General features: G+C 46.9%; 1 protein-coding gene and 1 long non-coding RNA gene across 5 annotated transcripts; both read right to left on the bottom strand.

The window, feature by feature from the left end:
* Window positions 1-12,526: 12,526 nt before the first annotated feature.
* LOC137226106 (uncharacterized) lies at window positions 12,527-35,943 on the bottom strand. 4 transcript variants are annotated; one of them, XR_010944183.1, is made up of 6 exons: window positions 35,368-35,943; window positions 35,037-35,142; window positions 32,460-32,556; window positions 31,954-32,350; window positions 30,282-30,369; window positions 12,527-18,359 (listed from the first exon to the last, which is right to left on the bottom strand). It is a non-coding gene; the product is annotated as an uncharacterized lncRNA (long non-coding RNA). The 4 variants fall into 4 exon arrangements; XR_010944184.1 differs by lacking the exon at window positions 12,527-18,359 and having other exon boundaries at window positions 29,077-30,369; window positions 31,954-32,048; window positions 32,140-32,350; window positions 35,368-35,941; XR_010944185.1 differs by lacking the exon at window positions 12,527-18,359 and having other exon boundaries at window positions 29,076-30,369; window positions 35,037-35,145.
* A 4,819-nt stretch (window positions 35,944-40,762) lies between these two features.
* On the bottom strand, window positions 40,763-50,246 carry NMUR1 (neuromedin U receptor 1). The gene is made up of 3 exons (XM_067740239.1): window positions 50,122-50,246; window positions 47,301-48,186; window positions 40,763-44,645 (listed from the first exon to the last, which is right to left on the bottom strand). The coding sequence occupies exons 1-3, from the start codon at window positions 50,122-50,124 to the stop codon at window positions 44,236-44,238; spliced, it is 1,299 nt and encodes a 432-aa protein (XP_067596340.1). The 5' UTR covers window positions 50,125-50,246; the 3' UTR covers window positions 40,763-44,235.
* Between the last annotated feature and the right edge of the window lie 21,271 nt (window positions 50,247-71,517).

Here is a 71,517-nt window from a genome sequence, read left to right as displayed (position 1 = left end):
AGCCACCTCAATGAGAAGCCCGCACACCACAACGAAGAGTAGCCCCCGCTCGCCGCAGCTAGAGAAAGCCCGTTCACGGCAACGAAGACCCAACGCAGCCAAAAATGAAAGAAAAAAAAGACCATAGGCGGAAATCTTCCTGATCTTAGGGTAGGCAATGGTTTCCTAGATATAACTCCACAGGCATAAGCAACAAAAGAAAAAAGAGATACACTGGACTTCAGCAAAATAAAAAAAAAAACTTTTGTGTTGCAAAGTACACTATCAAGAAAGTGAAAAGATAATAATATATAATGGGAGAAAATATTTGTTAATCATATAAGGGGTTAATATCCAGAATACACAAAGAACTCGTATAGCTCAACAACAAAAACAAAACACCCAATTAAAGAATGGGCAAAGGATTTGAATAAACATTCTCCAAAGAAGATATAACAAATACTGAATAAAGAAAAGATGCTCAACATCATTAGCCAACAAGGTAAATGCAAATCAAAACCACAGCGAGATGCATCTTCACAACCCCTAGGATGGCAATAATCAAAAAGTCAGCTAATAACAAGTGTTGGTGAGGATGTGGAGAAGTTGGAAGCCTTGTGCACTACTGGTGGGAGTGTAAAATGGTGCAGCTGCTTTGGAAAATTGTCTGGCAGTTCCTCAAAGGGTTAAACATAGAGTTACCATGTAATCCAACAAATCCACTCTTAGGTATACAGCCAAGGGAAATGAGAGCGTGCGTCCATACAAAAACTCACACATGACAAAAAAAACTTGCACATGAGTGTTCACACTCGCATTATTCACAGTAGACAAAAAAGTGAAACAATCTAAACGTCTAACAAATGATGAATGGATAAACAAAATGTGGTCTCTCCAGGCAATGGAATATTATTCAGCAATAAAAGGAAAGTACTTCTCTGTGCTACAACATGGATGAACTTTGAAAATGCGTTCAGTGAAAGAAGATCCAAAATACCACATATTTTATAATTCCATTTATGTGAAGTATCCAACATTAGCAAATCTTTAGAGACAGAAAGGAGATTAGTAGTTTCCAGGGACTAGGGGAAGAGGGAAATGGGGGATGACTGCTGATGGGCATAGGGTCTCTTTCTGAGGTCATGAAAATGTTCTAGAATTAGACAGTTGTGATAGTCGCACAACTTTGTGAAGATGCCAAAATAAAAACCACCAAAACCCCAGAATTGTACATTTAATATAGATCAATGGAACAGGATAGAAAGCCCAGAGATAAACCCACGCACATATGGTCACCTTATCTTTGACAAAGGAGGCAGGAATGTACAGTGGAGAAAGGACAGCCTCTTCAATAAGTGGTGCTGGGAAAACTGGACAGCTACATGTAAGAGTATGAGATTAGATCACTCCCTAACACCATACACAAAAATAAGCTCAAAATGGATTAAAGACCTAAATGTAAGGCCAGAAGCTATCAAACTCTTAGATGAAAACATAGGCAGGACACTCTATGACATAAATCACAGCAAGGTCCTTTTTGACCCACCTCCTAGAGAAATGGAAATAAAAACAAAAATAAACAAATGGAACCTAATGAAACTTCAAAGCTATTGCACAGCAAAGGAAACCATAAACAAGACCAAAAGACAACCCTCAGAATGGGAGAAAATATTTGCAAATGAAGCAACTGACAAAGGATTAATCTCCAAAATTTATAAGCAGCTCATGCAGCTTAATAACAAAAAAACAAACAGCCCAATCCAAAGATGGGCAGAAGACCTAAATAGACATTTCTCCAAAGAAGATATACAGACTGCCAACAAACACATGAAAGAATGCTGAATATCACTAATCATTAGAGAAATGCAAATCAGAACTACAATGAGATATCATCTCACACCAGTCAGAATGGCCATCATCAAAAAATCTAGAAACAATAAATGCTGGAGAGGGTGTGGAGAAAAGGGAACCCTCTTACACTGTTGGTGGGAATGTAAATTGATACAGCCACTGTGGAGAACAGTATGGAGGTTCCTTAAAAAACTACAAATAGAACTACCATATGACCCAGCAATCCCACTACTGGGCATATACCCTGAGGAACCATAATTCAAAAAGAGTCCTGTACCAAAATATTCATTGCAGCTCTATTTACAATAGCCCAGAGATAGAAACAACCTAAGTGTCCATCATCAGATGACTGGATAAAGAAGATGTGGCACATATATACAATGGAATATTACTCAGCCATAAAAAGAAACGAAATTGAGCTATTTGTAATGAGGTGGATGGACCTAGAGTCTGTCGTGCAGAGTGAAGTAAGTCAGAAAGAGAGAGACAAATACCGTATGCTAACACATATATATGGAATTTAAGAAAAAAAATGTCATGAAAAACCTAGGGGTGAAACAGGAATAAAGACACAGACTTACTAGAGAATGGACTTGAGGCTATGGGGAGGGGGAAGGGTAAACGGTGACAAAGCGAGAGAGAGGCATGGACATATATACACTACCAAACGTAAGGTAGATAGCTAGTGGGAAGCAGCCGCATAGCACAGGGAGATCAGCTCGCTGCTTTGTGACCGCCTGGAGGGGTGGGATGGGGAGGGTGGGAGGGAGGGAGACGCAAGCGGGAAGAGATATGGGAACGTGTGTATATATGTGACTGATTCATTTTGTTGTGAAGCTGAAACTAACATAACATTGTAAGGCAATTATACTCCAATAAAGATGTTAAAATTTAAAAAAAAAAAAGAGTATACATTATGGTATGTGAATTGTATCACAATTTTTAAATCCATATAAAAATATATTAACCTTCAGGGACAAATACAGCTCTCATTGGACCAGCACCAGCTTCTTTGCAGACCTACGATGGAAGCTGAATCAGAAGGCAGCTTGGCAAACAGGGAAGGCCAGTTGACTACCTTCACAATGTATCTAGCACCCTAACCCTCCTCACCTCCTCCGTGCTCCTACGACAGGAAGTTCCACTCCCAACTCCCTGACCCTGCTTTCCAGTCTCACTGGCTTTCTTTGAAATCCCCAGGTCATCCTGCCACACTCTCACTTCCAGGCCCAGGTCTCTTCTCTTCGTCTGAGGACATGAGTGTGACCCTTTGATTCATGTTGCTGCATCTCCAGAGCTCCCCATGAGGGGCGGAGGGTGGGGTGGGGGGTAGAGGTGGGCCTGGCCTGGTGCCTGGCAGAGCAGGAGCTCAGCGAATGTTTCTGGAGCGAACCGGAATTAGGAAGAGCCAACGTTGAGGAGATGCCATCTAGGCTGAGACCATAATGGCCCATGGGATCTGTCAGCTAGATGGGGGAGGGGAGAGTGGCCTGGGCAGACGCAACAGCCTGCGCAAAGGCCCTGGAGAGAGAGGCCTGGTGCCTTTGAACACTCAAGGGAGACTGAAGGGCTTGAGGACTCGTGATCATAGCAGATGGGGCTAGAGACAGATGGAGGTTTGAGGAAATTTTGCATTAGACACCTTTCATCGCAAGCAGCTGCTCAAAACTATTTAAATACACAAGGGGATTCACTGGCTCTCAGCACTGCAAAGTGCTGGGTACCCTGACTCTCAGCTCTTCAGGGCTGGCTTGATCCAGTAGCTCAAAGATGTCATCCAGTACTTGCTTTTTTGTCTTTCTTTCCCCATTTCCCCATGTCAGTTTCACGCTCAGACCAGCTTTCATCCTGGTGGCAAAACCTCTTGCTGCAGTTCAAGCAATGACCCTCATGTCTACACACCTTAGTGTCCAGAGGGAGCTAGAAAACGTCTTTTCCAGCAGCCCCAGCCAAAAAGAAGTCCCCTCCACTGTCCTTGGGTTATGGGCCCACTCTGTGGCCAGGTAATGAGGTGATGCTGCCTCTTCCAGCCCCAGGCCCAGGTGGGTCAGCACTTGGGCTAGTGGGTACCCACAGAATCATCAGGGGAGTGCCTAGACAAGAGAAGGGTCATGGGAGGCAACCACAGTAGCCAGGGAACGCAAATTGTTAATTTCCTTTCCTCATCTCCATGGGAGTATCATCTCTACTTTGTGAGGTTGTACGGAACGGAGAGGTTCATGCGCTACAGTTATGGCCAGTGTGACCTCGGACGGAATGCCCCTCAGGGGCTGTTTTCTCTTCAGTGAAAGGAAGGGTTGGGTCACCTGGAGATCAACAAGCCGCTTTTCCTGCTCCACCCAACGTCCTTCTCTCCGAAGGGAGGCGCAGTGGCCTGACATAGCCAGCAGGTGGCAGCCCTGAAGCATGTCCTGGTTCTGGTGAAGCCCGGGAGTCCTAGTTGCAGAGAAGGAGGCTGGGCCTCCCCAGCCAGATCCTGTGGTCTACTGTGCTTTCTTGGGAACCCAGCTCTCAGGTGGCAGCAGGGCCAGCTTCATAGGCATGCCATCCACACTTAGAAGGGCCCTGGGATTGGTTTAATGCTCTGCTGTTGCCATCTTGAAACCTTAGTAACTGTTGAACAGGAGCCCTGCATTTTCACTTTGCAGTTGGCCCTAAATTATGGTGCTGGTGGCAGGACTCACGTTGCCTCGGGGATCCCCATCACTGCTATTTCCCAGAAATGTGCTGGGCCCTTCCCTTTGCTGTGCTTTCGTTCAGCCTTCCTGGGGCTCCTGATCAGCTCACTGTCTGCTGGGAACCCTGGAAAGGATGGGGCCCTACACAGTGAGGGGGGGAGGATGGGGACCCTATATGGGGAAGATGGGGACCCTAAATGGGGGGAAAATATCTGCTCTGGTCAAGGTCATCGGTGGCCTGGTTGTCACATCCAAGGGAAACGTTCCCCCACCAACCAACTGTTGGTGAGTAAACCTTCTAGGTCTCACCTTACTTGACCCCTTTGGTATTTGACACTCAATTCCTCTATTCCAGAGCATCTCAGGACTCAGCTCAGGGGCCCTCATTCTCCTCTGGACTCTCCCCTCACTGCCCCACAACAATCAGTGTCCCCTAGGCTTCCATTTTTTTTAAAAAGTCACTTATTGAGGGCTTCCCTGGTGGCGCAGTGGTTGAGAGTCTGCCTGCCGATGCAGGGGACACGGGTTCGTGCCCCGGTCCGGGAAGATCCCACATGCCGTGGAGCGGCTATGCCCGTGAGGCGTGGCCGCTGAGCCTGCGCGTCCAGAGCGTGTGCTCCGCAATGGGAGAGGCCACAGCAGTGAGAGGCCCGCGTATCGCAAAAAAAAAAAAAAAAAAAAAAAAAAAGTCACTTATTGAGGTGTAATTTACATACAGTAAAACTCACTACTTTTAGGTATGCAGTTCAGTGAGTTTCAGTAAACGCATGCAGTCATGATATAATCCAGAGTGTTTCCACCCCTCCCAAAATTTCCCACACGCCCTTTGTAGTCAGTTCCCTCCCTCCCCCCACACCCACTCCCTACTAACCACTGATCCACTTCCTGTCTCTGGTTTTGCCCTTTCCAGAGTGTCACGTAAGTGGAATCATATAGCAGGTGGGCTTCGGAGCCTGGCATCTTTCACTTAATATCACGCCACACCCTTTTTTTTCATTTTTGGCCACGAGGCATGCGGCATCTTAGTTCCCCGAGACCAGGGATCGAACCCGCACCCCCTGCGCGGAGTCGTAACCACTGGACCACGAGGGAAGTCCCCACACCCATTTTTGAATCTCATTTTTTGGCACTCCCTGCGCAGCCATCATTTAAAACACCATTCAGGAATTCCCTGGCAGTCCAGTGGTTAGGACTCCGTGCTTTCACTGCTGAGGGCCGGTTCAGTCCCTGGTGGGGAAACTGGGATCTCACAAGCTACATGGTGCAGCAAAAGAGAGGGAGGGAGGGAGGGAGGAAGGAAGAGCACCACCCTCTGCTGACGGCACACACCCCCTACTCCGGCCCTCTAATCGCTGCCTGAAACTCAACCAGTCACTCAGGCTCCCTCAGACCAGCTCCTCTGCCTTCATTCTCTCCCTCAGTCACCAAACTAGAAATCTGGGAGGCATCTTTGCCTCTTTGTCTGCTGTCCCCCACCTCCAGATGTTGCCCTCCCCAATTAGTCCCCTTCCCTCCAGCTCCTCTGACCCCGCCTTGGTCCAGGCCGACGCCACGGCAGGCTCTCCTGGCTGGTCTCCCTGTCTCCTCACCCTGGCCTTGGCCCTGGCCTCATCCCCATCCATCCTGTACCAGTTCACTAGTGCAGCAAGCAATGGCCTTGGCCAGGATCTGACCTCTGCCTGCCTCTCCGGCCTGACTTCCCTCCACATCCCCTTCTAAGACGGGGGAAACTGTTGAAACAAACCATCGGTTGAGTAAGCACGGCCACAACATAACAGCCCCAAATGTTTACTAATGATTTCCAAGAAATTGTGACGTGAAAAAAGCAAAGTGCAAAAGCTTTTCTAGCAGGCTACCTACCACGTAAACAAGAGGAACTAGAAAATACACACCGTGCAAAAAGAAAAATAGTGATAAATACAGAGATTGCTTACTTGCCGGGAGAGGCAGGGTGTGAAGGACAGGAGCGGGTAGAAGACATAGGGGAAGTGACACTTCTCTGAGTATCTCTGTGTAGTTCCGACTTTTAGAATCATTACTGTGTTTCATAAATTTTTAAAAATTTTTAATCAACAAGGAACTGGGAAAGGGGGAGTGGAGACAACCCAAAGTGGAAATATAAACAGAAACAAATGAGCCCAACTGTACTACAAATGGAGAGCGTCACGACACGGAGGATGCCGGGGGACGCTCCTCTAAGTGACTTCAGAAAAGGGTATTTGACCATCTATTCTAAGACTAAAGGGAAAAAGTGCACAGTATTGTACTCTAAGTAGTAGGTTTGTTTTTCAGAGCTGTGAGTTAGAAATTCAGAAACTGCTTATGTGTATTCTACCACTCAGCAAATAAATATATGGTGACTAATGAGAGCCAGCTTTCTCACTGTCAGAAAAAGGAGTTAGAAATAAGGAAGGGGGGGCTTCTCTGGTGGCGCAGTGGTTAAGAATCCTCCTGCTGGGGTGGGATAGGGAGGATGGGAGGGAGACACAAGAGGGAGGAGATATGCGGATATATGTATATGTACAGCAGATTCACTTTGTTATAAAGCAGAAACTAACACACCATTGTAAAGCAATTATACTCCAATAAAGATGTTAAAAAAAAGAAAAAGGGGCTTCCCCGGTGGCGCAGTGGTTGAGAGTCCGCCTGCCGATGCGGGGGACATGGGTTCGTGCCCCGGTCCGGGAAGATCCCACATGCCACGGAGCGGCTGGGCCCGTGAGCCATGGCCTCTGAGCCTGCGCGTCCGGAGCCTGTGCTCCACAACGGGAGAGGCCACAACAGTGAGAGGTCCGCGTACCGCAAAAAAAAAAAAGAATCTGCCTGCCAATGCAGGGGACACAGGTTCGAGCCCTGGTCCGGGAAGATCCCACATGCCATGGAGCAACTAAGCCTGTGTGCCACAACTACTGAGCCCATGTGCCACAACTACTGAAGCTTGCCCGCCTAGAGACCATGCTCCACAACGAGAGAAGCCACTGCAATGAGAAGCCCGTGCCACGCAACAAAGAGTAGTCCCCGCTCACCGCAACTAGAGAAAGCCCGCATGCAGCAACAAAGACCCAACACAGCCAAAATAAATAAATTTATTTAAAAAAAAAAAAGAAAGAAGGAAGGGGGTAGGCCAAAATAAACACTGTGGTGTTGAACTGGAACTAGGGGCATCAGTGTGAGCTCATGGTTTTCAAAATACGTATCAATAGATATAGAAATAGCTTTGGATGTGCATGTGTGTGCACATACGCTTCCTAACTGTCCACTGAGAGGGCCTGAAAGTTGTAACGCCCAACACCAGTGAACTCACCCAGTTCCTGGATCTTGGTATCTAAACCCATTCTCCAATAAAGGGCACCAAGACTCCTTGGAGAAATGGCTATTTCCAGGGCTGCAGCAAGGAAAGTACGAGGTGAGCCTCCAACATTTTATGGTGTCAAAAGGGAATGAAGAGCTCAAATAGTAATGGGGACATATTGGGACATGTCAATAGATACAGGAGGCAACCTGAATGTCCCCATGCCAAACCAGGGGCAATTTGACAGACAAAATAAGTAATGACAGTAATGGATGATAGTTCATAGAATAAGAACCTATAGAATAAAATAAGAATCTGTGAGTCCGTATCAATATAAATACTTGAATGAATGAAGAAATAAAGGAGGAGGAATTCCCTGTCGGTCCAGTGGTTAGGACTCTGTGCTTTCACTGCAAGGGCCCAGTTTCAATCCCTGGTTGGGGAGCTAAGATTCCCACAAGCCACACAGTGCAGTCAAATAAATAAATAAGTAAATAAGTAAGTAAATAAATGAAGGAAGGAAGGAAGGGAAGGAGGGAGGGAGGGAGGGAGGGAGAAAGGTGAAGGGAAAAGCCCTTCTCATGGTAGAATTCTAACCCATAAATGTAAAATAAGGAAAACTGAAAACCACCACTTGGCAAATACCCCAGTAATAGCTGTGTCAGGCAAGAATTACCAGTAGATGCTAAAATGAGTGGGGATAAGTAGGATAAGAAATAGGAATATTTAGAGAGTTGCAAAGTCTCTCTACATAAGATACTTATAAACAAGTAATTTTATTTTTTTAATTTTAAAAAAATATTTATTTACTTTTGGCTGCATTGGGTCCTAGTTGCAGTGCACGGGCTCTTCGTTGCAGGGGGCAGGCTTCTCTCTAGCTGTGGCCCACGGGGTCCAGGGCACATGGGCTTTGTAGTTTGCAGCACGCGGGCTCTCTCGTTGAGGTGCACAAGCTCAGTAGTCACGGCACGTGGGCTTAGTTGCTCCGCGGCACACGGGATGTTAGTTCCCTGACCAGGGATCGAACCCACATCCCCTGCATTGGAAGTCAGATTCTTAACCACTGGACCACCAGGGAAGTCCCAAAACGAGTAATTTTACAATGAAGAAACCTGACAGAAATCATCTTAACCAAATGACCAAAGTGAACATCGCCCGGAAAGGGGCAGATGGACAACGTGTGCCTCCTGATATGATGCACTGAGAAGGATATGACATTTGGGGAGTAAGAACATCACCTAAGTGAAAACAAAACAAGGGGTGACGGGGCAGAGGCAGTCATTCTAAGATGGGTCAGGAGAGGCTTCTCTGAAGTGGCAACATTTAAGCTCTGACCTCAGTGGTCAGAAGATCTGGAGAGGAGTGCTCCCGGTAGCAGGGACAGCTATGTAAAAGGACTCACGGCACAGAAAGAGGGCAAGTATCCGGCGTGCAGTGAGGAGCGAAGTGGAGAAGAGATCAGGAAGACAGGGAAACGCCTATTACATGGGGCTCTGTGGTCACATGGTAGGTGAGAAGTTTGGGGGATTTTTTCCCTAAATTTTTTGACTGTGGTAAAATACACATAACAAAATTTACCATCTTAATTTGCTTTCAGTGTACAGTTCAATGGTATGAAATACATTCATAATGTTGTGCCACTATCACCAGCATCCACCTCCAGAACTCGTTTCATCTCATAAAGCTGATACTCCATATCCATGAAACAACAGCTCCCCAGTGCCCCTCCCCACAGGCCTGGCAATCACTGTTCAACTTTCTGTTTCTATGATTTTCAACTACTCTAAGCACCTCAAGTAAGTAGAATCATACTGTATGTTTTTTTGAGACTGGTTTTTTCACTTAGCACAATGTTCTCAAGGTTCATCAATGTTGTAGCACGTGTCAGAATTTTCTTCCTGTTTAAGGAGAGCTAATACTCCATTGTATATATACACCACATTTTGCTTACCCATTAATCCATTGAGAGACACCTGGGTTTTAGTTATTGTGAACATGGGCGTACAAGTATCTCTTAGAGACCATGCTTTCAGATATTTTGGATATGTACCCAGAAGTGGAATTACTGGATCACGTGATTATTTTTTACTCTTTGATTAATCACCAAACTGTTCTCCACAGCAGCTGTACTATTTTACATTCCCACCAACAGTGCACAAAGGTTCCAGTTTCTCCACATCCTCACCAACACCTGTTATTTTGTTTGTTTGTTGTTGTTATAGTAGCCATCCTAATGAGTGTGGGGTGGTACCTCGTTGCAGTTTCGATTTGCATTTCCCTAATGACGGGTGATGTTGAGCATCTTTTCATATGTTTATTGGCCATTTGGTACATCTTCTTTGGAGAAATGTCTATTCATGTCCTTTGCCCATTTTTAATTGTTTGGTGGTTGTTGTTGCTGTTAAGAAGAGTTTGGGTTTTATTATAAATGATTTAAAGAATCGTTGGAGAATGTTAAGCAGGGGGGTAATGTGACCTAATTTGGGTTTATTTTTTGATCACTCTGTTGGGTGGAGAATGTTTTGAAGGCAGAAAGATTAGAGATGGAGAGGCAGGGAGACCAATTAGGGGGCTTTTGCAGAGAAGTTCAAGCAAGAGATGACGATGGTCCCAACAAGAGTGGTACTGTCCACTACCGATGAGATTGTAGAGAAGTGAAAGACTCAAAAGCTTAGTTAAGCAGTACAGTCAACAGGATTTAGCAACTGGACAGAAATGGGAAATGAGTAAGTAGAAGGAAGTACAAGACAACTCCCAGGTTTCTGACTTGAGCCAGAAACTGGATGGATGGCGGCACCATTCACTAAAATAAAGCCAGCCAGGGGAGAACTGGTTTAGAAGCTGGGGAGAGAAATGATGAATTCAATTAACAACACCATACAGTGGCAGGGCCTGGAGGATCTCCTAATGGAGAGGTCCAGCACTTACAGGCTGGCATTTAGAAGGAAGTGCTTGGCTGGAGATTCTGCTCTGGAAGCCTCTGCACACAATGGAAGCTGTGGGGGTAGACAGAATCACCCAGGGGACACACAGAATAGAGGTTCTTAACCTGGATGTCAAGGTGGGCTTCTGGGATCCGGGGACCTCCTGAAAGTGTAACAAAAATACACATGTAGGTGCACACGTGCATAATTCTTGGAAGAGGGTTGACATCTTTTAACTGATGCTCCAAGAGACCCCTGACTGCCCTCCCCTTTCCCCTCCCCCAAAAGGTGAAAAGCCACTGATACGCTGTGAGGGGGAAAAGTCATCGAAGGAACATCAACATTTAAGGGACAGAGGAAGGCGACAGCCTGAGAAGAAGCATTCAGAGAGGAGGAGAATAACGAAAAGAATGAGATTTCAAAGGGGGAGGAAGGAGTGGTCAGTGGTGTCAAACGTTGCAGGGATTAAGATATGAACTAAAAAGCATCTAGGAGCCTTTGCCGCAGAGGTCCTTGGCGTCCTTGGGAAGAGTCTCAGCAGAACGGCAGGTGGGGAGGGGGGCACCTCCATCACAGGTGCGCAGAGGAGTCAGAGAAGGACTGCAGGCAGCAAATTGGGAGACACTTTCAAGATACATTTAGCTGTAAAAGGAAGGAGAGCAGGACTTCAAAGGCAGATGTGGGTTGAGGGAAAGGCTTTGTTTTGGATTCTGTGGAAACAGAGGCAGCATCAGCAGAAGACTAGTGGCAGCAGACTGGTGAGCTGCTCATTCAACCTATTCCTTCTTCCTGGATATGCAGCTGCGGTCCAGCTTTCCCTACCTCCCTTGGGACTAGCAGTACGGTCATTTGACCAAGCTCTAGCCAAAGGTAGTAGTGAACACACACCAAGGCCCGCCATAAAAAGTCCCCACATTGGACCCTCCTTGTTCTTTCCTATCCACTTGCTGAATGAAGAGATTTCCAATGGCCCAGGACAGAGGCACAAAGTGGAGGAAGCCTAGGTCCCTAAATGATCACATGGAAGGCCATGTGACCAAGAATACTCACTCCCTACTGTGTCATGAGTGAGAAATAAATGATTACTCTGTTGACCTACTAAGAATTTGGAGTCCATCTGTTACAGGAGTGGAGCTGGAGTTAACCTAATACACTGGCAGACAAATCCTTGTACATCCACACAACACTACAACTGTAAAAACGAACAGAGCACCTCTTTGTTATTGATATGATCTCCAAGATACTTTAAATGAAAAAGCAAAAGCAAGGTACTAGTAGGTTACACTTGTATAACCTATTATACACCTGTATAACCTATTAGTTTTTTGTGTAAAAAAAAATAGGTGGGAAAAACAACGTAAACATGATTCCTTGACCATGCACAACAGTGGAAGGACACAAGAAACCAATAATACTGGTTACTTCCATACAAGGGAGCTAGGTGGCTAGGGGATGGGGGAGGAGGCCTTTCAATTTACACCTGTTAAATTTTGAACTAGTAAACGTGTGTCCTAATTTTAACATTTTAATTAGAAAATTTAAAAGAGTGTGTCAGGGACATGGGCATATTTAAATATTGGTGGAAACAGGGAGATCAGCTCGGTGCTTTGTGACCACCTAGAGGGGTGGGATAGGGAGGGTGGGAGGGAGGGAGAAGCAAGGGGGAAGAGATATGGGGATATATGTATATGTATAGCTGATTCACTTTGTTATAAAGCAGAAACTAACACATCATTGTAAAGCAATTATACTCCAATAAAGATGTTAAAAAAAAAGATAACACAAGAAACTAGTAAGATGGAGGAGAGGTGAAGGGTGAACATGAGTGTGGGCTGGAAAGGAAGCAATAATTTTCACCATATACTTTTTTGTATTATTTTGAACTATGTGAATATTCAAAAAGTATTCAATGTTTAAAAAATTCAGAAAACTAAAAACAAATATTGGTGGAAGGAGCCAGTACAAACAAAAATCCCAGAAGTACAGAAAGGCAGAGGATGGAGGAAAGCCCTACAGAGGCAAGGGATGGAGACCAGAGTACAGGGGGAGGGACTGGCCGTGGGCAAGGAGAAGGCACCTTAGGAAGGGAGGGGGCTACAGATCCTGGCAAGTGTGTAAAGGTGCACAGGAGAGGAGGGGGTCCTTCTCAAATGGCTTTTATTTAGGAGGTGAAGTTACCGAATGAGAAGGAGAGAAGAGTGGTAAATTTGGTTTGACTTGTAGGAAGAAGACGGGGTCATATGGACAACGGGACAAGGGAAATGGAAGACTTTCGGGGAGCACTGATGGCCCAGCCAAGACTGGAGCCATGGGTGAGACCCCGTCCTAACGCCCCCATCTCCCTCTTTGCTCTGCTGTGGCTGTTCAGCTAAGCTTCTCCTCAGTAGTGGTCCCAGGACCTCCGCTGGAAGACTGCCTTGAGGGTCAGCAGGTGGTATCTGCCTCTGCTTCCCTAGACAACAGGGTAGTTCTCTGGCCTTCGCAGAGCCTGGCAGAATGGAAGAGGAATCCCACCCCTGGAAATCAACCTTGTGGCTCACGTGCTGCCCAGAGAACTCACTCTGGCTGGCAAAGGCCCATCAGTGCACACCTGACACAATCAAACAAACTCAACCGTAAGCTTGGAAGAGCTGATGGATGTTTAGAATTTACTAAGTGAGGGGGTGAGGGGGAAGGCAGCAGAATACATGATGTACTCAACCACATAAAATAATCACAGAAAGTTGACAGAGAAAACATACCTAAATATTTATAGGGGTTACCTCTGGTTGTTGAGATTATAGGTTTTTCCCTTTATTTCTTTTCTTTTTATTTATTTATTATTTTTGGCTGTGTTGGGTCTTCGTTGCTGCACACGGGCTTTCTCTAGTTACAGTGAGCGGGGGCTACTCTTTGTTGCAGTGCGGTGGCTTCTCTTGTTGCGGAGCACGGGCACTAGGCACGTGGGCTTCAGCAGTTGTGGCACGCGGGCTCAGTAATTGTGGCTCACAGGCTACAGAGTGCAGGCTCAGTAGTCGTGATGCACAGGCTTAGCTGCTCTGCGCCATGTGGGATCTTCCCGGACTAGGGCTCGAACCCGTGTCCCCTGCATTGGCAGGCAGATTCTTAACCACTGCCCCACCAGGGAAGCCCTCCCTTTATTTCTTTAGAGTTTCCAAATGTTCTACAGTAAGTACATATCATTTCTATAATGTGACTGATTTTTCAAGATATAGTTTCTGCAACAGTGAGGAGTCCTGTCCCAATTTCACAGTAGAGAAACACCTTTTGGATCACAGACCTCTTTAAGACTCTGAAGGCAGCTATGGGCCTTCTCCCTGGAAGAATGCTCATAAGCTCTTAGACATGTTGACACCCCATTCTGCATCCCCTTGGGGTGGCCAGGATGCCAAAGGAATGCCCATCCCTGTCTGTAAGAGGTAGAACGGCTCCCAGGTCCAGACACAACTGACTGTGAGCTGACCAGCAATATTGAAATTTCAAAAGAAAGGTGTTTAAATGCAAAATGCAAGCACCAAAAAGGAAGCCTAGCGGCCAGAATTGGCTATGCCGCCCCAGCTCCGTCTAAGGAAGTGGTGAGCCCCAGGATCACTGTGGCACGTCTGTCATCCTAGGGGACAGGGTTGCATGAGGCATCTAAACATTCCGTTCATCCAGCTGACTCCCTGGTTCACGTCGCCGGCTCACCAGTGCCTTTTGGGAAAATGTGGCTACTTTTAGGGCACAGTTTATAAACCTGAATAATCTAAGCGCCAGAAAAGCCAAGTATAGGACAAATAAGCTGCCGGGATATAAGGAAACGTTATTTTATATGTTATAAGGTACAAACATACGATGCCAGAGATTATGCTTTAAATCTGACATTGAAAAAACACAATTTGGAAATAGAAATAATTATTCAAAGTTCCATAATTTATTACTCCTCAGATTTGAAATTCAAAATCTGACACTCCTTTCTTATGCCCCAAAATGTCAATCAACGTCAGGCTGTGAATCCTGTGCTGCACATTCATCTTTGAATCCTTTAACTGGGAGCAACATTTACTTTTCTTTAGTTTCATAGCAGAAAAGAGCTGCTCACAAACATAAATACTTCCAAACATGGACAGAACCTTTGTGCAATGGTTTTTATATTTCGGGTAACCGTTCCCAAGGTGTCTGTAGAATTCTGGGATCCCAACGTCACCATATTTGGCTTTCAGTATACTGTTGCACTGCAATTCAATAACTTCCATTTGTAGCTCTTCATTCACATTATTGATACCAATTGAGAAAGGGGAACTGAACAATATTAGTTCATTCTCATAAAGTTTTCATCAGAGAACCTTTTTTGGAATTCAGCCTTCAACTCTTTAATTTGGTGAATGTAGTTCAGGCCGTCATTTTCATGTTCAAAAACTAATTTCAGTGTAGGAAAGTGGGCCAGATTGTTCCTTGCCATATGAGTCTCCCAAAGACACAATTTTGCTAGGAATGAGCCAACTGAATCATACATTTGTGTCACCACTTGAGAACGCCTTTGCAGAGAAATATCCAACATGCTTAGATATGTCATAATGTCAACCAAAAAGGCGAAGTCTCTGACCCAATCTTTGCTTGTAAGCTGAGGCACAGATTTTCCTCTAGAAGACAGGAAAAAGTTAATTTCCTCCAACAATTCAAAAACCTGCCTTAGGACCACACCACAACTCAGCCACTTAAGTTCCATGGAGCAGAACATGCTTCCATATGGTGCATCTAACTCATTAAACAAAGCACCGAACTTTCTGTGGTCCAAGCCATGGGAGCGTATCCAGATTATGTCCATGACATAGTAGTTTTTTAACTACCATTTTTTTTTTTTTTTTTTTGCTGTAAACGGGCCTCTCACTGTTGTGGCCTCTCCTGTTGCGGAGCACAGGATCCGGATGCGCAGGCTCAGCGGCCATGGCTCACAGGCCCAGCCGCTCGGCGGCATGTGGGATCTTCCCAGACCGGGGCACGAACCCGTGTCCCCTGCATCGGCAGGCGGACTCTCAACCACTGTGCCACCAGGGAAGCCCTTAACTATCATTTTTAACCTTTTAGCACAAAGTGACTCCTGGAGAATGAGGCCATGCACAGACTTTAGTTCCGTGTCTTGGCAAACCTCTGACATTTTTTTTTTTTTTAAATAAATTTATTTATTTTTGGCTGCATTGGGTCTTCGTCGCTGCACGTGGGCTGTCTCTAGTTGCAGTGAGCGGGGGCTACTCTTCATTGCGGTGTGCAGGCTTCTCATTGCCCTGGCTTCTCTTGTTGTGCAGCACGGGCTCCAGGCGTGCACGCTTCAGTAGTTGTGGCACGCAGGCTCTAGAGAGCAGGCTCAGTAGTTGTGGCGCACAGGCTTAGTTGCTCCACGGCACATGGGATCTTCCTGGACCAGGGCTCGAACCTGTGTCCCCTGCATTGGCAGGCAGATTCTTAACCACTGCGCCACCAGGGAAGCCCAGCCCTGATACTTTAGATTTCAGTTTTGCAACTAGTTCTTTAACACCAACCATCGCAGAGTCACCATCTGTGCTAATACTCACCAATTTTGACCAGTCCACGTTAAATGTTTTAAGACTTTTCTCAACATTCATTTCCTGATGTTGTGCCTGTTATGGGGGCCAGGTCCAGAAGTTCTTCGGTCACATCAGAAGTTTCATTGCCACCACGAATAAATACACCTATGTGGGGGTCGATATTTCCATCCACTCCTTCCTGAGCTGCAATGGAAAAAGCCACAAATGATTCGGCTTTTTCTTGCAACTTGTCCTGCAAGTTCTCAGTCGTGTTGTAAACATGCTGGGCAACAACACTACCAGTCAGTCTTATGTTGGCAAACGCTTGTCTCTGTTCAGGGCACATGATTTCTGCCGCACTCAACAGACAGTCCTTGATAAACTCACCATCTGCAAAAGGTTTGGCTGCCCGGGCAATTTTCTCGCTTAATATGTAACTACATTTCATAGCAGCATCACTTATTTTATTCACATTCAAAAGCAAATCATGTTGAAATTTCAGTCTTTTTTTCAGTTCATTGAATTTTCTATCACACAGCTTTTCTGTAGATTCATCATGGTTCCTATGATGGTTGCTTTCATAATGGTGTCTTAGGTCACATTCTCTTGACACAGACAGACGTTGTTTGCATATTAAATATGAAGGAACGTTCTTTTACCTCCAAAGAAATAAGCTCTCTCCCATTTTTCTTGAAGTCTATGGTTTTCTTGTCTAACTTTCATTTTCCCACTTTTGAAAGAGACAAATGCATAAGACATATAAAAATATCTTTACCAAGAAGAAAAAAGTATGGCTTTGTGATAAAAAAAAAAAAAGTATTCACTATTTTTTCAAAGTGTCAGCGTGATGTTCACTCCTTCAGGGTTGGTAAGAACTTCCAGAACAGTGGGGCTATAGCCAGCAGAACAAATGCCACAGCTGAGAGGAAGCAGCTGCCTCTCTCCAGACGCCTGTGGACGTGTAGGGACGCAGCCCCAGGGCCACCAGATTTTCTGATGTAGCAAAAGCAGCTGGAAATCCAGTTTTTTATGTGAAATCTCTTGATTTTAAAAAATATTCATGGTAAATTCTATTGTTTTATTTATTTTTTCTGTATAAGCCACCACGTCGAGCAATCAGATTAGGGAGATTAGGTTTGGGGTCTTTAAACCTGAGGAAGTTCCCTGGTGGTCTAGTGGTTAGGATTTGGCCCTTTCACTGCCATGGCCTGCAAGCCACGCAACAGAGCCAAAATTTTTTAAAAAACACAACTTGAAGAGAATTAAATATCTAACTCTAAAACCACAGATTTAAGAGCTTGTTGAAACAGAATCCTAGAAGATACCCCAAAAGGGGGAACTAAACTGATGTCTCTCAAAGTGCCATGCCTTCTGCAGGCTTCGAGGTTACAGTTAACTAGGACAATACTTATTAGCTTGACAGAATTATGAGGATGACTTACACATTTCTGATAGAGAAACTGTATTTAAAAGTGCCAAGTGGGACTTCCCTGGTGGTGCAGTGGTTAAGAATCCACCTACCAATGCAGGGGACACGGGTTCGAACCCTGGTCCAGGAAGATCCCACGTGCCGCAGAGCAAGTAAGCCCGCGCGCCACAACTACCAAGCCTGCGCTCTACAGCCCGCGAGCCACAACTACGGAGCCCACATGCTGCAACTACAGAAGCCTGCACACTCTAGGGCTCATGTGCTGCAACTAACTGAAGCCCGTGCCCCTAGAGCCTATGCTCTGCAGCAAGAGAAGCCACCACAATGAGAAGCCCACACACTGCAACAAAGAGTAGCCCCCGCCCACCACAAGTATAGAAAGCCCATGTGCAGCAACGAAGACCCAACGCAGCCAAAAAAAACAAAAAACAAAACAGTGCCAAGTGCCCCTAACCTCATACTAGCCCCTCCCTGGGAAACCTGGCGAGTCTCCATCTACAGAGCTGTCACACCCTTACTTTGCCAGTTGCACTTTTTTCCCTCCCGTCTCTCTCATCTTGGCCTTGGCTTTTTGCTCCGACAAGTTCCAGAACTACAGAAAGCCCACCGATCTCTGTTCCTTGCTTCTCTTCCAAGGCTCTCTCTGCATCGGCCTGTGACTTGAAGTCAATAGAGGCGATCCTGCAATTGTGGGGATAGGGTAGGGGAGAGAAGAAAGAAGTCAACATTTAGTACTCTTCTGTATTGTCTTTCGAATTAGTAATGCACATACAAGATTTGAAATGCAAAAGGTAGACAGGATACAGTGATGTCTTCCTTCTGCCCAATTTCTATCCTTAGAGGCAACATGCTGTATAAATAAAAGCAAATGTACACACATACACACACTGTTTTTTTTTAAAAAAAAACTCTACTGAGATATAATTTCCAAATCATAAAATTCACCCATTTAAAGTGTACAAGGGTATATTTACAGAATTCTACAACCATCACCATAATCTAATTTTAGGACAATTAAGCACCCAGCCCCGGTCACTCCTCATCCCCCCCAACTCACTCCCATCCCCCAGCTGTAGGCAATCACTATGCTACTTCCTGTCTCTGTAGATCTACCTATTCTGGACATTTCACATAACTGGGATTATACAAATATGCCATCTTTTGTGTCTGGCTTCTTTCACTTAGCCTAATATTTTTGAGATTCATCTGTGTTGTAGCATGTATCAGTACTTCATTCCTTTTCATGGCTGAGTAACATTACATTGCATGAAAATACTACATTTTGTTTATCCATTCATCAGCTGTTAAGACATTCTGGGTTGTTTCCGGTTTGGGCTATTATGAGTAAAGCTCATACAAACATTTGTAGAAATGTGTGGATACACGTTTTCACTTCTTGTGGATTCATACCTAATAGGAGAGTTGCTGGACTGTATGGCAACTCTATGTTTAACATTTTGAGAAACTGCTAAACCGTTTTCCAAAGCAACTGTGCTATTTTACATTCCCACCAGCAATGGGAGAGGGTTCTGATTTCTCCACATCCTTGTCAACACTTCTTATTGTCTTTTTTATTACAGCCACTCTAACAAGTGTGCAGTGGTATCACATCATGGTTTTGTTTCATTTTGGTTTTTCTTAACATCTTTATTGGAGTATAATTGCTTTACAATGTTGTGTTTCTGCTGTATAACAAAGTGAATCAGCTATATGCATACATACATCCCTATATATGCTCCCTCTCACGTCTCCCTCGCACCCTCCCTATCCCACCCCTCTAGGTGGTCACAAAGCACCGAGCTGATCTCCCTGTGCTATGCAGCTGCTTCGCACTAGCTATCTATTTTACGTTTGGTAGTGTGTATATGTCAAAGCTACTCTCTCACTTCATCCCAGTTTACCCTTCCCCCTCCCCATGTCCTCAAGTCCATCCTCTACATCTGCATATTTATTCCTGTCCTGCCCCTAGGTTCATCAGAACCATATTTTTTAGATTCCATATATATGTGTTAGCATATGGTATTTGTTTATCTCTTTCTGACTTACTTCACTCTGCATGACAGACTCTAGGTCCATCCACCTCACTACAAATAACTCAATTTCGTTTCCTTTTATGGCTGAAGAGTATTCCATTGTATATATGTGCCACATCTTCTTTTTTTTTTTTTTTTTTGCGGTACGCAGGCCTCTGATGCGCAGGCTCAGTGGCCATGGCTCGCGGGCCCAGCCGCTCCGCGGCATGTGGGATCCTCCCGGACCGGGGCACGAACCCATGTCCCCTGCATCGGCAGGCAGACTCTCAACCACTGCGCCACCAGAGAAGCCCGCCACATCTTCTTTATCCATTCATCTGTTGATGGACATTTAGGTTGCTTCCATGTCCTGGCTATTGTAAATAGTGCTGCAATGAACATTATGGTACATGACTCTTTTTGAATTATGGTTTTCTCATGGTATATGCCAGTAGTGGGATTGCTGGGTCATATGACAGTTCTATTTTCAGTTTTTTAAGGAACCTCCATACTGTTCTCCATAGTGGCTGTATCAATTTACATTCCCACCAACAGTGCAAGAGGGTTCCCTTTTCTCCACACCCTCTCCAGCATTTATTAGTTGTAGATTTTTTGATGATGGCCATTCTGACCGGTATGAGGTGATACTTCATTGTAGGTTTTTTTTTATATAAATTTATTTATTTAATGTATTTCATTTTTGGCTACGTTGGGTCTTCGTTGTTGCACGCGGGCATTTCTCTGGTTATGGCGAGCGGGGGGCTACTCTTCACTGCGGTGCACAGGCTTCTCATTGCGGTGGCTTCTCTTGTTGCGGAGCACTGGCTCTAGGCACATGGGCTTCAGTAGTTGTCGCTCGCAGGCTCTGGAGCGCAGGCTCAGTAGTTGTGACGCACGGGCTTAGCTGCTCCGCGGCATGTGGGATCTTCCCAGACCAGGGCTCGAAGCTGTGTCTCCTGCATTGGCAGGCAGATTCTTAACCACTGCGCGACCAGGGAAGCCCCCTCATTGTAGTTTTGATTTACATTTCTCTAATGATTAGTGATGTTGAGCATCCTTTCATGTGTTTGCTGGCAATCTGTATTATCTTCTTTGGAGAAATATCTATTTAGGTCTTCTCCCCATTATTGCATTGGATTGTTTGTTTTTTTGATATTGAGCTGCATGAGCTGCTTGTATATTTTAGAGATTAATCCTTTGTCAGTTGCTTCATTTGCAAATATCTTCTCCCATTCTGAGGGTTGTCTTTTCGTCTTGTTTATGGTTTCCTTTGCTGTGCAAAAGCTTTTAAGTTTCATTAGGTCCCATTTGTTTTTGTTTTCATTTCCATTTCTCTAGGAGGTGGGTCAGAAAGGATCTTGCTGTGATTTATGTCATAGAGTGTTCTGCCTAAGTTTTCCTCTAAGAGTTTTATAGTGTCTGGCCTTACATTTAGGTCTTTAATGCATTTTGACTTTTTTTTTGTGAATGGTGTTAGGAAGTGTTCTAATTTCATTCTTTTACACGTAGCTGTCCAGTTTTTCCAGCACCACTTATTGAAGAGGCTGTCCTTTCTCCACTGTACATTCCTGCCTCCTTTATCAAAGATAAGGTGACCATATGTGCGTGGGTTTATCTCTGGGCTTTCTATCCTGTTCCATTGATCTGTATTTCTGTTTTTGTGCCAGTACCATACTGTCGTGATTACTGTAGCTTTGTAGTATGGGAGTACATACTTCCATACTACAAAGTCAGGGAGCCTGATTCCTCCAGCTCTGGTTTTCTTTCTCAAGGTTGCTTTGGCTATTCAGGGTCTTTTGTGTTTCCATACAAATTGTGCAGTTTTTTGTCCTAGTTCTGTGAAAAATGCCATTGGTAGTTTGATATGGATTGCACTGAATCTGTAGATTGCTTTGGGTAGGGTAGAACAGTCATTTTCACAATGTTGATTCTTCCAATCCAAGAACATGGTATATCTCTCCGTTTGTATCATCTTTAATTTCTTTCATCAGTGTCTTACAGTTTTCTGCATACAGGTCTTTTGTCTCCTTAGGTAGGTTTATTCCTAGGTATTTTATCTTTTTGTTGCAATGGTAAATGGAAGCGTTTCCTTAATTTCACTTTCAGACTTTTAATCATTAATGTATAGGAATGCAAGATATTTCTGTGCATTAATTTTGTATCCTGCTACTCTACCAAATTCATTGATTAGCTCTAGTAGTTTGCTGTTAGCATCTTTAGGATTCTCTATGTATAGTATCATGTCATCTGCAAACAGTGACAGTTTTACCTCTTCTTTTCCGATTTGGATTCCTTTTATTTCTTTTTCTTCTCTAACTGCTGTGGCTAAAACTTCCAAAACTATGTGGAATAACAGTGGTGAGAATGGGCACCCTTGTCTTGTTCCTGATCTTAGAGGAAATGGTTTGTTTTTCACCACTGAGAACGATGTTGGTTGTGGGTTTGTCATATATGGCCTTTATTATGCTGAGGTAGGTTCCCTCTATGCCTACTTTCTGGGGAGTTTTTATCATAAATGGGTATTGAATTTTGTCAAAAGCTTTTTCTACATCTATTGAGGTTATCATATGTTTTTTATCCTTCAGTTTCTTAATATGGTGTATCACATTGATTGATTTGCGTATATTGAAGAATCCTTGCATTCCTGGAATAAACCCCACTTGATCATGGTATATGATCCTTTTAATGTGCTGTTGGATTCTGTTTGCTAGTATTTTGTTGAGGATTTTTACATCTATGTTCATCAGTGATATTGGCCTGTAGTTTTCTTTTTCTGTGACATCTTTGTCTGGTTTTGGTATCAGGATGATGGTGGCCTCGTAGAATGAGTTTGGGAGTGTTCCTCCCTCTGCTATGCTTTGGAAGAGTTTGAGAAGGATAGGTGTTAGCTCTTCTCTAAATGTTTGAGAATTCTCCTGTGAAGCCATCTGGTCCTGGGCTTTTGTTTGTTGGAAGATTTTTAATCACTGTTTCAATTTCACTGTTTGTGACTGGTCTGTTTATATTTTCTATTTCTTCTTGGTTCAGTCTCTGAAGGCTGTGCTTTTCTAAGAATTTGTCCATTTCTTCCAAGCTGTCCATTTTATTGGCATATAGTTGCTTGTAGTAATCTCTCATGATCCTTTGTATTTCTGCAGTGTCAGCTGTTTCTTCTCCTTTTTCATTTCTAATTCTGTTGATTTGAGTTTTCTCCCTTGTTTTCTTGATGAGTCTGGCTAATGGTTTATCAATTTTGTTTATCTTCTCAAAGAACCAGCTTTTAGTTTCATTGATCTTTGCCATTGTTTCCTTCATTTTTTTAAATTTATTTCTGATCTGATCTTTATGATTTCTTTCCTTCTGCTAACTTTGGGGCTTTTTTTGTTCTTTCTCTAGTTGCTTTAGGTGTAAGGTTAGGTTGTTTATTTGAGATTTTCTTGCTTCTTGAGGTAGGATTGTATTGCTATAAACTTCCCTCTTACAACTGCTTTTGCTGCATCCCATAGGTTTTGGGTCGTCGTGTTTTGTCATTTGTCTCTAGGTATTTTTTGATTTCTTCTTTGATTTCTTTAGTGATCTCTTGGTTATTTAGTAGCATATTGTTTAGCCTCCATGTGTTTGTATTTTTTACAGTTTTTTTCCTGTAATTGATATCTAGTCTCATAGCATTGTGATCAGAAAAGATACTTGATATGATTTCAATTTTCTCAAATTTGCCAAGGCTTGATTTGTGACCCTAGATATGGTCTATCCTGGAGAATGTTCCATGAGCCCTTGAGAAGGAAGTGTATTCTGTTGTTTTTGGATGGAATGCCCTATAAATATCAATTAAGTCCATCTTGTTTAATGTGTCATTTAAAGCTTGTGTTTCCTTATTTATTTTCATTTTGGATGATCTGTCCATTGGTGAACGTGGGGTGTTAAAAGTCCCCTGCTATTATTGTGTTACTGTCGATTTCCCATTTTATGGCTGTTAGCATTTTCCTTATGTATTGAGGTGCTCCTGTGTTGGGTGCATAAACATTTACAATTGTTGTATCTTCTGGATTGATCCCTTGATCATTATGTAGTGTCCTTCTTTGTCTCTGGTAATCGTCTTTATTTTAAAGTCAATGAGAATTGCTACACCAGCTTTCTTTTGATTTCCATTTGCATGGAATATCTTTTTCAGTCTGTGTACGTCCCTAGGTCTAAAGTGGGTCTCTTGTAGACAGTATATATACAGGTCTTGTTTTTGTTTCCATTCAGCCAGTCTATATCTTTTGGTTGGAGCATTTAATCCATTTACATTTAAGGTAACTATCGATGTGTATGTTCCTATTACCATTTTCTTAATTGTTTTGGGTTTGTTTTTGTAGGTCTTTTCCTTCTCTTGTGTTCCCTGCCTAGAGAAGTTCCTTTAGCATTTGTTGTAAAGCTGGTTTGGTGGTGCTGAATTCTCTTAACTATGCTTGTCTGTAAAGGTTTTAATTTCTCCGTTCAATCTGAATGAGATCCTTGCTGGGTAGAGTAATCTTGCTTTTAGGTTTTTCCCTTTCATCACTTTAAATATGTCCTGCCACTCCCTCCTGGCTTGCAGAGTTTCTGCTCAAAGATCAGCTGTTAACCTTATGGGGATTCCCTTATATGTTATATGTTGCTTTTCCCTTGTTGCTTTTAATATTTTTTCTTTGTATTTAATTTTTGATAGTTTGATTAATATGTGTCTTGGCGTGCTTCTTTGGTTAATCCTGTATGGGACTCCCCGCGCTTCTTGGACTTGACTATTTCCTTTCCCATGTTAGGGAAGTTTTCGACTATAACCTCTTCAAATATTTTCTCATACCCTTTCTTTCTTTCTTTCTTCTTCTTCTGGGACCCCTATAATTCGAATGTTGGTGCATTTGATGTTTTCCCAGAGGTCTCTGAGACTGTCCTCAATTCTTTTCATTCTTTTTTCTTTATTCTGCTCCCTGGCAGTTATTCCCACCATTTTATCTTCCAGGTCACTTATCCATTCTTCTGCCTCAGTTATTCTCCTATTGATTCCTTCCAGGGTACTTTTAATTTCAGTTATTGTGTTGTTCATCACTGTTTGTTTGCTCTTGAGTTCTTCTAGATCCTTGTTAACTGTTTCTTATATTTTCTCCTTTCTGTTTCCGAAATTTTGGATCATCTTTACTATCATTACTCTGAATTATAGGTTGCCTATTTCATCTTCATTTATTTGGTTTTGTGGGTTTTTATCTTGCTCCTTCATCTGTAACATATTTTTCTGTCGTTTCTTTTTTCTTTTTTTTTTTTTTTGATGGGTGGGGCTGTATTCCTGTCTTACTGGTTGTTTGGCCTGAGGCGTCCAGCACTGGAGTTTGCAGGCAGTTGGATAGAGCTGGGTCTTGGTGCTGAGATTAGGACCCATGGGAGGCCTCACTCCAATTAATACTCCCTGGGGTCTGAGGTTCTCTGTTAGTCCAGCAGTTTGGACTCAGAGCTCCCACTACAGGAGCTCAGGCCTGACCTCCAGCCTGGGAACCAATATCCCACAAGCCGGTTGCTAGCAGTTCCTCCCATCCTCTTAGGTGTCCATGATCCCCCAACGGTGCCTGGTAGGTTCCCTAGTTGTGCGGAGATGCGAATTCCACGTCCTCCTAGTCCACCATCTTGACTCAGCCCTCCTTCACATCATGGTTTTGATTTGCACTTCCTCAGTGACTAATGTTGAGCATCTTTCTACGTGTTTATTGGCCATTTGTACACCTTGTTTGGAGAAACGGTCATTCAGGTCCTTTCCCCATTTTTTAATTGGGTTCTCTTTTAATTATTGAGCTGTAAGAGTTCTTTATATATCTTTTATATATACAGGTCTCTTTCATATATATGATTTGCAATATTTTCTCCCAGGATGTAGGGTTTCTTTTGACTTTTTAGATAGTGTCCTCTGAAGTACAAATGTTTTTAATTTTGATAAAGCCCAACTTCTCAATCTTCTCTTTTATTGCTTGTGCAAGACTCTAATCCAAGATCACAAAGATTTACTCCTGTGTTTTGTTCGTAGTTTTCTATTTTAGCTCTTACATTTAGGTCTTTGATCTATTTTGAGTTAATTTGGGGGTATGGTATGCAAGCCCAGCAGAGTGCCCCCAAACCTCCTCACAGTAAACACTGCTAACAATTTGGGATTTATCTTTTCAGACTTGTTTTCTAAATCTGTGGGATTCTTTTCCAGAGATTATGTTCATCAGAATACAGTGGCATAGATTATTTTAGAGTTCACCTACACCAACAAATTTAGCTCAAATGTATCTGTAATCCTGATACCCAATTTTTACCACATTGAGAATCCCTTCAAAATACATTCTATTCCATCCTTTCTAATTTCACCATATTCACCCTCTTAGGCTACCAAAGCCCAGATATATAGTGACAGTGTTTCATTAATTGGCTACAACATAATTCTAACAGACCAAGTTAATGTTCTCTTTTGGTACCTGTCCAGACAAGCCACCAAGGGTGTTATTTTCCTGTAGTCGGCCCTGGAGAGACAGGATGATGATAACCTAGGAGTGGATTCTTCTAATCTTCAATCTTGTACTTGATAGAATAAAGTCTTCATTCCTCTATGACAGCCTTACAGTCTTCTAGAAGCCTTTGGCTATCCATTTATGATGCTTTCTCTGCCTGCTGGTAGAAAGGCTGGATAACTACTTTTTCCTTCTCTAAAATCTGGTATGAGTGATTTGGGAGAATACAATGAAATTCTGTTATCATATATTCTTTTTCAGTACAAGGTACAAAGACATACCTTTCACTCATCCCATCCTTGCTCACCAATCTGATTTGAAAAGTATCCTCAAACACTTCTATTAATTCATGCTGAGTGACTCTGTCAGGCAAGTTCTTGATCAAAAGTGTTTTGGCATTTCCATCTTCATAAACACAAAAAGAGTATTTTTAGTCTGAGTTTAGATCTCATAAGCATCAAGAGTTCTCTAAGAGAGAAATAATACTTCTCAAAGAGTTGGAGAGTAGTACATATTCCTTCATTTAACAATATTTGGGGACTTCCCTGGTGGTCCAGTGGTAAAGAATCCACCTTCCAATGCAGGGGATGCAGGTTCAATCCCTGGTTGGGGAACTAAGATCCCACATACTGCAGGGCAACTAAGCCCACGTGCTGCAAACTACAGAGCCCACATGCTCTGGAGCCTGCACGCTGCAAGCAGAAAGAGAAAACCTGCATGCCACAACTAGAGAGAAGCCCACGCGTGTCGTAACAAAAAGCTCTCTCATGCCTCAACAAAGATCCCATGTGCCATAACTAAGACCTGACACAGCCAAAAAAATAATAATAATAAATAAGGAAGATAAATAAATAAAACATTAAAAAAACCAAACATTTGCACACAGCGTCTGGGTGACAACGGCCTGTGCTACGTGCTGGCTGTGAAAATACGGACTTGGTCTCCACTCTTGAGAATGTAGTCTTGTTGGGGAAAAGGCTAGTAAACAAACAGTCACATAATTACAAACTGTGATAAGTGTCAGGTAGGAAAAGTAAAAAGGGAAATGAGAACATCAAGTAGAGAAGACTTAACTTAGTCTGGGGGCAAGGGAAAATTTTTCTGATCTGCAGAGGTAACCTTTAAGCGGAGACTCTTGAATGGGTTGTCAATAGCCAGGGGATAAGTCACGAACATTAGGACAGAGAAGGTGAGCCGTGCGGCTAGAGCAGAAGGAGTGAGCACAGCAGAGAGAGTCTGTGCTGTGGAAGTAGGGGACTTGCTAGAAACTGAGGAGTGCTTGCACAGAGTAAGAAAGAATACGATATTCCTGTTTGATGCAGCGTCTTCTAGGTACACAGGTATCTCTGAACAAGTTACCTTGCTTGCATACGTTTGTTTCCTTTCCCTTTTCGGTTTCTTCCATTTAATTTCATATCCAAGGACGTTTGTCTCACTAAGTTCCAGGGCTTTTTCCTGGTCGTTAGCAGATTTAAAATTCACATAACTAAATCTCCTACAGAGATGCAGCCGAAAAGGAAAAAAAACACAAGTAGAGTCAAAAGGCATATGCCTTCCAGCTGGCTACTCACACTGGCTGTGAAAGTGGAAATTAGCATTGAGTCAAACGCAGCTGTCAAATTTTACAAATTAAAACCAAGGCTCCCCCAACTGGCAATATCAGTGCCATCAAGTAACCGGAGAGCAGCAGTTCTCACCTGGGATGAGTCTGACAATATCTGGAGACATCTTTGGCCGTCACAACTGGGGGGCTTCTAGCATCTAGTGGGTAGAATCCAGGGATGCTGTTGAACAGTCCCCCCCAACAAGGAATTAGCTGGCCCCAAATTTTAATAGTGCAAGAGTCGAGAAGCCCTCCTCCAGGGCAAGGACTGAGAGTCAGGGCAAACTCACCCGCTGAAATCATTATTAGTTTTCTAACTACTGGCCAGATTTAACCAGAAGCTATAAAAAATGAAACGACACGCTTTTGAATTTCTGTTTTAAGAAACAGCCATTGCACTTGTGAATTGAAACAAAAATATCTTTTTTTTTTTTTTTTGGCCATGCCATGCGTCTTGTGGGATCTTTTTTTAAATAAATTTATTTATTTTTGGCGGTGTTGGGTCTTTGTTGCTGCGCGCGGGCTTTCTCTAGTTGCAGCGAGCGGGGGCTACTCTTCGTTGCGGTGCACGGGCTTCTCATTGCGGTGGCTTCTCTTGCTGTGGAGCATGGACTCTAGGCATGCAGTCTTCAGGAATTGTGGCACACGGGCTCAGTAGTTATGGCTCGCCGGCTCACACAGGGTCAGTAGTTGTGATGCACTGCCTTAGCTGCTCCGTGGCATGTGCGATCTTCCCGGACCAGGCCTCGAACCTGTGTCCCCTGCACTGGCAGGCGGATTCTTAACCACTGCGCCACCAGGGAAGCCCCAGCTTGTGGGATCTTAGTTACCTGACCAGGGATTGAACCCATGCCCACGGCGGTGAAAGTGCAGAGTCCTAACCGCTGGACCATCAGGGAACACCCAAAAATATCATTCTTAAAATAAAACGTGTTGGCAAACTCAAAGGCTATTAGAGTAAGTTTCTTTTTTTTTTGGTGGGGGGGGGCTGTGCTGGGTCTTCGTTGCTGCCTGCGGGCTTTCTTCTAGTTGCAGCGATGGGGGACTACTCTTCGTTGCAGTGCACAGGCTTCTCATTGTGGTGGCTTCTCTTGTTGTGGAGCACAGGCTCTAGGTCCACAGGCTTCAGTAGCTGTGGCACACGGGCTCAGTAGTTATGGCTCGCGGGCTCTAAAGTGCAGGCTCAGTAGTTGTGGCGAATGGCTTAGTTGCTCTGCAGCATGTGGGATCCTCCAGGACCAGGGCTCGAACCCGTGTTCCCTGCATTGGCCGGTGGATTCTTAACCACTGCGCCACCAGGGAAGTCACAAGAATTTTTTTTTAATGCAAAAGGAATGTTTATTTACTACAAACACAACAATATTTCACAATATAGTTAATAAAAAGTGTAAGCAGAGCAATGTGTCAAAAGTTGTGGCATCACCTCTGGAGCCAGAATGCTGGGCTCAAATCCTGACCCTGCCACTTTCTAACTGTGTGATATTCGGTATGTCACTTAACTTCTCTGTGCCTCAATTTCCTCCTTTGTAAAATGGGGATAATGACAATAATTACTGCTGAGAATTGTCTTATGGATTCAATGAGTTAAATAAACAAGGAACAATGCCTGGTAGAATGAGTACTCAATGAATGTTTACTATTATTATTATCTTTTCATTTCTACCTAAGAAATCCTGAGTACCATAAAATAAGCATGCTCACACCCAAGACATATGCTTCTGATGAGAAAGAAGTAAGAAACGATGAAATTCAATTCAGCAAAAAAGCAGAACTGATACAGAACCTATATTTGCCACCAAAGCTAGGGGTTTTGTGATTAAATCTGTGTTCGTTTAAAATAATTCTAGGCAAATAACATTGCTCACAGTTGGAAAATCATGAAAACATGTTTCTGTAAAGACCTGGAAGATCTTGTGATTAGTTTAGTATTTTGGTTGGAAAAATGGGATAGCAAAATTTAATATAATGGATTTATTAAACGAGCCACTGAAGGACTTTAAATACTCATTCTGAACTGCAAGAGGCTGAGGTAATATCTTATAAAGGGCGAAGAACAAGTAACAAAAGGATCTGACAAGAATAATAATTGTTGGGCTGATAAACTCTTAACAACACCCTTAATTTATCAGTATTTACCTGGACAAGCCAACTCTGACACCAATGACTGCGACGTCATTTTTAGCAAAAAATTCACTAAGACCAGTTTTTAGTTCAGCAACAGTTTTGTTGAAATTCAGGTTTCCAACAAATAGTTTGAAACTTACAGGTGGTTTAGCTGACATACAAAAAGGCAAAGAAAAAGAGAGAGAGAGAGAGAGAAAGAACTCAAAGAAACAGTTCAGAAAGAATGATGCTAAAAAAAATTTCCATTGAAGAATCTGGCATATTGTAACACCAGGCTGCAATTAAAATCCCTTTGTCCATCATTTGGGCTAACAGAGTTTTGGTTTTTGCCAATATGAAACTCTCCACGTGTCTCCTGTGCTCTAAAACGCAGCAAAGAAGTTACCTTCTAATTTCTGAATTTTGGTTTCAGGGGAAGCATTCTGTTTGGTCATTTCTTCCTTCTGGTTTATCAGGTGCTTTCTTCATAGGCTCTGTGGGCAAAAGCCAGAATACAAATTTTTGTTTCTTTGGGTTTTTGTAAAATAAATTTATTTATTTATTTTGGCTGTGTTGGGTCTTCGTTGCTGCACGGGCTTTCTCTAGTTGCTGCGTGCGGGGTCTACTCTTTGTCGTGGTGCGCGGGCTTCTCATTGCGGTGGCTTCTCTTGCTGTGGAGCACGGGCTCGAGGCACGTGGGCTTCAGTAGTTGTGGCACGCGAGCTCAGCAGTTGTGGCTCACAGGTTCTAGAGAGCAAGCTCAGTAGTCGGTGGTGCACGGGCTTAATTGCTCCACGGCATGTGGGATCTTCCTGGACCAGGGCTCGAACCCGTGTCCCCTGAGTTGGCAGGCAGATTCTTAACCACTGCGCCACTAGGCAAGTCCCCAGAATATAGTATTTTTAATCGTCTGTCTGTGCCACTAAATGAGTAAAGTGGGAGCCTTTACACTGTCCACAAATGCCATACCTACACTGTGCCTATTCTCCACAAGATGCCTGGGTTAGGTCTGGTCAGAATACTTTTAATTGGATCTTTTTTTTCTATTTTGTGGTACGCGGGCCCTCACTGTTGTGGCCTCTCCCGTTGCGGAGCACAGGCTCTGGACGTGCAGGCTCAGCGGCCATGGCTCACGGGCCCAGCCACTCTGCAGCATGTGTGATCTTCCTGGACTGGGGCACGAACCCACGTCCCCTGCATCGGCAGGCGGACTCTCAACCACTGTGCCACCAGGGAAGCCCCAGAATACTTTTAAAAGCATTTATAAATTAATTAGGAAAAGTTCTTCAAGTTCCTAAAAGAACTTCAACAGGCCTGTCCCACAGCTTCGCTTATAACTCTAATTCCTTGATACTGGCTACCACTTAACAGAACTGGTTTAGGTCATTCTGACCTTCCTCTTCCTCACAGCCTTCGTCATCACCCTTATGGTCCTGCTCGTCTTCCTCTGCCCCCAGGGGAAAGGCTTTTCTCCCCCTGGCCCACGAAGGATACAGGGCTTCTTTTTCAGAATCTAAATGAAAACCCACCCAATCAATTACTGCCGCACAGACTTGTTAAGAATGAAAATGACAAGTTGTTCTTTCAGAGAAACTGCTCGTAAGTCTGACTGTATATACAAATCTAAGAAAAAAATTCGCTGTCATTTTAACCTTTTATTTGAAATAATTTAAAATGTATTATTGTATTTTCATAACAATGCTAAGAATTACTGCTTTGGAAGCAATACCATTTAAAATGTTACACAGACGCCATCAGGACAAAAAAATCACTCAGAGTGAAATCTGGGGGACAATTAACCTGCCTGGCTCATAAGCACAAGGAGAGAAAGAGTGTACAATACTCAAAGAGAAAACTCTGATTCTGGTCATGTGGACAACAGAAGTCAAATGTCCACTGGGACTCCTCAAGCCAAGCCTGGAGAATCGGCCAGGGATGCCAAGGGTGGCATTTCCACAGAACCCTTTCGAGAGCCATGTGCAATGGCACGTAGGGCTGACCCCTGACAGCCACCAGCAGGGATGTCCCCAGAGGGGACTCTTTACATCCCTCAACCTGACACAACTCACAGTTCTTACCTTCATCCTCCTCAGGGTTCTCAAGTCCCTTCTCATGGTTCTCGAGCAGGGCACTCCTCCTGTCTTTTGGAACCTTGGCCCCTGTGGCTCCCTTCCTGCATGGTGATATTAATTTCTCAGCAAACATGGGAGCCAGAAACTTTTTTTTCTCGATTTTATTTCCTGGAGCAGTAGTAATCTTCCTACCATTTTTCTGAGGGACATCAACCTAGAGGAGGAAGAACAACAATGAAGAGATGTCTCCTCTGTGGCCAGGAGGCGACAGTCACATTGCACAGTCAGCAAGTGCAAGATCTGCTCAGGCCCACGTGTCAACGGCTGTGTTGATTTCTCCAGGATGAATTTCTCAGTGTGCAGTAAAAGAGCTCCCAGCACCAGAATTACCTGGCACGCTTGTCTAAGAAAAAAAGAGAAAAAGAAAATTCTTGTATTTCACTTAGAGCTTCGAAATCAGAATCTCTACAGGGAAGGATCTAGGTTTCTAAAAGTATGCAAGGAAAACATACCAAGTCAACGACTGTTCAGGTGGCTCAGTGTGTCTGTAGTGTCCCAACTCTCTGCATTCAAGTAAAACACCAAAGGTGAGGACCCCCACGCAGGCACCTAAAACATACACAGGAATGAGAGCCAGGCCCCCAAAACTGGACCTCGTGCTTCCTAATTACACCACAGATTCCTATCCCAGAGCTACTAAAAATTGGGCACAGTATTATAAAACTAAATGACTAAAGATGAAAATTTTAGCAGAACACTGAATGAAGTCTCACCACGCTACTAAAAATTGGGCACAGTATTATAAAACTAAATGACTAAAGATGAAAATTTTAGCAGAACACTGAATGAAGTCTCGCCACATACAAAAGGAGAAAATGAAGAACTATGGGTGGTGGATGACCATGTGAAAACACAGCAAGAAGGAAGACATCTACACGCCAAGGAGAGAGGCCTCAGAAGTAACCGAATTGCCAACAACTTGATCCGGCCTCCTGAACTGAGAGAAAGTAAATTTCTGTTGTTTCAGCCACCCACACATCTGTGATATTTTATTATGGCAGCCCCAGCAAAAACACAACTGGTGTGTGTGTGTATGTATATGTATGTGTGTATATAGACATACACACATACAGACCTCAACCCACATCACAGGAAGAGATGAGTCACTATAATATGTGATTAGCATTACTGGCTATGAACAATATTTACAGGCAAACAGATGAGGGACCAGTTCATCTGGCATAGGAATGACATGGGATCAGGGAAGGCACGTGAAAAAGACTAGGGTTTGAATTAAATAATTTCAACGAGCCCACAGTAGGGTATGGTTAGCCTAGAAGTTAATCTAACTGTGATACCACCACTATATGCTGCACCAATCAGAGTAAACGGTCACAGGCATCACATTTTAAAGAGGAATGACCAAAGGCTGCCAGTGTGAACAGTCTAGAACCATAACACATGCATCTCAGTTTAAGGAAAATATAATGTGACTACTCCTATTTTCCTCTGAGCTAACACAGTCTGGGTTCCGAAACAAAAGTTGCATTCACCAAGAATTTTTTGGCTCTGATTGGTATAGAGAGTTAATGCACTGTGTTGTGGACATCACAGTACAGTAGGTGCTCTCCTAACTACGTCTACTAACTATGTCCACTTAACTGTGTCACATTAAGCTAGTCTGTGGCTGGATTAAATGGCCATCTCAATTCCAAACAGGATTTACTAACTTGATGCCTATGAAATGCATGCGAAAAGCACATGCGGCTAATGGGCTTACTAAGTGGTACTCGGTACACCTAGAAGTTTCTGATCCTGTAAGCTGAACCGTATCCTTAATAAACCTGTCTTTTGTTCGCAAACCTATATATGACCATTGTAGTTGCAGTTTCAATTACATAATAAATGTCATATAAACCAATCAGATTAATGCAAAAAGTTATTGAACCTAGTAAAACAAAGTTGAACGCTTTGGACATACTCAATAAAGCTCAAATTAGGTGTGGGTGAGGAACCATAAAAGAATGGGGAAAACAATGTAAAAATGTAGGCGTCTGTTTTCGAATTGCTTTCCTAGCGTTTAAGTTTTGCTTTGTTTTAAAGAAACAAATTTTAAATTGCAAAAGATACACAATGGATATACTTTATACAAAGATAAGCTACCGCAACAGTGAACTCAAAGTCAAAGACAAAGCCTTAGCCCCATACCAAAAGATTGGCGATTGAATACCTATCTGTCTCTCCAAAAGAGCTGCTTGGGCGAAGACTGAGAAATGAACCAGAAAAGAGTAGAGGCTTTGGATTCGGCAGAACCAAATGCATAACGCGGGTTCTGTCACTTATTATTTGTCACTTATTAGCTCATGAAACCATGAGCAAGTTAGTCAATGACTCTCTTTTCCTGTCTATAAAATGGAGCTAAGGATCCCTACCTAACGTGGTCACTGTGAGGATGAAATGAGATAGTGCATCAAGTCCTAGCACAGTGGCTGCACAGATGAAGCATTCAATATTCACTAACTGTGTACCCACTCACCCACCGCAATTCTTTTAGGGCCCAACTTAAACCTATCTACATTGGAATACTAATGCAGAGGCTCCCAGCCAGAAACAGAACATACTAGGGACCTAAATATTTGCCGAAAGGATAAATATGGAAACATATGTTTGGTGGACACACAAACTAATGGAATTGAAGGAAGCAATTTTAAGAATCAAGAGATTTTCTTTCAAACCGGTATTTCCAGGCAATCAAAATAACTTTTCAAACAAAGAACACTTTTGTATTCCCCAAATAAACTGCACTTAGTCACAATGTACTTTTCTTTTTGCATAACACTAATATTTAGTTTGCTAATACTTTGTTTGGAATTTTTACATCTATGCTCCTGAGAGTGGTCTGTAACGTTCCTTTCTAAAAATGACCTTGTCAGACTTTGGTATTGAGTTTAGGGTGAGCTTGTGAAACTAGTTGGAAAATGTTCACAAAACCACTTTTCAGATCAAACAATGCAGTTTAACTGCTTTCCTCTGGATTTGGATTGTTGATATTAGTAAGTTACTGTGCTGCACACTGTACACATAGTTACCTCATCTCTACTGCCATTGTCCTTATCTTCTGATGTCTCATCTTCCCCATCTTCTATCTCCTCTGGGGAAAGGCTCATTTTCTTCAGTTCACCTTGATTTGTTTTCCTGCTTCAAATGGACAAGATTATTAGGCACATCACAGGGACTTCAACATTCCAGGCTATGCACCTTTTGCCTCTAGTATTCGTGTTAAGTTTCCATTTGCAATAAGTCCGTGTTAGGCCTCATCCTAGTTATTTTCATTTGGAATCTTTTACTCTCACCAGTTAATATCAAAATATATCGCACAGATAATTTTTGGTATATGTTTGTAGGCTAGGTCTCCCATACCTTCTCTTTTGCCACGATCTAGAAACGAAACTCCTCGAGGTAAAAAAGGAATTCCTCCCTTTTCCTCTCATTCGGCTCCCTTCACCATCGTTTTCAAGTAACTCTGATGCTCTTAAAAATTAGTAATTCCACCACCGACTGCTCAAACGGAAGCACACGGGACCAAAATAAAGCCCCCATAGCGTAACAAAATCAGTACCTACAATTCAAGTGTCTTTACCTCTCCAGACTGAGAACTCACTGTTAACTGGAGCAGCTTCCATCGCTACCCCCATCAAAATTAACAACACAAGTGAGTCTTAAGCCATGACCTTTAACCATCACTTCCCAAATTAACCCGCACAGTGTTGTCCCTGACGAGTACTCCTCCCCTTAAAGCTATCGCTGGTGTAGGGCCCCGCCCACTCAAAGCCCCGCGGGCCACCACGCGCGGCCACCTGCACTACACGCCTGGGAAGAGTCTGCAGCAGCCCGCAGGCGCCAACTGCCTGGCAGTGCCCTCCCAGCAGCCTCCCAGAACTCTAGGCCCAGGCAGAATACAGCACGGAAGAGAATGACGCCCTCGTGACTCCGCCTCGCCCAATCAGAGCCCGCGCTGCCTTTAGGCCAGTCCCGAGCCGCAATCCTGTGGGGGCGGGCAGTGCGCGAGCCTGGGGGCGGGGTCTCGAGCCGGGGCAGCAAGTGTTGCGCCTGCGCGCAGGGCGGACATTTTGGTTTGGGCGGGCCCGGGAGGCCCCCGAGTGGGTGAGGTGGGCGCTCGCTGTGAGTGCAGCGCTTCCGTGGAAAGAGGCGCGGTCTCCGCTACATGCGGGGACCCAGGGTCGGTTCCAGGCTTTCACATCCATTAATCCGGTTAGGCAGCCACCCCCTCATTGGGGTGTGTGTTAGCACTCTCGACATTTTCAGCCTAGAAAGAGGCACAGACCTTACAGCGCGAGGTGGAGCGGAGACCAGAAGCCGGCAGTCGGCCTCTTGACCCCGGGGAACCTTCCCTCGCTGCCCACCCGCGTCTGAAGCTGCCCTCAAAGCAGTTAGTGATAGTAGTAATGGTCACAGCTAAAACATTAATATCTGTTTTGTGCCAGGCCTTATACCGGTTGCTTTTCATACATTTTATCATGGACTTTTCAAAACAAATCTGTGACTTAGAATCGGTTACTGGTTTCCCAGGCTCACAGAGTGAGGTTAAGGAACTCGTCCGAAGCCATTGATTTGCATCCTCAATTACTTAATATGGTCTCTTATTTTCTTTGAATTAAGCCATCTTTAATATGTTGTCTCTTAACGACCATTAGCACCATTAGGCCCTGTGGGATCAAAATTCTAGGAATAATACCCACATTGGGATTTGAAAATGAGCACTTTGGGTCATGTGTGTGTTTTTGAGGGGTGGGGAAGGGTGACCCTGAGTAAGGGGCCCTGCTTTTGTCCTAGCTTCAGAAAGTCCCAGATTGGGGAGGAAGAAGAGTGAGAAGAACGATTTGCCTACGTATTTTAGATTTGGTACTTGACTGAATATAGTAAAAGAATATTGACCAATAGGATTTATCTCTGGAATGCCAGATGGCGCAAGGTAAGTTAATAATGTCAAACTAAGAGACTAAAGGAAGAAAAATACATATCTTTTAGATAAACCTTATCTGAAAATGTAGAATATTTGATGGCAAAAAGTAAGAAGCATTCTTATTAAAATCTGTAATAAGAACTTGGAATATGAATGTCACTCTTAAGACACAGCAAGATTATGACAGAGCAAAAAAATTATGACAGATTTGGCCATGTTACAGTTTAAAACCTTTGGGTGCAAGAGTCTCTATAAACAAATTTAAAATATAAGGAACAAATTGGGAAGAAATATTTGTAACATATATAATAAAAAGTTAGTATCAGAGTATGAAAAACTACAATAAGAAAAAGGCAAACAGGGACTTTCCTGGTGGTCCAGTGGTTAAGACGCTGCGCTTCCAATGCATGGGGGGCTGATTCCATCCCTGGTTAGGGAACTAAGGTCCCACATGCCAAAAGTTAAAAAAAAAAAAAAAAATCGGCAAACAAATATGGGCAAAGGATATGAAAAGTAGTTTTCAGAAGAAATTTAGATGGCACGAAAAGATAACGAAGAGATGCTCAGCTATACAACCACAGGGAAAATACCATTTAAAACAATAATACAATGCTATTTTGTATCATCAGATTAACAGAAATTAAAACATCAAACAAGTGTTTGGGGATTGTGGGGAAACTGGTGAGAAGGCAAATTGTTACTGTGGAGGAGGAAAAATATCTTTTTCCTCTACCTGTCTAAATTGTTAGCTGGGGCCCTGTGACAAAAGGCAGATTAGCAAGCGAAAAGCATACAGTTTGATGTGACACAGGAACCTTCATAAGGAAATGAAGACCTGAAGAATGGGTTAAACCTGAGTGTTTTGCTAGATGTGATGAAGAGTAGAGGGTGTCACAAAATTTGAAAGTAAGGAAAGAAGTGTGAGGTAAGTGTGGTCTTGGTGTTCCTCAGTCTTGGAGAAAAGAATGCTTCTTTCCTCTGGGTAGAGGGAGAGCACCTCTCACGTGAGGGTCTTATGACCTGCTTCAGGGGAAGGTCAGAGTCCTCTCTGCACCTGCTGTGTTACCGATGCATTTGGCTTAAGATATTCAGTATGCCAAGGGGCTGTATTTTGGGGTAGCATATCCTGAACCCCCTCATTACAAACACCTGGAGAGAAATTTGGTGACTTCCTGTTGAGGTAAAAATTCTCCTTCCTTAAATTGAGGAATTCCACTTTTCTCACCTAGAGATAAGGGATCACGCTGCTGAAGATACAGATATGTGAATCTTTATTGCAAACTTAAAATTTATTATGGACATTTTCAAGCATACATTATTAAGTAGAATATAATTTAATGAATCCCTTTTTACCCATCACCTCAATCACTTCAGTATTTTTGCAATTCTTTTTTCAGCTATTCCCTGCCCCACTTTAGTTTTGCTCTCCCTCTCTCCCTTTTTTTTTTGGCTTGAGTATTTTAATGTGAATCCCAGGCATCCTATTATTTTGCCAGTAAACACTTTATTAAGTACTGATACAGGCTATCAGGATTAATATCATCTAATATCTAGTCTGTGTTCAGTTTTCTGTCTCAAAAATGCCTTTTTGCTGTTAGCGTGTTTGTTGTTTTTTGCTGTTAGCATGTTTTTTTGTTTTTTTTTTTTTTTGCTGTACGCGGGCCTCTCATTGCTGTGGCCTCTCCCGCTGCGGAGCACAGGCTCCGGACGCGCAAGCTCAGCGGCCATGGCTCACGGGCCCAGCCGCTCCGCGGCATGTGGGATCTGCCCGGACCGGGGCACGAACCCGTGTCCCCTGCATCGGCAGACGGACTCCCAACCACTACGCCACCAGGGAAGCCCTGTTAGCATGTTTGAATTAGGATTCAAACATTTCCATGCATTACCTTTGGTTGATACATCTTTTAAATCTTTTTTACTTTGTAATAGAAACCTCCTTTTAAATACCATTTATCTGTTGAAGAAACCAGGCCATTTGTCTTATAGAATTTGTCCTTATGCTAGATTTGCCTTACACCGCCGAGGTGTCTTGAACGCGCTCCTCCATCCGCAGTGATCTTGTAAACTGCCAGTTAGATCTGGAGCTTCCTGACATTCAGCTTCAGTTTTTTTTTTGCAAGACTTATGGTTGGTTTTGTGTACTTGTTACATCCTTCTAGGAGGCACTTAATGTCTGGTTAAGTCACCACTTCTAGTGATGGTAAACTTGATCTCACAGTTTGGGTATTGTCAGCTTCATCCGTCCATCGTAACCATGGATATTGTACCAGACGGTTCAAGGCAGTTCTCTCACAAAGCAAACGATTGAAAACAGTGTATTATTCATTAATGAGGGGAGGGTATATGTGTGGGAAATGACAGGGATCAAATTGCCAAAATGTTAATAGTGGTTAATTTAGGTGTTGGGAATAAAAGTAGTTTATTTGTATACTTCATTTTTTTGTTTTTTCAAATTTACTGAAATGGAAACACATCCTACCTATGCATGAAGGCCAGACAGACAGGAAGACTGGAGGGAAGGTTCCAAGTGCAAATTCCAGGAAGAGCAACCAGGGAAGTCCAGAGAATGAGAGCAAAGAACTTGGACCGCAGTCTGCTTTGCTATTGTTTTTGCCTGTCCAATGTCCATTCCTCCTCCTGACGGCCCCTGTTTCCTTTAGGGTCCCCCTCCCCTGGATTCAGTATTGGTGGAACTGTCATTATAGCTGCTCCGCCCTTCCCTGGCCAAAGCTCAGAGGCCAGTCCAACCCCTTCTCCCAGAACTTTGAGCAGCATCGCCTCCTCCTGGAAACCTTCCCTCCACTGGGGCAGCTGCCTCTCTTCTGTGCCCCCAGACTTGCAGCTGTCAGAACACTTGTATGCCCCCGCTCCCAGCCTTGTACGGTCCCTGGCACGTGGTACTCAGTACATGTTAGCTGAATGAATGATACCCACACTGCTCAGAGCTGATGAAGCTACTTGAATATTAGATTAAAAGACCCCAGGTACTCTTGTAGATGTTCCAGAGAATGTGGCAGCAGCTTCCAGGCCCTCCAGCCTAGCTCTAGCCTGTGGCCACCTCTCCTGAGCCAGGGCACTCTTACCCAGCCAGGTACGGCCTTCCCTGGATCCCCACTGTCCCTCACCTGGGCCGTGGCCTCTATTCCTAAACAGCCCCCCAGTTGTCCTGCCCTGCCTTGTGCAGAAGCTTGAAAGAAGGTGAAGTTGGGGTGTTGCATTTAAAGAGGCCACACAAAGGGACATTTACCTCAGTAACTACCATCCTCAAACTAAACCTCGTAGACTTAGGAACCTGGACACTGTTTGGAAGGATGCAGCGCTCAGTGTTGGCCTCTGAGTCTCTTATTTGTGTGCAGGCAGGTTGCTCATCCTTTGTTTAGAAATGTCAGTGCCTTTCAGTCCAGTCTGACTTTGGCCTAAGGCCAGTCTGACTTTTGAGTCAGGATTTGAACCCAGGCAGCCTGACTCGAGTCCCTGCTCACCACCTTTATACCCTACTGCTTTGTCAGAAGAAGCATACTAAAGTTCTTGTGCTGAAGAGGATTAGACTGTTAGAAAAATGTAAATGTGTTTCTAGGATCAAATTCCTTAAGTGTGTCCTCATCGTTCTTGCCTCTTAAAAAAAGTTTTAAAAACAGAGTGAGAGAGGAGAATGATTAAGTATTACAGACTGTAGTTTGGGGTTTCAAAACAATGATAATATCTGTTCATCTTAAAAATATGTAAAGACAACCACTAGTAGAACAAGCAGAATGTGTAACCTTCACAGCAGTGGTAGATGGATCTGTTAAGGTTCTGGGTTGCAAACAGCAGCAAACAACTCTGGCCAACTTAAGCAAAAAAGGAATTTATTGAAAGGCTCTTAGTAGCTCAGAACAACAAGAAGGCTGAAAAACCGGCAGAGAAAATGGGCAGAAGCCAAGGCGGGCTGGGCAGCAGGGGCCCCGGGAGCAGCCTGCATGGGATGCTGCTGTTAGCACTGCTGCCCTGGACATGTCTGCCCCTGTTGTCATGGGTCTTAGTATCACTCCCAGTGGGAGTCCCAGGTCAGACCATCCAGCTGCCTGAGTGCAAGTCCTGGGTCACACAGTGGTGTCAGTGATGCGGTGTCCAGAGCCCTTTCAGCTTCTGTGGTAGGAGCCTGGGCTTGGTCTCAAACCAAGAGTCACACACACAGGGATCCCCCTCAATGGGAAGGGAGTGCAAATACTAGGAAGCCCTCCAAAAAGGCAACTCCTCTCTACAGGGAAGACATGGAACAAAGAAGACTCGGTGGACCCACTAGAAGACAAGGATGGGGAAAAGGGAGACACCAAGAAGTGTACAAAATGAGATGGGCTCCCATGTGTCAGGATTGATTTGGAAACGCCATCTGACTATGTAAGAATAGATGTGAAGTGTTGCACACTTTATATTTCCTGAGCAGGTACTTCACAGAAGGAAGGGTGGGCAAATGCAGCTTTGTTTGTTGATGAGACTCATCTTGGTGAGTTCCCAAAGAAAATAAGCCTTTTTTCTGAGAAGGAAAGGGTGATCCCAGTATGTTCCCCTTGGCCCTCAGAAATACTGGCAGAGAGGGTTGTGTGTGATGGACCGTGGGATCTAGGACCCATCAGAAAGGAAGTGAAGATGAGAGGAAGCTGATGGATGGGGAGAAAGCAGAGTGGTCGAGAACTGGGAAGGTTAGATGAGGTTAAAGAATAAATGTATCATTTATAAAGCAGCAGAGCAGGAAGGAGGTGATCATGGCCAAAGAGCTCACACTCCCAGAGATGGAACGACGCCCAGAGGTTCTGGGAGGCAGGATGCTACCAAGGGGCCAAAAGGCCACGGTGGACGAGAGCCTCCAGAGCTGCAGGAGAGATCAGGAGCTGACACCAGGGCAGCGGCGGGCCATCCACGGGGACGTCAGCTTCGCCCAGGGTAATGGCAGGAGTGGAGTAGACGGGAAGTAGAGCGGGCCCAAACTCTCGAACATGGGAGGAGGAGACATCTGTGTGACTGCAGCCAGAGCTCGGACGGGAGGTGACCCGAGTCCCAGACGAGCCAGGACTCCTGTCCCGGGAGTAGCACTGAGCACTCAGGAATGCTGCTGCCCCCCTGACCAGTGCAGAAGAGCGAGCTGCAGGGGATGCTGCTTCCAGGACAGAGTGGGATCTTGCTGGCTGGCCTTTCCACCTCCATCCTTTCTTCTCCAGGGCTGAGCCCACTGCTGCTGCTTCCACTTTCCATGGTAACCAGTGACTCATGACAAGTGGGACCTATCCACTGACATGCCGTGGAGACACCTGAGAGACATCAAATTTACAGAGCCCAGGCCTTCTGATAACTCACATCCCCTGCTTCCCCAACCTGCCCGCTGCTTCTCTGCCCATAGTAGCCCCTTCATAAATACTGACCAGAGCCTCAGGAGCATGTCGTCTCTGTCACTTAAGAGAGGCCCTGGGGAGTCCAGTTTGTCTTTGGGGACAACAGCAGGCTCCAGCCTGAAGTCTGGCCTCAGCTGCTTCCCCCGACGACACCCCAAGGCCGCCTGGGAGCTCATTTCAGAGGTGCCATTGGGCACTCGTAGCTCTGCACAGCCTCTTTTCACAAGCTCCTTTCTCAGATCCCCCCATCCTGTCTTATATGTGGTGGTTACCCTGGAAAGTAAAGCTATGGGTGGCTTTTTAATTTTTTCTTTTCCTTTAGACTTAACCCTTTCTTTAAAAAAAAACTGTAGTAAAATACATATAAAATTTAAATCTTAACCATTTAGGTGTACAATTCAATATTGTTCAAGCATATTCACATTGTTTTGCCACCAATCTCCAGAACTTTTTCATCTTAAAAAACTGAAACTCTGTACCCATTAAACAACTCTCTATTTCCCCCTCCCCCATCCCCTAGCAAGGGTGGGTTTTAATTATTTTAAATTGTTTTCATTTTTGCTCATTTGTACTTTCCAATTTTTCTAAAATGAGTATGTATTATTTTTACAACTGAATTTCAAAAACTCCAGGACACTTTTGTACAATCTTCTCCACTTTGCAGTCAGGGGACCTGGGGCCTGAGCTGTGGAGAGTCTGCAGGGAGAACCTGTAGCACCCTGGGTGTCCTGCAGCTCCCCGCAAAGGAGGCCAGGGCTCCTTCTGCTGCAGTCCCCTCTTAGGAGGAGGACAGGTCAGGGGCTGCAGCAGGACAAGTTCTGGCCATTAACTGGGTCCTGACTGAGCACCCAGTTACCCACAGGGACTCGGGATGGAGCTTCGTTTCAGGACTCACGTGTCTCTCTTCTCACCTCACTGAGTCCCAAGCAGTTCTCGCGGAGTCACTCGTTGCCCTTGGTTGGCCCATGTCTCTCGCCCCCAGAGATCCTCTGGCCAGTCAGGCCCAATTCTCTGCTCACCTCAGGCCCCCAAGCCAACCTGTGAGGAGGTGAAAACAGAGGCAGGCAGGGGCCTCTGCTCACACACAGTCCCTTGGCCGGTGCCAAGCCTCACTTGCTCTAGGACAAGCGAAGCATGTTCCCTGAGTGGCTCTCGAGGGGGTGGGGTGGGAGGCTTGTAGAGGTCAAGGAGGGAGTAAGGGTTGGGGGTTAGTGAGGATGTAAAGAGTAATTTCCGCCTTGCTAATCTGAGGGATCTGTTTCGTTACAAGCAGGGACTTAGGCACGCGCACAAAACCACAGCTAAAGTGCCAAAGCGCGGCACTCTAGAATGTCATGGCCCCTTTCATTTTGCAAGCAGGGCCCGAGGCTTGTAAGGCGCGGCAGTTCGCTTGATGCCGGGACCAGGTGACCGGTGGCTCAGCTGAGACCGGAGCCAGGTCTCCTGGATCCCTGACACACCTGCCGCCTAGTGGCTCCACCGGGTGGAGCTCCCAGAGCAAAACAAGCCGACTGGGGGCCAGGGAGGGGGTCGGGTCAGAATCCCAGGTGCAGGCCAAGAGCTAGAGAGGGACAGAATGGGCCAGATCTTGCAGAAGCTCTGCAAGAAATGGGAAGGAAAGGAAGGGCGCCACGGAAACACGTCAGAAACGGGCTGGGGAGACTCTATCTCCCCAGATAGAGTCTTGCGGTGCGCAGTTATCCGACCACGATGTTCCCCTTCCAGGGGAAGGGCTGGAACTGGGGACCTGAGAGTCTGGAGGACAGACAGCAACCTTACAGTCCTTCTGATCCATGGGTGGGGCAGGATCACTGAGGTGCTGGTCAGGGTTTCTAGGCTGAAGTGGGGACGGGGCACGAAGGGGGACAGGCCACAAAGACATGCTGCAGAGGAGGCAGGTGTGGTCCCCAAAGCTGGGCGTGGCCCTCTGGCCCCTCAGGGTGAAGCTGCCTGAGGCTCCTCTCGGGAGGGGTCCGTCTCTTGCCACCCCTCTGGGCCATCATTCTCAGCCAGGGGCTGGGCCCTGCTGCAGGGGGAGCCCATGTCATACAGGGTGCTGCCCGTGGTCACCCTGCTGAGGCTGTGAGAGCTGCGGCGGGATCTGTGGCGGCGGCACCGGTTCCCCAGGCACAGGGCCTCCCGGAAGGTGTCCTGGAAGCGGCTGGACATGAGGCTGTAGAGCACAGGGTTGGCGGCCGAGCTAAAGTAGAAGAAGACGCCGGAGACGACGTGCACGTACTGGAAGGCCAGGTGCAGGCCCTCGGTCCAGTGGGACACGAGGCTCCACATGAGGCGGTCGATGTGGAACGGGGCCCAGCAGATCCCAAACACCACGACCAGGACAACTGTGGGCAGAAAGGGAGCCTGTTCTCTCCTCTCCCCTCTCACCAGCCACCCACACCCACTGTCCATCTGGAGGTTTCTGGAAGTTTGCCTGTCCTGGCCACACCCCTATAGGAGAGGCTGCTCTCGCCACTGTCACCGACTGGGCAGTGGGCGTGCGCCCTGGACCCGGTGTGGACACCCGGGCCAAAGTGGCCTGGTCCGATTCTCTCACCGTGGAACTGGACCTAAGTGACAGCTGTGTATGCTGAGCCCCAGCGTGACACAGTGCGGCTAAGGCCCACTCTGGGTGCCACTCAGGGGCCACGCCCGCTTATGCATAAGCAGAAAGGAACAGGAGGATGAGGCCCGTGGTCAGACAGCAGTAGCCAGGGAGCTACAGGGAGAGCGAGACAAACACCCCCCGCCACCACGCACTTGCCTGTCTTGGCCCTATAAGCCTTCCCAGCCCCAGCCCCCAGCTCTCCTGGGTGCCCCTGAATATCCTGCCCTGCATTACCTCCCCTTTCCTCGACAGCCCCACCCCAAGCCCCAGTAAAAGGCAGGCCAGGCCAGCCAATCCTTCACTCTTTCTCCAGAGCTTCCCTCCAGCCCTGGTTTTCACCCTACCCTCCCTGGGTCTTTGCTATCAGGTCTGTGTTGATTTTTGTTTCTTGTTTCTCATGTTTGCATCTCCAGCTCACAATCCTTCCCCTGCAGTGTCTTCCCCCTTACATTCCAGCGTGGTTTTCCTCTTAATCCCGGATTTCAATCAGAACATTGCTTACATCCCCAGCACACAGCCTGATGCACAGTAGGCCCTCAGAAAGACAAGACAGGAGCAGGAGGGAGAGAAGAAAGCCAGAGCCCCAGGCCAGCAAGCAAGGCAGCCTTAAGGAAACACCCCACTTTCCCAGCGCGAGAGCCATCTCAGATGAGCAGACTCAGCCCGGGTAGGCAGGGCAGTAGAAGGCAGCAGAGGCAGACCCGGGCAGGTGGTCTGCAGTGCAGGAGGCAAGCACAGAGCTCCAGGTCAGTCCCATCTTAGGGGGCTGTACAAGTGACCATAGGCTCTGGGACACTGTTCTGGTGGGGGGAGAGGAGTGAGTCTCTCTCTGGGAATGGGGCAGTTCCCAGTTAGCTGGCCATAATCCCATGGCTTTGACCAAGGTCTCACCAGCCCTGTCCTGCCCTGGCTCACCCCACCTACCTGAGTCAGGCTCTGTGGGACAGGGCAGGATGGGGAGGGAATCAATGACTGGCTTAGCATCAGTTTGCCTGGTTTCCCCAGGGCCACTGTTTTTGAAAAAGCACCAGGCCTAGGCCACAGTAAGCTCCAGAGCCTCAAGCCAGCTGGGCGTGCCCTGGTCGGCCCCAATCCACACTTCTGCCCTGATTCTCCTGTGTTCTGTGCACAGACCCTCACAAACATGCCTCCAACCACCTCTTTTAGATCATGATCCTTCCTCTGGTCCCCAGGGAACCACAGACATGGTGTGCAGGAAATTCACTACCTTGCCTTTCCAGCACCCTGTTCCCCTTCTTTTGGGAACTTTGCTCCCCCCGGATCCCCATGTGGGTCTGTGGGGGCTGCTTACCTCAGCATCCTGCCACTCTGGCCCGGTGGCAGGCCATGACCCAAGCCCACCAATCAGAATCCTTCCCTGGGATTTTCCATAGCCACTAAGGGAAGAGGACAGTTAGCTCCTCAGGAAAGGGGAACTCTGTGCCTGTGGTCCTGCCTCCCAGGCTACTTAGGGAAGGACAGAACCAAAACATATTTGGGAGCAAAGATGAGAGACCTGGAGGGTCCAGAGCCCATGAACAGCTCTGTTATCCTGGAGCCTAGCTGCACGCCTCTGCCCTGTCTGTGGTTGGTTCCATGAACAAGGGCTGGCTTCATGGGTGCCACCTGTGCGTTTGCACAGAGCCCTGACCTTTAAACCTTCAAGACGGCAGCTCTGGGATTTCCCTGGTGGCACAGTGGTTAAGAATCCGCCTGCCAATGCAGGGGACATGGGTTCAAGCCCTGGTCTGGGAAGATCCCACATGCCGTGGAGCACCTAAGCCCGTGCACCACAACTTCTGAGCCGCGCTCTAGAGCCCGAGAGCCACAGCTACTGAGCCCGTGTGCTGCAGCTTACTGAAGCCCACGTGCCTTGAGGCCATGTTCCGCAACAAGAGAAGCCACCGCAATGAGAAGCCCCCACACCACAACGAGTAGTGGCCCCCGCTCGCCGCAACCAGAGAAAGCTCGTGTGCAGCAATGAAGACCCAACGCAGCCAAAAATAAATATAATTAATTAGTTGATTAATTAATTATTTTAAAAAAAGACAGCTGCTCTACTATTGCTGTCTTGACATTCTTAATGACTTTTTAACAGGGGACCCTGAATTTTCATTTTGCGTTGGGCCCCACAAATTATGTAGCTGATCCCGCCATGAACCATTAGCATTTACCTCCAGTGTCACTTTCTCAAGGGTAATCTAGAAGAGTATACACACATGCAGTGCATGCACGCACACACGGGGGGAGTGGGGGCGGGGGGGTTACTCCACACCTCACACTCAGCCTCCACCCTAAACCGAAACACTCGGCCCTTTCCCCCAGGCCCCTGGAAGCCCCAGCCCCATACCCAGTGCCTGGCTCCACCCCTCTTCCCAGCAGCAACACTTACACAACATCTTGGTCACCTGTGTCCGACCCCTATCCTGCAGCAGCTGGAGCCTGCGGCCGTTGCTAGTCCTGGCCCTGCCCTTGGCCTCCTGCCTGCGGATCAGCAGCCGGTCACGCCGCAGCCGCAGCCCGATGAGCAGGTAGAGCACGCTGATGGTGGCCATGGGCAGGCAGAAGAAGAGCAGCGCGGTGACCTGCACGACCAGGTTGTAGAGGGCTCTCTGGTGGACCAAGGTGCACACGGCCGAGTCGGGCACCGTGCCCCGGCAGGGCACGTCCAGCTGCCGAATGCCGTGCAGGCTGGTGTTGGGCAGAGAGCAGAGCAGGGCGAGGCCCCAGATGGCCCCAAGCACGCGGCGCACGTGGGCATGAGTCACTACGGATCTGACGTGCAGTGGGTGCACCACGGCCACGTAGCGCCCTATGCTCAGGGCAGTGACGTTGAGCACCGAGGCCAGGCAGACGGTCTCGAAGAGCAGCGTGCGGAAGTAGCAGCCACCGGGGCCCAGCAGGAAAGGGTAGTTGCGCCACATCTCGTAGAGCTCCAGGGGCAGACCTAGAAGCAGCACCAGCAGGTCCGACACAGCCAGGCTGAAGAGGTAGTAGTTGGTGGGCGTGCGCATGGCCCTGTGGCGCAGGATGACCATGCAGGTCAGTGCGTTGCCCACGGTGCCCACCACGAAGATCAACAGGTACGTGACACAGATGGGCACGAACAGCTCCGTCTGCTGGGGCCCCAGGTACTTGAGTCTGAGCTCCTCATCAGTCAGGTTCAAGTCCTGGGGGTCAAAGGGCCCCAGGGCCCTGCTGCCATTGCAGGGCACCGGGGTCCTTGTACCCAGGGACCTGTCTCCAGGGAGGGTGGAGCAATTGAGGCAGAGAGGAGCCTGTGGAACAGAAGAGAGAGAGACACCCAGAAAAGTCACTCAGGGAATCTGGTTCTGTTGTTATTCGTCAAACCAAAGATGCCATCAACACCAAGAAGGCCGATATATCGTGTGCCGCTGAGAAGGAAAAACACCGCCATCCATTGTAAGATGCATCACAATTTCATCTTAAAAATGTACATCTTAGGAACTTCCCTGGCAGTCCAGCGGTTAAGACCGTGTGCTTCCACTGAAGGGGGCACAGGTTCAATCCCTGGTTGGGGAAATAAGATCTCGCATGCCGCGCGGTGTGGCCAAAAAAAAACAAGAACAAGTATATCTTTAAAATGATAAAAAGTGGGACTTCAATTTTAAATTTCACGATCTACTGAAACCTTTGAACAGTGATGGAGACGCTCAAGCATGGGCTATGCCATCAGCAGTCACCCTTTGGGTCTCTCCCCTTTCAAGTCATGGACTTTGGGAGAGACACTCAGTTTGGGCATCTGTAAAATGGGCACAATGCACAGTATCACACGGTCTTTAAGAGCAAGGTCTCTGGAAGCAGCTGCCTGGATTCAAATCCAGCCTCCCCAGTTTCCAACTGTGGGACTATTTGCATGGTGATCTCTCTGTGGCTGTTCCCATATTACAAGGATCCAGGAATTTAAGACATGAAAGGCCTGCCTGACACAGGGCCTGCCTGACGCACAGAAGGGCCTGATTACATCAACTCACTGTGAGGACTGAGTCATGGTGGGGATCAAGCAAGGCAGTGAAAAGGCCAAAAACTATGGTGCTGATCCAAAAGTTGGTCCTTGTTTCTGTTTTCTATCACCTGAACTGTTTGAAGTAGGAATATTTGACACCCTTGACACTGCCAGCTCTGGGGTTCCCTCTCCTTTCTCCAGCTCCCATCTCTTTGCCAGTCCACCAGATATAGTAGTTAAGGAACCAGGCCATGGAACTAAACAGACTGGCCTGGGGTCAAATGCTAGCTCTGCTATCCTCTTCTGTGACATGCCCTCACTGTGCCTCAGTCTCCTCACCTGTAAAATGGGTAAGTAGAGCCTACCTCATAGTTTCTGGGAAGATTAAATGAAAGAATAAAGTTCTCAGGAGTGTGCCTGACACATTTCAGGTGCTCAGCTTCGGTGCATAGTGACATGATCCTTATTTCCCACCTGGCAAGGGAAGGACAGTCTAAGGGACATGGGGCAGGGGTTGAACGGGATTCCACTGGGCATGTGTCTTGGTGCGAAAGATCAGGAGCTGCCCTTCTGAGCCTATTCCCCAAGCCCGCCACCACCACCTCCCCTCCCTTCGGAGCAACTGCGGATTTTCAGGCTCGGCTCCTGGATCCTCTCCCTCGATTCTTTTTTCGGCTCCATTTCCTGTCCTCAGATGGGGGGTTGGGGCTCCCGTGGCCCATGTACCTGCGCACCTACCACTCGACTTTCTTTTTCAGGTCCGTCTCTCTCCTAGATCCCAAGTATTCTTAATCCTGAGTATCTTTCTCCTCACCGAAGCCTCCACCCAGAAGCCTCCCCCAGCCTCCCTGCCTCTCTTACCCCTAATCCCCGCACTTTGGAATCAGGGGGCATCTTCATCCACTCAAACGTTCCGCCCGCGCCCGCCGCACCCGCAGTCCCTACGCCGGCTGTTGCGGGAGCCGGGCGGGGACAGAGGAGATGAGCTGGGAATGCGCAGGCGCCAACCCAGGTTCGAGAGAGGTTCCCTTACTCCCTTACTCCCCCGAGAAAGGTCGCTGCACCGGAGCCCCCAGCCCCGCGGCGTGCGTGGCCGACAAAAAGACAGAAATACGCTAGAAGGCTGCGAGTCCCCCGGGAAGGGGGGCGTCCCGACGCGCCCTCCGATCCCTACAGCCCTGGGGAGACCCTGCCTGCGCGCTCTTCCAGCCGCGCCCGTGCCCACGCCGGCATCCCGTTCACCTACCATGCAGTCTGCGCCCCGCGAGATCCAGGGGCCGAGAGCCCACCCGCCGAGCGTGGGGCGGGCGTCCGCGGATCGATCGACGGACAGACGCGGCGCCAGAGCGAGCCGACGGGCAGACTGAGGGCGGCCAGCGCACTAGCAGCCCGCCGGGTCGCCCCGCCTGTCAGAGGTCGGGGACGCTCTGGCCAGGACCGCCAACAGGGGGCAGTGGTGCCCCTGCAGCCCACCCGGCCGCTGAACCCAGACACGCCCGTCTGGGGCCCCCCGCAGCCACCCAAACCGTAGCGACTGTGTTTCCAAGTGTCTGATGGGGCGCTTCCAGGAACACCCTTACCTCATACAGCCCTCACAACAACCCATTTTACAGATGAGAAAACTGAGCCTCAGAGAGATGAAGTTCGAATGATCTGGGTCTCACACCATGTCCCTGCGCTCCAGCGTGCTGACTCTTAGCTTAATCCCTTATTACGGTGTCCCTCCAGATCCCACCTCCTCCTGCCCCACGTTTCAAATGCACCTCCAAGGAGGTCCCACCAGCCCCTCCAAGTCAACAAGCCCCTAAAGGTCTCACCCCGCCTCCTAGGCTTCACATGGGATTCCTCCCCGTCTATCTCAGTCCCAGGATCGCAGTCTCCACGCCCTCTCCCTTAACGCTCTCTCCCTTCGGGTCCTCCAGCCCCTGGGTCCAGTACTCAGCACCCCACAGGACTGCTGCCGGAACCTCCATTCTTCCTTTGGTCTGGGCTCCCACAGCCCAGTCATCTTCCTGAAACCCCAGCCATGGCATTCCTCTTCTTTTTTTTTTTTTTCCCCCCCTGTACGCGGGCCTCTCACTGTTGTGGCCTCTCCCGCTGCGGAGCACAGGCTCCGGACGCGCAGGCTCAGCGGCCATGGCTCACGGGCCCAGCCGCTCCGCGGCATGTGGGATCTTCCCGGACCGGGGCATGAACCCATGTCCCCTGCATCGGCAGGCAGACTCTCAACCACTGCACCACCAGGGAAGCCGCGGCATTCCTCTTCTTGAAAACCTTCTGTAGGGCCCCCCACTCCCTTCTGAAAAAGAACACCAAAGTCTAGTCTGGTTTCGTACCTCCCCACCCCACTTGCCTTCCTGGTCCCCTGTCACTATGTTCTCCCAGCCCAAATACCCCAAATACCTCTCAGCCATTCAAATGTTCCCCCTGCTCCTCTCTCCTTACCGCAGGGGGTCCACAGGAGGGAGGAGACTGTAGAGAGGGAAGAGGCCTCCTCCTCTCCCCCAAACTGTGCACTTGTTCAACCCAGCAGGGGGCACCTTCCCTGCTTGGCCCGCCTCCTCCAACCAGCTCCTTAGCTGAAGTTATTTCATCAGGAACTTGCTAGGGAGCTTAGAAGCGTGGATCTCACAGGCTGAAATGCTGGCTCCTGGGCCTCTTCCCAAGGTTTGATTTACTTAGTCTGGGCGAGATCCAGAAATCCTCGTTTTTGATACACACACCCTCCAGAGAGCCCCAGGCCCCAGAATCTCACTGTGAGAAGCACCAGGAAGGGTTAAGTATAAAGCCCCAGGCCCCAGGAAGGCTGCTGTGAGCTGTGTAGAGGGAAGAGACTCAGCCCCTCTGTGCCTTGTAGGACGTGTAACCATCCTTACCACTACTGTGTGCTCGCTGTGAGACGCGGACTGCAAAGATTCAGCCCAGGGCTGGCACAGGGCCAGCACTCAAGAACGTAGGGTGGGATTTGCGTGGGATTATCTCTATTTAATGTTAACTGGAGGCAAAACCTTCTTCCCTCAGACTCTCGCTGCCCCACCCCCTCCTCATGAGTCACTGTCCGGGTCTTGGAGACCGGGAGTTAGATCCTGTCCCCCTCGCTGCCTTCCCAGGAGCTCCACATGTAAACACAGCCCCAGGCACAGAGAGGTTGCAGGCAGCACAGGGACACACAGTGCCCATGTCCCTGGGGGAAAGGATTCTGGGGTGTCCCTGAGACTTAACTACTCAGCCTCAGATGCGTGAGCCTGGCTGGATGGAAACTTCAAGATCGGGGCCGCCATCACATCAGTTGAGCAGTGAGGGGAAGACAGCCCACCATGGGGTCACAGACCGCACTTGGCACGTCATGAGCCTTGTCGACCCCTACCCCCCTCAATGGAACACACCCACGCACACCACTGTGACCACTTCGTACAGACTCTGAGGGCCCGAAACCCACTGTGGACCCTTTGGAGGCGCTCAGAGCCCAGGAAAGGATGGGGAAGGACCTTAGCTCTGTCTTCCAGAGGGAGAATGGCTCCCGCCTGTTGGGAATTCCTACAGCTGGCTGCATCTTCACAGCATCAGCAGCCGTCAAACACCATGTCATGCTAAAAGGGTAGCCCCCCAAAAGGAGAGGCCCAGTGGCCATCATGACTGTGGCACTGACCAGAGGACCCTGGGTGTCCCAGCCTCCGGGCTGGAGCTTGAGAGCACCACGGCAGCATGTCCCATCAGAACCCCATGACATCTACTGCCTCCCTCTCCATCCTGAGGTGGCTTCCCCAGGGCCGTGTCCGGCCGGGGACTCCCACAAGGCTGAGGCCTGGCCTAGATGGGTGCCAGGTTTTCTGGGTGTATACCTCAGTCTCCTGAGCTTAGCCGGTGGACATCTACCCAGACTTGGGTGCTAGGGGCCCAACTCCACACGACAGCAAATCTGCCAAGCGTGTGCCACTGGGACCTCCGGGAGCCGGTGGGCACACCTCCCAGGTCCTGGAGCGTGTACAGGGCTCACTGGGCCTGAGGCACGTGATGAGTCCCATAGCCATCCCCACCCTGCTGACTCCTGGGAGGTCCAGAAACCCCACCCCGCCTGCTTTACTGCCCTCGGGGATGAGACAAGGAGGATGAGGTGAGCTTGGGGACACTGGGGCGCTGGATGGGACGGAGGGGCAGTTCTGCAGCCTGGGCAAGGGGGACAGCCCGGGACCCACCAGTAATCGGGCTCAGCAAACACGGAGAGCTGGGAACAGCAAACATCCGAGCAGGAGAGTCGCTGTGCTCACCTGGGCACTTTCCCAGGTCAGAGCCCTTTCCACCTGGCTCTGCTCGGCTGGCTCGGAGCCAGGCCATGGCCAGGAGAGAGGAGGAAAGGTCTGGGTCCCACAAGGTGGTGGGGGGCTGGGATGCACCTCAGTAAGCCGTGCGGCTTGTGTGGTCATCAGTACTGCCGAGCCCCCATTCCTGGTTCCGCTCACAGAAACTGGCCTACTCCCAAGAAGAGAGACAGTAAAGGAAGGCAGGGGACAATGGGGCCTGGATGAGAATCGCCGCTCTGCCAGAGACTGTGCACGCCAGACCCCAGCTTCCTGGTCTGTAAACCAGCAAGAACAGCACCTGTCTGTCAGGGTGCTGTGAGGATTCAGCGGGATAACATGGGTTAAAACACTTCGGTCTGACACACTCAAGAAATGGTGGTCATAACTCTGCTCAGCATTCTCTGGGAGACACCAGAAAACTGCCAGGAGTCAGGGCTGGTATGGGAGCCGGAAGACAGAGGAGCGTCACTCAGCAGGTTGTGGGGGAAGGCCCCCAGCAAGCTGGGGCGGGAGAGCTGGCCCCAGTGGGAGGGAAGGAGCACACAAAGCTGTGGGGGGCATGGGCAGGCCAGGCCCTGCAGCTGGACCTCGGAGACCTCCGCCTGTCCTGCCCATGAAGAGGCCCACTTGGGGCCGTCCGGCCCCTCCTGCCGAAGGGCCGTGAGCTGCTTCCGAGCGACCCCAGTCTCTCAGCGTTTGACATTGGCACAATTTCACACTTCCAGAAAAGTGGAAAGAATACAATCAAGAATTCCTATACACCCTTGACACTAATTCACCAAGTGTTAAAATTTTACATTTCTTAAATCCTTTTCTGTGTGTATGGATATGCGTGTATGCAATTCTTCTGGACTCTGTGAGAGTCAGTTGCAAACATAATGCCCCTTTACCGCTTAATACTTCAGTTCTGGTTTAGTTTCAAAGTGTTCCATGAATATTATTAATTCTACCTTCCCATAGGCGGTGGCATACCAAGGGGTGAGGGTAGAAGGAACAGTCAGCCTGGCAAGAATAATATCTTTCCACTCAGCACTTTGTGATTATAGAGAGCAGACCACTTCCAGCTGGTCTGATTACCACTTTACCTCTCTTCCCAAGTATTGCCATTCCCAAGGCAGACTGCTTTCAAGCCAATAGATACAAAAGCAGTATTCAAAGTGCTAGCAAAAAGAGGCTCAGGATTACAAAGGAAATAACATTAAATTGGAGAAAATAAATTAAAGAACCTAAAAGCAGTGAAAAAGTGACAACTGTTTGTGCGTGAGTCTTTCTAGGGTTATCGCAAGGTAAGTGAAAAGTGCTGGCTGTATCCACCAGCAATCTTTAGACGTGGCGAAGGGCACAAAACACAGGGACACGGAGAGTGTGTTGGGGGTTAGGCATCAGTGTGGGTACAGTTGACCCAAAGTTAAAGAAGGCCAGGAGTCTGTGCGCTTGAAGGCGGCGTGCCAGGAATGCTGCTGCTGAAATTCTTGTCGCAGGTGATGGTGGGCTCCTGTGCCAGATGAGGATCTTGGTTTGCAAATATCAAAACTGGCTCTGGCTAATTTAGGCAGGGTTTCCTGAAGACCATTAGGTAGCTGAAGACCCCTTGCAGGTGAAAGTGCTGGTGGTGCGGCCCTGTGTCCCCTGGACATGAGCCCCAGTCCAGGACCATGTCCCTACTTCTTTGAGACACTTGATGGACCCCTGCCCCGGGGTGACGCCCCGGATGCTGTGAAGTTGGATCCTACCCCAGCACTCTCACTGTTTGGGACAGGTGAGCCTTCAAGCCTTCTGGAGTGGAGGAAGGCAGATGCCCCGCCCAGAGGGGCATCCACAGCCCCTGGCAGACGTGCTGTTGCCAAGCAACCAAAACAAAGCACACAAGTCTCTGTCACCCAGGGGTCCAAGTCCTCTTCAAATGCACCAGCATCAGAGAGAGGGGCTGGCGCTCACATGGGCACAGGGGAGCCTGGCATTAGGGGTGGGGTGGCTTGTCCCAACAGGCTCACAAGTGTCAACAAAACCTTTTTGGAAAACTACACCCAGGAGAACACGTGTCTGCAAAGAAAATAAGAGATTCCAGTTATGCAAAGTTGGAAGGACCAGTTCACACTCCTATTTGAGGGGGCCACATCCAGGAACTGAAAGTTGAAATCCTTTTTGGTCCATTTGGACCAAAAACATGGCGGACTTGTAAACAGCCTGTCCTCAAGTAGACAATGTCAGTTCTCCTCCCAGCTGCCTTGAGACGGATATTATCACCCAGCAGCCCTCAGCTCTGAAGTTGCCAGGGGTTCTCTCTGGGGAGTGGATTAGGGTAAGAGGAGGAGAGATAATTCTTTTTGTTTTCCGTTAAACAGATTTTTTTCAACAGTCAACATTTGTTTTTCTTATAATAATTATATATGTAGATATATATATATTTTTTTATTTTAAAATGCAGTTCCTTGCTTAATCCTGGTAGCTTGTCTCGGGCCAAGCCCTTCATTGGGGTCAGGCCTAGCCTGGTCAGAAGCCTTCCAAGGACAGGTGGGGAAGACTTGGACACAGAGATGCACTGCAGCTGGTCACATGCCCTGGTGTCCCCAAGGCCCCCTCCGTATCGCTGCTACTTTGTCATCCCCAACTGTCACGCCCTCCACTGTGTCACCCCTACCACGCACCCAGGATCCCAGGCCCTGTGCGAGGAGCCAGGAGCCACAACACCAGCCTGCTCTGCTCCCTCCTCCTCGCCCCCAGGTACAGGGCCTTCTGCCCTATGGTCCCCCACTCCTGGTCCTCGTGCAGCGGTCGGGATGGAAGGGCAACCTCTGCCCAGGCCCAGTATGGGCACTTCCTGGCCACCAGGGGCAAACAGGGGCTTCTGGCCAGGAGCCTGGACCCAGATCCCATCCCCTGTGTGGCCCCTGTGTCGGCGGGGGATGCATCACGCCTAACAGCGTGGGCCTGTGGGCACTTACAGGCTTTAGTATTGCTTCCGTGGGGAGGGCGCCATCCTCTCTATTTCTCCCCACTTCTCACTCCCCGTGCAAAGCCCTGATCTTGACCAGCCACATCCCTTATTGAATGACCTAAAAGGACAGCACAAGCCTGGCTGAAACCCCTGCTGCCCCGACTGCCTGTGTGAGCTGCAGGGCCTCATTAACCATCTTTCCCCAGCTGCTGTGAGGATGAAATAATTCTTACAGACTCCGGGGTACATGTGGCATTTTTAATGACAAAATACATTCCAGAAAAATTTTGCAAGAATAGTACAAAGGACTTCCCTGGTGGCGCGGTGGTTGAGAGTCCGCCTGCCAATGCAGGAGACACGGGTTCGTGCCCCGGTCCGGGAAGATCCCACATGCCGCAGAGAGGCTGAGCCTGTGAGCCATGGCCTCTGAGCCTGCGCGTCCGGAGCCTGTGCTCCGCAACGGGAGAGGCCACAACAGTGAGAGGCCCGCGTACCGCAAAAAAAAAAAAAAGAATAGTACAAAAAGGGAATTCCCTGGCTGTCCAGTGGTTAGGGCTCCACGCTTTCACTGCTGAGGTCGCGGGTTCGATCCCTGGTCGGGGAACTAGGATGCTGCAAGCTGCACGGTGCAGCTGGGGAAAAAAAAAAAAAAAAAGTACAAAAGACTTCTTGTCCTCAACCTTTTGAAAGTAAGTTGTTGGCCTGAAGCTCAGTCTCCCTAAATACTTCAGTACATGTTTCCTGCAAACGGGGAGCCCCTCCTGCATCACCGCAACACAGCCATCAACCTCAGGAACTGCACTGAGGCATTACTGCCGGCTAATCCACAAACCCTTTCAAGTTCTGCCAGTTGTCCCAGTCTGGAACAGTTCCTCAATCATCCCTTGACTTCGTGACCTCGACATTTTTTAAGATTACAAGCCAGTTATTTAGTAGGATTTCTCTCAATTAGGGCTTGCTGATGTCTCCTTACGATACATTCAGGTTATACATTTTGGGCGGGAATATCATAGAAAGGGAGATCTGCCCTTTTCATCGCATCCTATGAGGTAGCACCCAGCTTTGATTGGCCCTGTTACTGAAAATGGTAATTTTATTCCCTTGATTAGGGTGGTAGCTGCCAGAGTTCTCCTCTGGAAAGCTACTACGTTTCCTTTTGGGATTAGTTTGTATTTTGTGGAGGATACTTTGAGATTGTGTAAATATCCCATTTCTCATCAGACTCTTACCCACTAATTTTAGCATTCATTTATGATTCTTAGATGAATTAATTATTGGTTGCCAAATGGTAATTCTAATTCTATCATTCCTTCATTGATTAGTTGGTACTGTACTCTAAGATAAAAAATTTTCCTCTCACTATATCCTTGTGGACTCAGGATTTCTTATTGTATTCAATGAATAATAATCCATTATCATTATTTATCATGTTTAAATTGTCCCAGATTTGGCCGGTGGGAACCGCTTCAAGTTGCCTGCTATATCCTTTTCACATGTCTTCATCATAAATATTTCTGTGTCTTCTGGCACAGTCAGATATTCCAGGCTCATCATGTATTTCCCTGCACCAGTCTGGAATCAGCCATTTTCCAAGGAGCTCTGGTTCTTTTTAGCAGAGACTGGAGTTTAGAAACCAAGATCTGGGTGCCATGTGTGCTCATTACTACTAGGGTGTTGCTGCCCCCAGGCCCTCTCAGGAAGCCCAACTAGGGAATACATGTATAAACATAAATATACATGTAGGTAAACATAACACACATATATGCACACATCAATATTTATTTGTATGTCTAGCCATAAACATTGAAAAACATGAACGGACATCAGTACCCCTAATTCCAATCCAACGCCACAGCATTCATCCTTTACTATCCCTCCCTGACAGTGAGAAATGTGCCTTCTGTTATTTTCAGCATATTTACTTACTAGGTGGACCCCCCTCAGTATGTAACCAATCGTGCCAACCCCTCCTCACCCACTCAAGTCTAGCTCTGAGCCGTCCCTGCCCCCTCCCCTCCTCTAGCTGAGAAGCATGCAGGACACCCTCCTCACTGCACTCAGCTTCCAAGATAGAGGGAAACAGGCTCCCTCACCATGGATGAGTATTACAACATTTCTGGAGGGCAAATTGGCAATAGCCACCAAAGTATTGAGATTTATCCCTTTCGCCCTGCAACTTTACCTCCAAAAATTTATGGGAAAGAATAGTAGCTAAAATACAGAGATACGTGTAAGAGGGTATGAGTTATAACTTTGTCTGTAATAATGAAAAATTGGAGACAACCTAAACTTTCTTTATCTTAGCTCCTGAAAGAAGAGTACCCTGCATGCCTCCCAGAGTCATCTGCCTGTAGGACCAGACAGCTGGTTTCTAATTGACTTCCTCCAGAGCTCTTAGCTCCCCCTGTACTTCCTGACTGTGTTTGTACAAGAGTCCAGAGGGCTCCTGTGTGCCAGAGAAGGTCTTGGAGTAGAAAGAGGAAGATGCAAAGCATGTGCCTGAGCAGGGACCCTCCCTCCCCAGCTGAGGCTGAAATCAGAGTCAGGCCAAGGGGAGGAGACAGGGGACCCCAAAGACATCTGCTATCTCTGTCAATAGGGAATGGGCACAATAAATGGTAGAACACGCATATTAATTGGCACTGTGCATGCATGTGAAAGATGGAGGCTGATCTACACATGTTGCCCTAGAAAGGCACCCAGACAAGGTATGTTGCCAAGAGGAGCCTGTAAGAAACATAGCAGCAGGAAGGGTTGGATCCCAGGCATGTATATTACTAGGTTGTTGTTTTTTTAAAAAAAAACTAGAGTAGGTTTTTATGCTCAGGAAATTGTTGAAGAACATACAACAATCAGGGAACAGTGATCGTTTCTAGAGAGTGGGATTATAAGGGACTTCTACTTCCTAAGTAATATATTTTTGTGTTGTTTGTATTTTCAGCAATGTGTATTGCTTGTATAATCATAAAACAAACAAAAATCAAATAAATAGTTAAAGAAGTCTGTGGAATCTGCTGAAACAGCTGTTGACCAAGTAAGGGAGGAACAGATAAGAACGCACAGGCAGGGGAGGGGAGGGATGTTAGCATGAAGGCAAGTGTTGGGTGGTGGTGGGCCTTTCGGCAAGGAAGGAGGACACAGGAGACCTGACGTGGGACGGGTCTGATCACTATAACAGGTGAAGTCAGCACCCTGCCCTTATCTCCTATAAACATCTGCAAATGCAGCTCATACACAGTGACAATTTCCTGAACCTCTCTCTCCGCCTGAGGGTGTTCTTTAGCATGGTAGTGTCTTCAGGGTTTTCTGGTTTAGGCCAAAAGTTCCAGGGACTTAACTCCCCAGAAACAACCCTCCTATGGAGGGATGGGAATGGATGGATAAATGCCCCACATGGTAGGCAACTTCCAAGATGGCTCCCAATGAGCCTCGCTTCCTGGTATTCACACCCCGTGTAGTTCCCTCCCACACTGAGTAGGGTTGAACTATGCAATTGCAGAAATGATGGTGTGTGACATCCAAGGCTAGATCATAAAAGCATTGAGGCTTCTGCCCTTCTCTCTTTTGGACCACTTGCTCTTGGTGGAAGCCACTTGCCATGTCATGAGGATACTGAAGTAGCACAGGAGAAGGTGTATGGGGTGAGGAACTAAGGACTCCTGCCAACAACCAGCACTAACTTGTCAGGCAAGCGAGCGAGCCCCCTTGGAAGGGGATCCTCCAGTCCCAGTCAAACTTTCAGATAATTCCAGTCTCATGAGAGACAGTAGCTAGAACCCTGAGCCAGAACCACCAGTTCAGCTGCTCCTGGATTCCTGACCCTTGAAAAAAGTGTGTTATGTAAATGTTTATTTTTTTAAGCTTTGAAGTTCTGGAGTAATTTGTTATGCAGCAATAGCTAACTGATAATCTCATACACTCCTGGTGGGAATGTAAAACAGAACAGCCACCTTGGAAAACAGTTAGGTGGTTCCTCAAATGATTGAATATAGAGTTACATATGATTCAGCAATTCCACTCCTAGGTATATTCCCAAGAGAAATGAAAACATTTGTTTACACAAAAACTTGTACACAAATGTTTATAGCAGCATTATTCATGAGAGTCAAAACGTGGAAACAACCCAAATGTCCATCAATGGACAAATGGAGAAACAAAATGTGGTATATTCGTACAATGGAATATTATTCGGCCATAAAAATCAAAGAAGTACAGATACATGCTATAGCTTGACTGAACCTTGAAAAGTGATAGAAACTGGTCACAAAAATCCATGTATTATATGATTCTATTCATATGAAATGGCCAGAATAGGCACATCTATAGATACAGAAAGTAGATTAGTGGCTGCTTAGGTTGAGGTGGGGTGGTGGTGGATAGGGGTGACAGTTAAAGGTGTGGGATTTCTTTTTGAGGCTATGAAAGTCTTCTAAAATTGACCATGGTTGGTGATGGTTGCACATGTCTGTAAATATACAAAAAAAACTTTGAATTGTATACTTTTAATGGGTGAATTGTATGGATGGCAGTTATATATTTTTTATATTTAATTAATAAATTTATTTATTTATATTTTTGGCTGCGTTGGGTCTTCATTGCTGCGTGCAGGCTTTCTCTAGCTGTGGTGAGCAGGGGCTACTCTTCATTGTGGTGCACAGGCTTCTCATTGCGGTGGCTTCTCTTGTTACGGAGCACAGGCTCTAGGCACGTGGGCTTCAGTAGTTGTAGCACACAGGCTCAGTAGTTGTGCCTCAAGGGCTCTAGAGCGCAGGCTCAGTAGTTGTGGCACACGGGCTTAGTTGCTCTGCGGCATGTGGGATCTTCCCAGCCCAGGACTCGAACCCGTGTCCCCTGCATTGGCAGGCGGATTCTTAACCACTGTGCCACCAGGGAAGTCCTGACAGTTATATCGTAATAAAACTTATTTTTTAAAAAAACAGATGACGAATACACCACAGCTTCCTTTCCCCCTGGTGGAACAACTCTGAGGCATGTTCCACAGAGCCTCTCAGAGGGTCCCCAGTAGGACTGAACACTAGTTGCACAAAGCCAGAGCTGGTCTGTTAATAAACACTGGATTTTCTTTCCTCTCGTCATTGTCTCACTCCTCCACCCCACGCTTTTTGGGATCACATCTCAAATAAACTACTTAACCCAATTCTTGTCTCAAGGTTCGCTTTTGAGGGAACCCAAACGAAGCGAGCATGTTCTTCAGGTTGAGAGTCAAGGTCCTCCGGGGTGGGGCTGATTCTGAGCCCCATCCCTACGGATCTCAGCTGGGGGGACTGCCCACTGGCTGACTGTCCTGGGCAAAGGCTTGAACCAAAGTCCAAAATAGTCGCAGAGCTGGCCATCCCCACAGCATGCGTGGCATGAGCCTGGTGTGATGTGTACACATGCTAACACACACACACACACACACACACACACTTTCAGGCCTGGGAACAGTGGTGGGACCATTAAACAACCAGGCCCTGCCTCTGCGTTTTATCCGAGATGGGATATGTGGGACATGTTCATTTCCCCTTGGGCTTATTTTTCCTGTCTCTGTGGCTGGGCGTCATCTGACCACACAAACCACCAAGACAGAGAAGCAGGAGGTTATGAAAGGCTGTGGGGTGAGAGTTCAGCAGAGTCTGTGGGAAGGGTCAGACCCTTCGAGTGTGATCTTGAGGTATCTGATTAAGAAAAAGCAAAGATTGCACAGCCAAGACTTGCAGTTAGGGAGACAGGAACACCTCTTGAGGTCCCCCAGGCAAAGGGACCAGTGTGGTGAGGCATCTCCTGCCCAGCGAGTCCCAGGTCACTTTGGCAGTGAACTTCACCAACAGTCACTGAGCAAAGGCTGAGAGTCAAACAGCAGAGGGGAGAGGTTTGGGCTCAACCATGCTTCTCACTCCAGCCTCCAGGCCAAGGTTGGGAACCAGGTGCCCAGAACTTTATTCCTTCCCAAATTCAGACATGCTCAGCCCGAGTCAAATGCCTTCATCTTCAAGCAAAAGATAGTTGGTGGATGTTAATATTCCCAACATACACAGAGTTGCCCAGAGCAACAGAGCCAAAGAGCCCAGGTTGGCTCAAAGGTTTCAATATCCATCTATCTATCTATCTATCCATCTATCTATTTATCTATCCATCCATCCATCTACTTACCTACCTCTCTATTTATCTATCACCTATCTCCTATTGGTTCTGTTTTTCTAGAGAGCCCTGATTGATGTATCTACTCTCAGTGGAAGGCAAGACGGAGAGGTGCTGAGTGGCGGGATGTCAAAGATAAGGGTACCCCATTCAGGGGGCACGAGTGTCACTCCTGGGGAGACAACCCCCAAGGTCATAGAAAAGCAGGTACGAGATTTGCTGAGACTTGCCCTGCTGCTCTGCACTCATAAAATGCATCCTGCTGTTGGTTTAACCAAGTTGGCCAGAAAACCAAAAATAACCCCCATAATGCTATCCCAAGACAGCGCTGCAAACGGAAAATTACAGAAGCCACTCAAAGGACTCATGAAGTTCAGGTCCCATAGCCAGCTTGATCATGCCACTGTCCTCCTGAAAATCCTCCCAAGGCTCCTAGAATAAACCCCGGCTTAAGTCAGCCTGCAGCTCAGCCTTGCCCAACTCTGTTCACCTTCTGCTTCCCTGTGCTTGGCCAGACCACTCTCTGCCACCTCAGGGCCTTTGCACGTGCTGCTTGCTCTGCTCGTCCTAGCTTCCCCTGGCTCTTTCCCTGGCGTCTTCTCATCCTCAGAGCTCTGAGGTGGCTTCCCTGACCACACATTCTGGCATGCCCTCCTCTACTCCCAAACCTTCTGCTACATCCCCTGTTTATGCCCTTCATGGAACTTATTACAGCCTGGAACGATCTTATTTGTTCGTTTTCTTGTTTATTACGTCTCCTCGATCTGTCTAGAGGGTCCAGGAGAACATGCTCATCTCATTCTCTTCTATCTTCCCGATACAAGGTCATAGGAGAGAGCACCTGATACGTATTCTTTTTTTTTTTGGCCATGCCACACAGCTTATAGGATCTTAATTCCCTGACCAGAGATCGAACACATACCCATTGCAGTGGAAGCACTGGGTCCTAACCACTGGACCACCAGGGAATTCCCTTGATACATATTCAATAAATGAATGATCCCTCAGCTCCTAAGCTCATCCATGTTTGGTCAGGAGCCCTTCCCCCCTTCCCACAGTGCCCTGGACCAGCCCCATCATGTCCCTTGGTTGTTGACAGTACAGCCATGGAATTCAGCTGTGCAGGGGTTTGGGCCCCTCACTGGAGGGTACAGGACTTGGATACCTTGACCAGGGTTGGACCTAAAGAGAAAAACTTGCTGCCAGACAAAATAGAACTGAAATGAGCCCTTAAGAGTGTTCCAGGCGGAGAGAACAACAGGGGAAGTGCTGTCGGGCAGTGCCCTCAGTAACTGACTGGAAGCCAGAGGACCTCCCACTATGAGCCAGGAGGAGAGCCGCGTGAGCTGAGGGCAGAAAGGAGGGCAGGGCCTGAGAGCAGACTCTGGGATCCAGGGAAGGGTCTTCAGTAGGAAAATGCTATGGTCTGGTTCACATGTTGAAAATTCAGAGATTGTTTCTGGACTGAGGGAGTGGGGAGTAGGGGTGAGAGAGGGACATTTTTTACTATAGTATCAGCTACACTAGCAGTATCAGTACAGTATCTAGCAGTATCAGCTATACTGCTAGATTTTTTTCTTTCCACTCTGTAAAGGTACTGCCTTAAAATTTAAGCAAAAAAACAATTGCTCTGACTGCTAGGTGGAGGCCGGACTGTAAGAGATAGAGGGGATTTGGGTTGGGACCTGGGACAGAGACGCAAGCTGCCCACCTAATATCCATTCTCCTTTCTCGCTCTTTCCTCACTCCCAGATCCTAGTTTCTTTGCTTTTCCAAGTGACCCTTTATACAGTATGTATCCAGCTAAATAATTACATTTCCCAAACAGGAGATACTGTTCAATAGAAATTGTTGAGTGGGACTTATGAGAAAATTCTTTTTTTTTTTTTGGCCATGCCATGCAGCATGCGGGATCTTTTTTTTTTTTTTTTTATTTCTTTATAGAGCAGGTTCTTTTTTTTTTTTTTTTTGCGGTACGTAGGCCTCTCACTGTTGCGGCCTCTCCCGTTGCGGAGCACAGGCTCCGGACGCGCAGGCTCAGCAGCTATGGCTCACGGGCCCAGCCACTCCGCGGCATGTGGGATCTTCCCGGACCGGGGCACAAACCCATGTCCCCTGCATCGGCAGGTGGACTCTCAACCACTGCGCCACCAGGGAAGCCCGAGCAGGTTCTTATTAGTTATCTATTTTATACATATTAGTGTATATATGTCAGTCCCAATCTCCCAATTCATCCCACCACCACCCCACCCACCCACCACTTTCCCCCCTTTGTGTCCATATGTATGTTGTTTACATCTGTGCCTCTATTTCTGCCCTGCAAACTGGTTCATCTGTACCGTTTTTCTAGGTTCCACATATATGCGTTAATATAAGACATTTGTTTTTCTTTTTCTGACTTACTTCACTCTGTATGACAGTCTCTAGATCCATCCACGTCTCTACAAATGACCCAGTTTCATTCCTTTTTACGGCTGAGTAATACTCCATTGTATATATGTACCACATTTTCTTTATCCATTCATCTGTCGATGGGCATTTAGGTTGCTTCCATGACCTGGCTATTGTAAGTAGTGCTGCAATGAACATTGTGGTGCATGTGTCTTTTTGAATTATGGTTTTCTCTGGGTAAATGCCCAGTAGTGGGATTGCTGGGTCATATGGTAATTCTATTTTAGTTTTTTAAGGAACCTCCATTCTTTTCTCCATTAGTGGCTGTATCAATTTACATTCCCACCAACAGTGCAAGAGGGTTCCCTTTTCTCCACAGCCTCTCCAGCATTTGTTGTTTGTAGATTTTTTTTTTTTCTTTTGCGGTACGCGGGCCTCTCACTGTTGTGGCCTCTCCCGTTGCAGAGCACAGGCTCCGGACGCGCAGGCTCAGCGGCCATGGCTCACGGGCCCAGCCACTCCGCGGCATGTGGGATCTTCCCAGACCGGGGCACGAACCCGTGTCCCCTGCATCGGCAGGCAGACTCTCAACCACTGCACCACCAGGGAAGCCCCTGGAAGATTTTTAATCACAGTTTCAATTTCATTACGTGTGATTGGTCTGTTCATATTTTCTATTTCTTCCTGGTTGTCTTGGAAGCTTATACCTTTCTAAGAATTTGTCCATTTCTTCCAGGTTGTCCATTTTATTGGCATAGAGTTGCTCGTAGTAGTCTCTTAGGATGCTTTGTATTTCTGCGGTGTCTGTTGTAACTTCTTTTACTGACACCTTTTACAGAAACTCCTTTTTCATTTTTAATTCTATTGATTTGAGTCTTCTCCCTCTTTTTCTTGATGAGTCTGGCTAATGGGTTATCAATTTTGTGTATCTTCTCAAAGAACCAGCTTTTAGTTTTATTGATCTTTGCTACTGTTTTCTTTGTTTCTATTTCATTTATTTCTGCTCTGATCTTTATGATTTCTTTCCTTCTACTACCTTTGGGTTTTGTTTGTTCTTTTTTCTCTAGTTCCTTTAGGTGTAAGATTAGGTTGTTTATTTGAGGTGTTTGTTGTTTCTTGAGGTAGGATTGTATTGCTATAAACTTCCCTCTTAGAACTGCTTTTGCTGCATCCCATAGGTTTTGGATCGTCGTGTTTTCATTATCATTTGTCTCTAGGTATTTTTTGATTTCCTCTTTGATTTCTTCTGTGATCTCTTGGTTTTTTAAGTAACGTATTGTTTAGCCTTCTCGTGTTTGTACTTTTTACGTTTTTTTCCCTGTAATTGATTTCTAATCTCATAGCATTGTGGTCAGAAAAGATGCTTGATATGACTTCAATTTTCTTAAATTTACTGAGGCTTGATTTGTGACCCAAGATGTGATCTATCCTGGAGAATGTTCTGTGTGCACTTGAGAAGAAAATGTAATCTGCTGTTTTTGGATGGAATGTGCTATAAATATCAATTAAATCTATCTGGTCTATTGTGTCATTTAAAGCTTGTGTTTCCTTATTAATTTTCTGTCTGGATGATCTGTCCATTGGTGTAAGTGAGGTGTTAAAGTCCCCCACTATTATTGTGTTACTGTCAATTTCCTCTTTTATAGCTGTTAGCAGTTGCCTTATGTATTGAGGTGCTCCTATGTTGGGAGCATATATATTTATAATTGTTATATCTTCTTCTTGGATTGATCCCTTGATCATTATGTAGTGTCCTTCCTTATCTCTTGTAATATTCTTTATTTTAAAGTCTATTCTGATATGAGTATTGCTACTCCAGCTTTCTTTTGATTTCCATTTGCATGGAATATCTTTTTCCATCCCCTCACTTTCAGTCTGTATGTGTCCCTAGGTCTGAAGTGGGTCTCTTGTCGACAGCATATATATAGGTCTTGTTTTTGTATCCATTCAGTGAGCCTGTGTCTTTTGGTTGGAGCACTTAATCCATTCACATTTAAGGCTATTATCAATATGTATGTTCCTAGGACCATTTTCTTAATTGTTTTGGGTTTCTTCTCTTGTGTTTCCCACTTAGAGAAGTTCCTTTAGCGTTTGTTGTAGAGCTGGTTTGGTGGTGCTGAATTTTCTTAGCTTTTGCTTGTCTGTAAAGCTTTTGATTTCTCCATCGAATCTGAATGAGATCCTTGCTGGGTAGAGTAATCTTGGTTGTAGGTTCTTCCCTTTCATCACTTTAAATATATCATGCCACTCCCTTCTGGCTTGTAGAGTTTCTGCTGAGAAATCAGCTGTTAACCTTATGGGAGTTCCCTTGTACCTTATTTGTCGTTTTTCCCTTGCTTTTAATAATTTTTCTTTTCCTTTAATTTTCACCAATTTGATTACTATGTGTCTCAGCATGTTTCTCCTTGGGTTTATCCTGTATGGGATTCTCTGCGCTTCCTGGACTTGAGTGCCTATTTCCTTTCCCATATTAGGGAAGTTTTTGACTATAATCTCTTCAAATATTTTCTCGGGTCCTTTCTCTTTCTCTTCTCCTTCTGGGACCCCTATAATGCGAATGTTGTTGCGTTTAATGTTGTCCCAGAGGTCTCTTAGGCTGTCTTCATTTCTTTTCATTCTTTTTTCTTTATTCTGTTCTGCACCAGTGAGTTCCACCTTTCTGTTTTCCAGGTCACTTATCCGTTCTTCTGCCTCAGTTATTCTGCTGTTGATTCCTTCTAGTGTAGCTTTCATTTCAGTTATTGTATTGTTCATCTCTGTTTGTTTGTTCTTTAATTCTTCTAGGTCTTTATTAAACATGTCTTGCATCTTCTTGATCTTTGCCTCCATTCTTTTCCGAGGTCCTGCATCATCTTCACCATCATTATTCTGGATCCTTTTTCTGGAAGGTTGCCTATCTCCACTTCATTTAGTTGTTTTTCTGGGGTTTTATCTTGTTCCTTCATCTGGTACATAGCCCTCTGCCTTTTCACCTTGTCTATCTTTCTGTGAATGTGGTTTTTGTTCCACAGACTGCAGGATTGTAGTTCTTCTTGCTTCTGCTGTCTGCCCTCTGGTGGATGAGGCTATCTAAGAGGCTTGCGCAAGTTTCCTGATGGGAGGGACTGGTGGTGGGTAGAGCTGGCTGTTGTGGGCAGAGCTCAGTAAAACTTTAATCCACTTGTCTGCTGATGGGGGGTGGGGGGTGGGCTGGGTTCCCTCCCTGTTGGTTGTTTGGCCTGAGTCAACCCAACACTGGAGCCTACCCGGGCTCTTTGGTGGGGCTAACGGCAGACTCTGGGAGGGCTCACACCAAGGAGTACTTCCCAGAACTTCTGCTGCCAGTGTCCTTGTCCTCACGGTGAGACACAGCCACCCCCCACCTCTGCAGGAGACCCTCCAACACTAGCGGGTAGGTCTGGTTCAGTCTCCTATGGGGTCACTGCTCCTTCCCCTGGGGTCCCGATGCGCTCACTGCTTTGTGTGTGTCCTCCAAGAGTGGGGTCTCTGTTTCCCCCAGTCCTGTCAAAGTCCTGCAATCAAACCCCGCTAGACTTCAAAGTCTGATTCTCTAGGAATTCCTCCTCCCATTGCCGGACCCCCAGGTTGGGAAGCCTGACATGGGACTCAGAACCTTCACTCCAGTGGGTGGACTTCTGTGGTATAAGTGTTCTCCAGTTTGTGAGTCACCCCCCCAGCAGTTATGGGATTTGATTTTATTGTGATTGCGCCCCTCCTATCATCCTATTGTGGCTTCTCCTTTGTCTTTGGATGTGGGATATCTTTTTTGGTGAGTTCCAGCGTCTTCCTGTCGATGATTGTTCAGCAGTTAGTTGCGATTCTGGTGCTCTCGCAAGAGGGAGTCGGTTCTCTAGAACTTTTAGTCATTTCTTATATACAGTCTTATTTTCTTGTTCCTCTCTAGCACACAATTTAACAATTGTGCACCATTTTGTCCATTACTTCAGTGTGTATATTTTATCTCCCCAACTGTATGTAGTTGCTCCCTGTTACAAACTGAATGGTGTCCCCACAAAATTCATGTGTTGAAATCCTAACCTCCAGTTAGCATGACTATATATGGAGATAGGATATTTAAAGACATAATTAAGGTTAAATGAGATCACTGGGGTGGGCCCTAATCCAATATGACTGGTGTCCTTATAAGAAGATGAGATTAGGACACAGAGGGAAGGCTGTGCCAAAGACACAGTGAGAAGATGGCCGTCTGCAAGCCAAGGGGAGAGGCCTCAGAAGAAACCAGCCCTGACGACACTTTGATCTTGTGCTTCCAGACCTCAGAACTGTGAGAAATTTCACATCTGTTGTTTAAGCCACCAGCCTCTGGTACTTTGTTACGGCAGCGGCAGGAAACTAATACACTCCAGTCCTGCGTTTGTTCCTTACAGTCAGAAACACCCATACTGAGCACCCATGATGCACCAGGCTCACTGGATACACTGATGCCTGATTCTCAGGCCTGTCTGCTTCCCTCTTCTGCTGACTGCTCTGCTTGGCCTGTGGTGGGGCTGTGGGCCAGCTGGTCCCCAGGAGCTGTTTGTAGACGTTCCATCCTCCTCTGCCTCAGTCCCCTAAATAAAGCCATCTCCACCTTGCCAGCTGATCCTCTGCCCTCCCTGTGCATGATAGCCACCTCACTCCCTAGCAGTGGTCCTTACCAAGGTCTCCCATAACCTCCATGGACGGAATCCAGGCTCAGCCCTTCCAAATGGCCTTCCGGACCTGTCCACTGTCTGGTGCTTCCATCATCTTTAACATGAACAAATGGTTCACATCTCCATCTCTGGGGACTAGGCCTGTTCTCCCAGCATGGCTGGGCTTTGACCTCTCCCTGCGCTCACCATCCATCAGCCACCAGATCCTGTTGATTCAGCCTTCAAACTATCTCCCTTGTGGGCCCTTCCACTCCACCCCTGGGGACCCGCTCGGGCAGGGCCCCTTCTCTCCTGAAGGCCCTTCTTAGGAGAACCTGGAGGGTTTGCTGAGGAAGCAAAAGGGAAGAAGGGCAGAGTAACAGCTATAAAGAGGGCAAGGTTCCCCCTCCCCCAATTAGAGGACGGGAGGGAGAGATGGGCAGAGAGGGGAGGGGAGAGAGGAGGTCAGTTGGTCTGAGGGCAGAGGGGCCCCCATCTCCTGTGTCCCGGCAGTGCCCCTGGGGAGCGGCAAGACCAAGAGAGGGATGCCACTAGCCAGGTGCCCCCAGGACGAGGGCCCCGGGGCAGCATCAGGTAAGAGACCAAGCCCCAGGGCAGCCCCAAGCTGTGGGAAGCAGCCACCCTCCAGGGTTCAACAGAGTGACAAAAGGAGTCTTGCAGCCACAGGGTGGGTTCTCGACCCTTTGCTCTCCCACCCTGGCCTCAGCTCTGTGGAATGGTGCGCGGAGGCAATGGAGTGGGAGAGGGTGCCCCTGCAAAGGGCTGAGGTGAAACCCATCAGCATGGGGGCTGGGGGGGGAACTAAGCAAGTAGTCCGAGCGTTATATGCGCTAAAGCTCAGCGGTGAACTTGTTTTGGAGATTTCTGACATTCGTAGGCTTGGTTTGTTTGGGTTTTTTCCACTTATTTCCCAGATGAAAAGTGCAAAGACGCCTCTATCCGGTTCCAGACCAGACATCAGGCAGCTCTGAGTCCAGGTTAGGGCTGCAGAGACCTCCCCAAGCAACCAGCCAGGCCCCCAAGCCACACATGCACACCTTCGCCCCCCAAAGGGGAAAGAGGGACACCCGCCTCACTCGGCTCTGCGTCTGGCTGGAGGTGGAGGTGTGTGTGTTGGGGGGAAGGGGGCGCAGTGGGGAGGACCATGGACGGCCAGGGGCTCCTAAGTCTGCCTGCAAAGCAACGTTTTTAATAGCCCCAAATGACTGAAGCCGGCATGGGGAGGATCAGCGTGGAGACCAGCTGGCAGTCTTCTGTATCCGTCAGAGTCACCCAACTGTTGATTGTAACCCCAGAGTTTCTGAGCCAGCAGGGGTGCGGTGGGGCCCAAGAAATGTGCATTTCTAACAAGGTCCCAGGAGAGGCGGATGCTGCGGGTGAGGACCGCGCCTCGAGAAGCGCTTATGCGGAAGTCTGGCTCCCGGGGTTCTGGCGTCTCGGGCAACCTGGGTTCCAATGGCAGATCTGCCCCCTGCTGGCAAGTGGCCCCTTAGGCCAAAGAAATTGCTTCTTCAGCCTAAATTTCTTCTCTACTAGAGAGATAAATAAATATATTTACCTCCTGAGGTGGCTGTATGGATCAAGTTGAGATAACCTGGGTAAATTATTTAGCACAATTCCTGGCACGTAATAAGACCAGGGAAAAGTTCTCTTTCAATTTGTTGAGGTGTGGGAATTTGGCTGGAAGGAAGCTGCTATTTTGGGGGTGGGTTGTTTTTTGTAAGCCTTAAAGAATTATTTGACTTTTAAAAACATGTACCTGTGCAACCTTGGTTAAAATGAAAATTTCATTTTTAAAATTGCATATCTTTTTTAATATCATTAAAAAAGAGCCCAAAACACTTTAATAGTTTAAAAATGGAAACATCTGTAGACAATTGTATTATTATTTCCAATTATTCACGCTCCCTTCCTGAAACAGTATTATGCAACCCCACCCACTACCGTGTGACCTGTGGTGCCCCCTGGAGAGGAGCTATTCGCCCAGCCCCACTGACTTTGACCTTGACCCCATGACTGCGTTTGCAAACGGCCTGTGTGTAGACAGGACCTGTAGCACATCAGAGCAGAGACTTTAAGAGCCATTGCTTTTTTCCACCCGCTCGCTTGCTCTTGTCCTCTGCCACAAGGCTGACATGTCCCCCCGGGGGCTGTTCCTTCAGCTTGAACAAAGGAGAATTACAGCCACAGCTGACCCACAGCCAAAAGGTGCCAAG

This window comes from Pseudorca crassidens, chromosome 6, assembly GCF_039906515.1.
Source record: "Pseudorca crassidens isolate mPseCra1 chromosome 6, mPseCra1.hap1, whole genome shotgun sequence".
NCBI classification, from domain to species: Eukaryota; Metazoa; Chordata; class Mammalia; order Artiodactyla; family Delphinidae; genus Pseudorca; species Pseudorca crassidens.
Note: the sequence above shows the minus strand (reverse complement) of the source record. Positions and strands in the feature narration are given on the sequence as shown.

Excerpts from the sequence above, each read along its gene's own strand:
- NMUR1 (XM_067740239.1), bottom strand. Across the intron at positions 44,646-47,300 it reads ACAGGTGACCAAGATGTTGT|TTGTCCTGGTCGTGGTGTTT; the intron begins GTAAGTGTTGCT and ends TTCTGCCCACAG.